This window comes from Ambystoma mexicanum, chromosome 5q, assembly GCF_040938575.1.
Source record: "Ambystoma mexicanum isolate Mex_15411 chromosome 5q, UKY_AmexF1_1, whole genome shotgun sequence".
Classification (NCBI taxonomy): Eukaryota; Metazoa; Chordata; class Amphibia; order Caudata; family Ambystomatidae; genus Ambystoma; species Ambystoma mexicanum.
Window position 1 is genome coordinate 539,918,153 of NC_090933.1, and position 72,089 is coordinate 539,990,241.

Below are 72,089 nucleotides of genomic sequence, written 5' to 3' on the forward strand. Positions count from 1 at the left end.
TTTGTTTGCATTCCACCACTTTCACTAGGCATGTCGCTGTCCACTAGTCACATGTCTGACATGGCTATGGTAAAGTGGAGTGACTTTGTTACCTGGATATCATTTGTACACACATGTCCCTGTGCAATTGGACCATTTCAGACTGGCAGCTCCAGGTGAAAAATCTGACCTGTTAGAATTAGAAAAGCGATTACATGCGGGAACTGGACTGAATGAATAGGTGCTGCCCTCCTCTCCATCTTCACTCAATAGCAATGGTACATGCCATCTGTGTGATGGCATGTGTGTTTCACCTGGCAATCACAGGCCAATGTGTGATGCCACTGCCAGGCAGCATGCAGAAAATGTTTTCATCTTCCATCTTGGTGTCATCAGTGTGTGCCATTTGCCTGCACTTCATACGCAGTGAGGGTGCATGCATGGGAGGATTTTAGTCATGTGGGACATGTGTCAATCAAGTACTGGTTCTCTTGCTTCTCAGCCCTCATTGTGTGCCATGGTGCTAATGCCTGTTTCCATTTCTTTGTTTTCATGTCTTTGCAGGGGAAGACGCACCTGATACTGCTGGGGTTGTGGAGATGGTGCAGATCCAGGAGGGGTCCGAGGGCCGACCAACCACCAGTGAGGGACGTGGTGTGGTGGTGGGGGAGAACCCACAAGTGCTGCAGGTCGTGCTCTCAAGGGGTGTCTCTGGCTGCACCTCCCCCGAGCTGTACTCAGGTGTTGATTCGGATGAGACCTATGTGCCGTCGCAGGTGAGTGTTCCAGGGAGGGATTCTGTTCTGTCTCACCCACCTGCACCAGGGTCAGAACCCTCCATGGGGATGTCACTGTTGGCAGCTATGCCTTCGGTGGTTACGGATGCAGGGTCACACTCCGCGACATCTGATCCTGTTCCTGGGCCAGCAGATCAGAGGGGGAATGCAGTCCTGCAGCCTCAGGCAGTGCCGGCACAGCAAGGCGCAGTTCGCCTTGCCCCAGACAGGTGTGGTGCCCGCCGACGTGGTGGCCGTACGCCACCCGGCAATACCGCATGGGAGCAATCCATTTACGGTATGGCAACCCAACAGGCTGCATCATCCGAGATGATGGCTCAGGCCATGGATAGGGTGGCCACTTCCATTGTCCCCTCAGAAAGGCTGATGGAGCGACTAGAGCAGGCAACCAACTCCATCTGCCAGTCACACAGGGAGGACATGTTGGGGTCCAACAGGGACAGGCGGGCGGCACTGGAGACTCTGCAGGAGGCCATCTCCATTGAGTCCCAGGGCCACAGGGAAGCCCTGAGGCAGGAGCTCCTTCACCTCAGGACGACTCTTGTTGAGCTTGAGGCTTCAACACACCAAAGGACAGAACAGCAGCTGGAGCGTCTCACCCGTACGCTCTCAGCTGAGATGCAGGCAACGAGGGCGGAGGTCCGGGCATCCCGTGAGTTGTTGCATGGGGACCTCCGCACACTCATCCTCCAGAACCAGACCTACCACACCCGCATGCTTGCAGCCATGGGGGAGCAGACTAGGGCCTTGCGTGGGCTGCCTCCCATAGTGCAACCACCTCCGGATGCAGCTGCACAGGGTGATAATAGCGACAGCAGTGATACTCCCACAATAGGGTAGCCGTGTGGGCCATGAGCCCATGGAGGTGTTTTATCTTCCCAGGATCCACGCAGGTGGGTTCTGGTGTGCATCCTGTCCTCGGACCTCCTGGGTGGCCTCCCCAACCCCCCCGGGCCCATCAATGGCCATTTTTGATTGTTTCTTATTTTTATTTTTATTTTGATTTCTTTTATTCCCAATTTTTTTGGGACGATCTGTTGGCTTCCGTGGTTCCTGTGGGCATACGCTGCATTGTGGCTGGGCACATGCAGGCTTGTAATGTATTTGGTTCAGATGCTTGGGTTTGAGTCACACACACCCCTCCTGCTTCCCGTTTCCATGGGCTTGCAAAGGGTGTGCCCAAGTGACAGTGAATTACACAGTGACGTTGGACTCCCATGAGCTGTGTGGGCAGTCTGTAGTCAATACTGTGTATACATTCCTAGTGCATATTGCTGTTGTGTTGTACACTGCATGTTGCATTGATGTGTAACTCTTCTTCTGTGTCTACCTCCCAATTTGCAGGTCCCTTCCTCATGTCTACACAAGGACCTCTAGTCTGGAGATGGGGTCCATGTTGGCAGCAGTGCACCTACAACTCTACATGGCGCCATCACTGCACAGTTGGTAGTGGTGGGAGTGCAGGCATTTCCAGGTGGTGAGACTACTAATATGTAACATTTGTGATGTCATGTTAATGGTAGTACATGCTCAAGTATGTTGTTGGTCCGGCATTGCTGTGAGCATTTCAGGTGTTGCAGGTTTCTAATAGGGACACTGTACATAGTGAGACTAGTGTCATGTTGTGGGGATTACTTTGTTTACCTGCAATTAGCATGACATGGCACGGTGTGTCGTGTGGCGGTGCTGGGGTTGGGTTGGCTGACATGGCACTGTCCTCTTGTTGCATTTTGCAAGTGGGTATTCAGTTTAGCTGCTTGAATGTGTAACTTCACAAAACTGCATTGGTGGTGTCTGTGTGGGTAGGGATGCACACATTGTGACACTTCCAGGTGAACAATCTCAGGCTGATATGGTATTCACGGTTCATTCTCCAGACATTCAGGATCAGTGTCAGGTTGAGTCATCATTGATTGTCAGATGGAATGTGCCAGGGCAGTGTGCACTCCACAGGGGTGTGATTTCTATGTGAAGTAATTAGCCAATAGCTGTGTACGGGCTGCCTCCCCCCGTGCCCTTTCCCCTCCCATGCGCAGCGGCTGTGCATGTGGTTGGGGATGTGGGGCCACCACCATGTCCACGGCCAGGCCCCGGCGTGTTGCAACGTTGTGCAGGACACATGCTGCCACTATGATCCTGCACACTACTGGGGGAGCGTATAACAGCTGCCCGCCAGAACGGTCAAGGGAGCGAAAGCGTGACTTTAGCACTCCGAATGTGTGCTCCACTATGCCCCGGGTCGTAATGTGGGCTGTGTTATATCTTACCTCGGGTGGCGTGGTGGGGTTCCGAATTGGCGTCATCATGTGGGGGTTGAGAGGGTAGGCACTGTCCCCTGTGGAGGTGGTGATTGGTATCATTGGTGGGGTTGTGACCTTGCTCAGTATCTGACATGCATGCATGTGCAGTGGCATTCATACTCACCAAGCAGCCATGTATCGCCATGCCGCCCAGCCTCTAGGTCCCGGCTTAGGGTGGACATTCGGTAAATGAAGCTGTCGTGGGTTGACCCGGGATAGTTGGCATATACTGAGGTGATGATTCCCTTGGCATTACATACTACCTGCACGTTGATGGAATGCCAGTGCTTGCGGTTCCTATAGATGTGCTCAGATGCCCTGGGGGGACGTAGAGCCACATGGGTGCAGTCGATGGCACCTAGCACTTTGGGGAATCGTGCCACAGCGTAGAAATCCAGGGCGGCAGCATACCTTTCTGCAGGGGTTCTGGGGAGGTATATGTGCCTGCGGACTGATGGGCGTGCAGTGATGATGTTCAAGACCTGGTGTAGGCAGCGTGACTGGGTGGCCTGTGATACACCACCCACAATCGCACTTGTCCGCTGAAATGATCCAGTGGCTAAGAAGTGCAGTACATTGAGGACCTTCTCCAGGGGGCTGAGTGCTTGGGAGCACAGGGTGGGTGATGTGAGGTCATCCTCCCACTCACTCACCAGGTCCAGTATGATGTGTGGTGGAAACCTGTACCTCCCATGCACCTGGTCATCAGGCATCCCGTAAAGGCTGGTTCTGGGTGTGAATATTCTGGCCCTGACTATCCTCCTCCTCCTCCTTTGGTAGGCCACGCCCACTGCTGCTAGGAACGGTATGTTCATCCTGGGTCTGAGCTTGTTATTATTTTAGCGCGCAAATTAATGCGTTGCGCGTGTTGTAGGCGAGCGTGTGACCCGCGCACCCCTGAAATCCAGTACCCAGTCCAATAGCGTGTGGAAATTCCCGCGCACACTGGGATACAGGTGCGCTGACGTACTTGCGTGTGTAAGTGTCCGCGCACACATGATATACACGTACATAGGCCAATCGCGTGTACGCGCACTTTAGTCCAATTACACGCGATGACACCCTGACGTGCAGTCCAATTACACGCGATGAGACTCTGCCGTGCTGTCCAATTACACGCGATGAGACTCTGCCGTGCTGTCCAATTACACGCGATGACACTCTGACGTGCAGTCTTTCCACGTGTGCTCTGTCATCACGTGCTGTGTGGGAAACACCCATGCGGGTCACGTCACAGACGCGCTTACGCGCTGAGGGCCTTTGGTCCAATAGAATCGCGTATGCGTGCTGACGCGCTTACGCACTAAGGGCCTTTCCTCGGTTTTCACGCTGACGTGCAGGATTTTCACGTGCCAAATCACTCCGTACCAAGCTGGCCGCGCGTAAGCACACAGAAGACCACGCTCCTGCCCAGAAGGCCGAACTACTGCCCCCCAGAGCCTCGAGCACGCTCCCACCTGCCATCTGCTGCTGCCTGACTGCCTGCTGCCCATGTGCACTGCCATTTGCTGCCTGCACATCAGCCAGGGGTGCTGTTGCTGTGACCACCCCTGCTGGAACCGAAGACTCCCGACTGGAATTCCATCGCTCCACAGCCCAGCCCCAGGACCCAGTTGCCCACCCACTCCTACCTCTGGGGTTGTCATGTCGGGGCAAACACCATCTGTGACCACTGGCAACCCCCGGCCAGAGAGGCAGAGGGGCACCAGCTTCAGTGCCACCGAAGTTGGTGTCCTGGTGGAGCAAGTCCTGGGGCAGTATGATGCCCTCTTCGGTAGTTCCCGCGCCGACAAGGAAGGACGGACTCGGATCTGGACTGACATCGTGACTGCCATCAACGCGGAGGGGGTGGCAGTCCGGGACTTACAACATGTCAGGAAGCGCTGGGAGGACTTCAGGTCCAGGACCCTGAACAAGGCCCGGCGCCTCTTGAAGGCAGCGGATGCCAAGGGGCGCCGGGGCCACTTGTCGGAAGAACAGATGGGGGTCCTGGAACGCATATCCCCAGCGCTCCACGTCCAGGTCCTAGAGAAGCAGACCCGTCTGGAGTCGAGCGGTGAGTGTACATGCATCCTGATTGTGAGCAGTGCGTGTGGTGATTATTCGGCATTGTGCCGGTTGCACATCTGTTTGTATGAGGTCGAGTATGGGTGGGGGTGTACAGGGCCGTGGGTCTGACACATGCGAGGGCTGTAATGTGTGAGACATGGATGGTGCTTGTGTGTGTGGGCTTGCATGGCAAATGCAGTTATGCGTGCACACATGTTTGGATGTATGTGCATGTAAGTAGACATGTCCGTGATGTCAGGCATGTATGTTGTATTCGGCTGCATGTATGTGCACTGTGTACATGTGCATGTGTGTGTATTTGTCAAGGGTGCAACAGTGATGCAACATGGATGCATGTGACAGCGGTATGTGGAAGCCTGATTGGCAGATGTGACATGGATGCCCGTCTGAACAGTGCGACACTTGGCAGAGGTGTAGACATGCATGCAAGTGTGGTGGTGTGTGTACATGTGTGGTGCACTTCCTGTGTTGCATGTGATGTCTGGCTCCCCTTTGGCTGCTGATGCTGTTGTATGTGTATGGATGGTGGTGGCAGTTGCGATATGGCTGTGGTATGGCTCATGTGTGCGAGTTGCAATCACATGTGTGTTGGGGATTGTGATGACATGTCTTAGGTTTGCCAATGCCACTCATGTGCAACTGTCATGCGTGTATGTGTCCATTGTACAGTGCCCTGATGCCTGTGTTTTGTTTCTCCCTGTCTGCAGCGTCAACTGATGAAGAGGGCGGAGAAGGTGCTGTGGAGCACAGCGGCGGGGATCCGACCGCCAGCCGTAGACGCAAGGCCCGGCTCCCCTCCCGTGTTGTCATCTCGTCGGGGAGTGAGGAGTCCGATGCCGCGTCCCAGGCCGCAGCTGCCGGGAGGAGGTCCAAGAGGCGGAGGTTGCAGTTGGACTCCTCGGCAGCAGAAGGGGCAGCTGGGACCCCACAGGGCCCAACAGGGGAAGATGGCAGGGAGTCATCCAGGTTGGTGAAGGGTTTGGTGGAGGAGGGGGCCGTGCAAGCACCAGAGACGGGGTCTGGAGGTGGGGATCCCACTGGTGCTAGTGGTGCAGTCCAGGACGGGGCAGGAGGCAGCACAGGCGGCCGCGGAGGTGCCTGTGTGCAATCCTGTCCCCGATCCTGTCCCTGCATCATCTTGCACCAGCAGGGATGCCTACGTCCAGACCCGTTTTCAGGCAGGGGATGAGCTGACGTCAACTGGCCTTCCTCTGCCTGCGGACGTGGCCATCCAGGTCCGGGTTGAGCCTGTCCTGGCTGGTGTGGCGTTGCATCAACGGGCCATGCGAGGTGACCTGCAGTCTTTTCATGGAGAGACTGCACGTCATCTCGAATGGCTCGTTGACCATGTCAGCCTGCTGGGACAGGTCACCCAGGCCGGATTCCTCCGTCTGATGGGGCTTGCTCCGACCCCCTCCTCAACTGGACCCCCTACGTCGCCAGTCGTCCTCTGTGCCATCTTCCCACCCATCAGTCACCTGGGTGCCCTGTGGAGCTGCCTCTGACGGTGCGGCCAGGCTGGTGGAGGAGGCATCCCTGCCAGAGTCGGGAGTCGGAGGTCCAGCAGGGGTGGCCACATCAACAAGTGCACCCCAGCCGGCGGAGGATGTGCAGGCAGCAGGAGGCAGTGCACGGGCAGAGGCAGAGCAGCAGCAGCAGCAACATGGTGGGAGACATGAAGGCTCGGGGCTTTCGACATCGGAGGGGCAGGCATCGGCCGGAGGGCAGGGGGACCCAGGACAGAGAGTGTCTTCCGTGTGGCAGCGGTTGGGCCACGCCATAGGTGCGGAGCGGCGGCGGGCGGAAGAGGCGCGGCTCACAATGGTCAGGGCGGAGAACTCCATGCGGAGGGCCCTGAGGCGGGCCGAGTGCCTCGAGGCAATCCGCAGGGGGTTGGAGGAGGACACGGCGTCGTCCCTGCGGACCCTCGGGGCCATGGAACTGGACCGCCTCCGGGACATCGAACAGGAGTTCGATGATGCCCTGGCCCGGGACACCACGGAGTGAGCCGCTGGACTTGCCCGCCGCCTTTGTATATAGTTCTTTAGTTTTAGGTTTCCTTTCTTTCTTATTATGATTTGGAGTCCACGGACACTGCTCCACTTTTTGTATATAGTTTATTTTTAGGTAGGTTTTTTAGTAGGTTTCCTTTGTTCAGTTGGGCTCATGGACCCTTGTTAGTTTTGTACTTGGTTATTTTTTGCATGGAGATTTTTTTACATTTGACTTTGGACATTATTTTTTAGGATTCTGATTTGCAGTTTTGTGTTTTTATACGGACATGCAGCTCTTTTTTTTCACATTCACATTGTAGTTAGTTTTCTTTCTTTAGCATTCTTTATTTTTTTCAATACAATTTTGTTAGCATACTTCACTGTGTGGTATCATCTCATTGGTTTCATGCATGTCATGTTGTGTGTTTTCCCATTCAATTGCAACCATTGTGTGTGGCGGACATGGGTTCATTAGCTTGATGAACATTGGGGGTGTAACATGTGATTTCCATTTCCATGTGGGTGAATGGGTTACTTGGTGGGGCTTTTTGGCTGTGGAGGCTGACCATTACGCACATGATTGGGGATTGTGAGGACCTGGTGGGGGCTGCCCATGGTGGCAGGGGGGTGGGGGTGGTGGGAGACATGAGTGGGGGCCTGGTGGAGGCTGCCCCTGCACTGCTGGGGGGTGGGGGTGGTGGGAGACATGGGTGGGGGCCTGGTGGAGGGTGACCCTGGTGGCTGGGGGGTGGGGGTGGTGGGTGACATGAGTGGAGGCCTGGTGGAGGGTGACCCTGGTGGCTGGGGTGTGGGGGTGGTGGGAGACATGAGTGGGGGCCTGGTGTAGTCTGCCCATGGTGGCAGGGGGGTGGGGGTGGTGGGTGACATGAGTGGGGGCCTGGTGGAGGGTGACCCTGGTGGCTGGGGGGTGGGGGTGGTGGGTGACATGAGTGGGGGCCTGGTGGAGGGTGACCCTGGTGGCTGGGGTGTGGGGGTGGTGGGAGACATGGGTGGGGGCCTGGTGGAGGCTGCCCCTGCACTGCTGGGGTGTGGGGGTGGTGGTAGACATGAGTGGGGGCCTGGTGGAGGCTGCCCCTGCACTGCTGGGGGGTGGGGGTGGTGGGAGACATGGGTGGGGGCCTGGTGGAGGGTGACCCTGGTGGCTGGGGTGTGGGGGTGGTGGGAGACATGAGTGGGGGCCTGGTGTAGTCTGCCCATGGTGGCAGGGGGGTGGGGGTGGTGGGTGACATGAGTGGGGGCCTGGTGTAGTCTGCCCATGGTGGCAGGGGGGTGGGGGTTTGGGGGTTGTGGGTGACATGAGTGGGGGCCTGGTGGAGGCTGCCCCTGCACTGCTGGGGCGTGGGGGTGGTGGGAGACATGGGTGGGGGCCTGGTGGAGGCTGCCCCTGCACTGCTGGGGTGTGGGGGTGGTGGGAGACATGAGTGGGGGCCTGGTGGAGGGTGACCCTGGTGGCAGGGGGGTGGGGGTGGTGGGAGACATGAGTGGGGGCCTGGTGGAGGGTGACCCTGGTGGCAGGGGGGTGGGGGTGGTGGGAGACATGAGTGGGGGCCTGGTGGAGGCTGCCCCTGCACTGCTGGGGGGTGGGGGTGGTGGGAGACATGAGTGGGGGCCTGTTGTAGTCTGCCCATGGTGGCAGGGGGGTGGGGGTGGTGGGTGACATGAGTGGGGGCCTGGTGGAGGCTGCCCCTGCACTGCTGGGGGGTGGGGGTGGTGGGAGACATGGGTGGGGGCCTGGTGGAGGCTGCCCCTGCACTGCTGGGGTGTGGGGGTGGTGGGAGACATGAGTGGGGGCCTGGTGGAGGCTGCCCCTGCACTGCTGGGGGGTGGGGGTGGTGGGAGACATGAGTGGGGGCCTGGTGGAGGGTGACCCTGGTAGCTGGGGGGTGGGGGTGGTGGGTGACATGAGTGGGGGCCTGGTGGAGGCTGCCCCTGCACTGCTGGGGGGTGGGGGTGGTGGGAGACATGGGTGGGGGCCTGGTGGAGGGTGACCCTGGTGGCTGGGGGGTGGGGGTGGTGGGTGACATGAGTGGGGGCCTGGTGGAGGGTGACCCTGGTGGCTGGGGTGTGGGGGTGGTGGGAGACATGAGTGGGGGCCTGGTGTAGTCTGCCCATGGTGGCAGGGGGGTGGGGGTGGTGGGTGACATGAGTGGGGGCCTGGTGTAGTCTGCCCATGGTGCCAGGGGGGTGGGGGTGGTGGGTGACATGAGTGGGGGCCTGGTGGAGGCTGCCCCTGCACTGCTGGGGGGTGGGGGTGGTGGGAGACATGGGTGGGGGCCTGGTGGAGGCTGCCCCTGCACTGCTGGGGTGTGGGGGTGGTGGGAGACATGAGTGGGGCCTGGTGGAGGGTGACCCTGGTGGCAGGGGGGTGGGGGTGGTGGGAGACATGAGTGGGGGCCTGGTGGAGGGTGACCCTGGTGGCAGGGGGGTGGGGGTGGTGGGAGACATGAGTGGGGGCCTGGTGGAGGCTGCCCCTGCACTGCTGGGTGGTGGGGGTGGTGGGAGACATGGGTGGGGGCCTGGTGGAGGGTGACCCTGGTGGCTGGGGGGTGGGGGTGGTGGGTGACATGAGTGGGGGCCTGGTGGAGGGTGACCCTGGTGGCTGGGGTGTGGGGGTGGTGGGAGACATGAGTGGGGGCCTGGTGGAGGCTGCCCCTGCACTGCTGGGGGGTGGGGGTGGTGGGAGACATGGGTGGGGGCCTGGTGGAGGCTGCCCCTGCACTGCTGGTGTGTGGGGGTGGTGGGAGACATGAGAGGGGGCCTGGTGGAGGGTGACCCTGGTGGCAGGGGGGTGGGGGTGGTGGGAGACATGAGTGGGTGCCTGGTGGAGGATGCCCATGGTGGCAGGGGGGGGGGTGTTGGTAGACATGCATTGTTGATCAGTAGTGCAAGGTGACATGTGGGTTGGCTGGGGGGCATGCCCATGGTGGATGGGCTGCCTGCGGGACATGAGCATGGGTGCAGGGTAGTCCCCCGTGGTGTGGGCTGCCTGCAGGGTCCGTGGAGGTTGTGGAGCGTACACCTGGGAGGGCCCACACGGCCAATTCACGTGTGGTACTCCCCAGAACCCCTGAAATACACGTACCCTGCTGAAATCGCGTGTGGAACTTCCCGCGCACCCCTGAAATACACGTACCCTGCTGAAATCGCGTGTGGAACTTCCCGCGCACCCCTGAAATACACGTACCCTGCTCGCACTGGGCCAATCGCGTGTGGAATTTCCCGCACACCCCTGAAATACACGTACCCTGCTGTAATCGCGTGTGGAACTTCCCGCGCACCCCTGAAATACACGTAACCTGCTGAAATCGCGTTTGGAAATTCCCGCTCACCCCTGAAATACATGTACCCTGCTCGCACTGGGCCAATCGCGTGTGGAACTTCCCGCGCACCCCTGAAATACACGTACCCTGCTGTAATCGCGCGTGGAACTTCCCGCGCACCCCTGAAATACACGTAACCTGCTGAAATCGCGTGTGGAACTTCCCGCGCAACCCTGAAATACACATACCTTGCTCGCACTGGGCCAATCGCGTGTGGAACTTCCCGCGCACCCCTGAAATACACGTACCCTGCTGTAATCGCGTGTGGAACTTCCTGCGCACCCCTGAAATACACGTACCCTGCTGAAATCGCGTGTGGAACTTACCGCGCACCCCTGTAATACACATACCTTGCTCGCACTGGGCCGATCGCGTGTGGAACTTCCCGCGCACCCCTGAAATACACGTACCCTGCTGTAATCGCGTGTGGAACTTCCCGCGCACCCCTGAAATACACGTAACCTGCTGAAATCTCGTTTGGAAATTCCTGCGCACCCCTGAAATACACGTACCCTGCTCGCACTGGGCCAATCGCGTGTGGAACTTCCCGCGCACCCCTGAAATACACGTACCCTGCTGAAATCGCGTGTGGAACTTCCCGCGCACCCCTGTAATACACATACCTTGCTCGCAAGGGCCAATCGCGTGTGGAACTTCCCGCGCACCCCTGAAATACACGTACCCTGCTGTAATCACGTGTGGAACTTCCCGCGCACCCCTGAAATACACGTAACCTGCTGAAATCGCGTTTGGAAATTCCCGCGCACCCCGGTATACACGCACACGTATTTTTTGTCAGCGGGTGTCCGTGTTTGTGGGTACCCCTTTGCACGTCATTTGTCCTGGAGGGCCACAGTATAGGACATTCATCATGGCAGTATATAGGTGCTATTTGTTGGCGCACCTTTTGGCGCACATTTCTTACAGCCGCAGAGACGCTACCGCCTGCTTTCTTGTGGCGGTCGTGTTTGTACCTGTGCGCTGGTTTGAGCGTGCGCTTTTTTGCCCTATTCTATTCCATGAATACGTGTTGTAGGCGAGCGTGTGGGCGTTCCGCGCACTTGTGCCCTGTACTTCCCCCGTGACGCCCACGTTTTGGCAAGTTGTTCCCCATTCCGAGTGTTACGCCCGTGTTCCGCCTACTTTTGTTGCGTGCGCCGCGCTATGTGCGAATTTCGCTGTGGCCTGTGCGATTTTCGCTGTGACCTGGCGCACGCTGTTAGATGGCCTGTGCGCCAACGTGCGCCGCGCTCTTTTTTATCGCACATCCGCTGGTTTTCTCGCACACGGACTTCCATGAATCGATGTGCGCTGCTTTTCGTGCGATTTTCGCACATGCACTGCGATTTTCGCTATTCCACTGCGATTCGCACGTTTTTGGCCACTTGCGCCGCGCTAATTATTCCATGAATCGGCCTGTCAATCTAATATGGTCGAGTAACTTTTTCATTATATGGGCTATGTGAGACTTCACACCACATATAGTGACTGTAAAATACATATGAGGCATATACTGACATTCAATGGCATTGCTGATGAATTGTAAGCTGCTCTTGACACAGTTTAGCTGCACCCTTGCATAACAGGTTGTACTTATTATAGTGTACATGTGCAGCGGGGATGTAAGCGGCAAAAAAGTCACTATGTGCATATACGAAGCTGTACATGTTGTTGCAGCATCTGGGAAAGTGAAGCTGCATTTAGCATATTCTAAACATGACTGCTGTTAGATGGCAGTAGCTGTCCATGGTCAGCAGCATTTGCATATGAAGTTGCTTCTCTTGGCACATGCTGTTTCTGGGTATACCCTTCTTATCATGCCATGGACCCTTCAATGGGATATCAACACAGCACTGTTTTTACAATATAGCTGTTTCACTAAATCAGTCTTTTGTCTTCTCTAATAACTGTTATATTATTACACTTTATTGTATTTACAGTTTTTTAGGAACTAGAGCACAACTTCATGTGATGTCAAGGTAATGTGATGTCACTACCGATGCAGTCAGCTGGAGCGATGTCTCTTGCAATACTCTTGTTTTTGGGTGAATTGTTCCCTCCATAGAATAACAATAGGTGCTTAAGAACGGCATAGAGGTATTACACGTGTCTTTAAACATGTTTTGTACTGTAGGAGATTTGTGCTGGTTTTTGGAGACTGGGGGTATGCAACAGGATTACTGCCCCATCAAGTTACACCTCTAGAAACACTTGATTTCATGTCAGCTTGTTGTTTTCATGAAGTTGTGAAACCCGGATACCTATGCAATCCAGTTGTTTTCCTCGGCACCTGCTAAAAGCAAGCAGTTCCCAAAAAATAATTCTAAATTCTGCCTGCAACCCATACCTGGCAGACGGCATAATGAAGAGCAAACATAAAGTGGAAAGGTGATTCGGCCAATTCTCACACCTTTTCTTTGCCATTCATGGTGCAAATGATTTGCAATGTTCGGAGGAGACCGTTTGTGCCTAAATGTAGGGGGTTTCTTTCATGTAATGTACCCTTCTTTATAACATTACACACGTTTTGACTTTGTCATTGCCTTTGCTTTTTGTTCAAGCGTTCATTCTTCCCCCTTCTCTTATTTGTTCTCTTTCTCTGTTCCCTCGCATCATTCTTTTAACTCTGGTTTGCTGAATGGCGACTCCTCTCTGTCTATCATTAACATCCATCTCCTTTGTCTCGTGGTCTATCTCTTTACTCCACGTTATGCTGTTTTTTAAGTCTTTTTGTTTCTCATTGTCATGATTCACTTGTCCCTTCCCTCTGCGTTTGGCTGCTTCTCATAGTTGACCAGGGCTCTGAAGGAAATCAAAGTTGAAGAAGATTTGTGGGGTATCTTCTGCAAGGTGTTTTGCTCTCACAAATATTTGATAAGCTTGCTCTAGTCTTGCATGGGGGGTAGATGTGAGGTATGAGGCATACAGGTATAGAACAGTTATGTCCCAATCAATGTGCCACAGCACCGGTGGATGCAGCATTGTACCCACGTTGGAGCCAGTACCTTTGACTCCTACGCCTGTCTTAAGACATGCCTATGCTCCAGACACCCCAACTGTGGAACTTCCTGTGTTCAACCCGACAGAACCTCTGGACAACTTAACCTTCAGTCTAAAGGTTGAGTTAGGTTGAACCCATGCAGAGTACCTGGGCGAGTACCCAATGGTGCAACATCTTTTTCTTTTCACCCCTCTCTCTCTGTTGCTTGTCTCTCCGATATTGCTTGACACGCAGTCACAATCTTTGCCATCCCCACTGTTTTAATTTGAGGATGATGCTGACCTGGCTAAATACCAATTCTACATAATGGCCACCAAACTGAAGCAGTGGAGATACCCGTGTGTAGCAATACCGCTATTTCGAAATAACTAAAGTTATGTGACATAATATACATTTTAGACATGTACCAGTGAATCATAAAGTCAACACTGATGTTCAGGGACAGCAGTCACTTCCCCCAGAATACACCACAATTATATTTCTGAGAAAATGCAGGAAACATCACTACTTTTAAAACTGTATTCCTTGTACAGCTGAAAGGGCAGCGTTTAATTCTTGCTGAACAGAAATGCATTGAATTCCAGATACCTACTTCATTTTCCCACTGTGGTTTAATCTTGTCTAAGTTTCCATCGGTTTCCACGAGGTATTTCGGGAATTCATTTAATCAACAGCTCTAATCTTGCAGTTCACTTGACTCTTACCAATACCTCAGCACAAAAAGGTGTTTGATTAATTGCTGATATAAATAAAGTCGCATGCAAACGCGTTTTTCTATGAATGCAACTTTTATAAAATGTTGAGCATGGCGATTTTTGTTTCATGGAATAGGATTTCATAGTTCTCGTCAACATAACTTCCAAAAGTGAAGTTTTCAGAAGACACCAGAAATGTTTGCATGTGTATCACCGATTTATGGCAGCCTTTGCATATGAAATGCAGTCTACACTTTTCCATGGCAACACCTGCATTTTTGACTGACACAAACTGGTGACCTCCAGGGGAAGTTGAGCCAAACTCCCAAGACCTGGGCTTCGGCATTCACATATGTTGGGGTGTGGCGCAGAAAGCTTTGTAAAGTAACTAAGAAATACTAAACCAAGGACTTTATTATCGAAACTATGGACTGGTGGAATTGCAATTATCACTAAGGCAAACATTGTACTAAAGCAAAAAGCACATTGTTGCAGTGAATGTTTGCACCAGGGCAATGTTTGCGTAACTCCAATTAATTTGCCGGGGTGCAAAAATACACTGACTGGCTATGTTTTTAAAATGGGGCAATATTTTCACTTCTGCTAATTGCACTTTCACCGGTGTAAAATGCCTGTTGCATTGCACTTACAAGTGCTGACATCAAGAGGGAATCAGAGCACTTGCTTGAGAATAGGGATAGCATTGTTACTTTCTCAGCACCAATTACCAGTCTGGCAACAACATACAAAATTGCCCTCAAGGGAGTAGTAGTGAACTGGGCTGATCAAAAGTAATTGAAATTCCTGTATCCAAGCATGAAATGGAAAGCACTTGAAAGAGAAAATCAAAATTAGAAACAGTTCTGAAAGGTTCCATGGATATAGGAGAAAACCTGAACATGTTCATATTTTAGTAATGCAGCAACATGCGCGTTGCATGGTCTCATGAGCAACTTCAATATTTAGTAGATCAAGCACTTGAGGGTTTGAGAACTCACCGAATTATATTTTATAAGCCTTAGAAGCACCGCCATTCATTTTTGATGGGCTGAGTTTCACGACACATTATCAGGAGTTTCTTGCTTTTCTTTACCCTGGTGGCCTCTGTTAAATCCTTGGGCTTTGCTCACTATTCTTTCTAAACTTCCAAGCATATATTTCGTCTTACATAATATTACTTTTTTTAATTTACCTCTCCTTGGTAAAAGTCAAACCTTTTTTTCTTTTTCGGACTTGCGCACGATTGTGCAGGCTTTGATGCATTCTTGCCTCGATGGCAGAAATGTGTTTTTTATACGCCTTCTAGCTTCCACCCTGGCCCCTCTGAAAGCTCGTTTACATTAATTGCATGATTGTACTTTTTGTAAAGCAGTGTTTATTTTATTTTGATTAATTATATTGTATATTTTTATGTTTATTAATGGTGAAAGTCGAATAAAATTGAATTGACTATGGGCCGTATTCCAAAAATGTTTTCAATGGGGCTTTCCCATGTAAAAACAGGTCTGTAAATCAGGCCCTATCATATTCAACTGCCTTCCTGATTACCGGCACGTGAAAGTTGAAACACAATTCCCTAGCTCTGATTTCTCTGTATTGGCTTCTATTTTAGTGTAGTGCACTGTTCAAGATTGATTGCATAACGTTTTGTTATGTTATTTGGCATTTATATAAGCTCTCTATTCATCATTGGTATGACCTCCAAGCGCTGGTAGGTTGAACGCCCTCAGGGACTGTAGTCCAGGTCAGTTGAGAGAGGAAGGTGTAGTAGGGTGCATGGGTGTACCAGTTATGTGTGCAGAAAATGTAATTGCCGTATGGTAGCTGCATCCTAGCGTTAGGTGTGGTGCTTTTTACATCAGTTGAAGGTGTGCAGTCTGGGGGTGGACATCCAGACTGGTTTTGGCTGCGTTAGGCCTGAAGAGTGCTTGTGTGGGCAGCTAGACCGGTTTGTCTTGGGGTATAGCTGCATTTTATTAGAGTAATGAGTTGTCTACGGGCTAGTGTTTGTAAATGAGCAGCTAGGCCGAATTCATCAAGGGTATAGCTACACTTATTCTGTGATGGTGTAGAGCAGAGAGTAAGCATAGTGGTATGCAGAGGAAGTGTTTGGTGGAGTTAGAATCTAAGGAGATCGGTATTGCGGATTCCCGGCGGGGGTCGTTTGTAGCGAGTCACTAGGCGTATTCATTAGCGACATTACTCACAATCACGTCTAGTCAATTAGTTGTCGGATGCTAGGTTAGTCGCTAGATTTCCTCAAAGAACTGTAGCAAATTTCAGACACTGAGGCGGGGTGAATAAGGCACCATCCAATACTTGACTGGGACTTAAGCATTTTTCATTGCAGGATCTCTTTGTTCACAAAGCCTGCATCCCACACAGTGCCCTTGGAGGTCTAGGAGCAGAGTTTCTCCAAAACAAAATCTCACTCTGCCAGCCAACCAGAGACCTAAGACCGAGAAATTAAATTCTATTAGAAATCAGGAGAATTTTTAAGTGAAAGTTATGGAGGCTCTGCATTCTCCACTATGCTGGCCAAATGCTGGAAAACTCTACAAGGGGAACAAACAATTAAGCAAAATAACTTAAGAAAGAGAACATTCTGAAAAAAAAAACATCAAACAAACTAGCAGATAAATATCAAAACCTTGAAAAGAACTATGCTGGTGTGAAACACATGTTGGATGAATGATGACAATTAACACAGTGTTTAAAGTTCGATTAAAAGAATAACTTACAGGGAATTGTGATGGTGTTATTATAATCATTATGTGATTGTGCACCTGAAATGTCATGTAAAAGAATACATGTGAATCTGTTTTGCTTACACCTTGTTTTGTTACACAGGTCTTAACAAAGAGTAGGTCATATACCTGATAGGTCCCTCACCTCTTCAGCCACATGCAGCAAATACTATCATAGAAGCATAGGATCAAGGTGGCACCAACCATTGAAGAGTTTTATATTTACAGGTAGTGTTTTGCATTACACAGCCAATCAACCTGTCACTAATTCCCACAGACTACAGCACATTTGAAAGCACACCAACATGTTTTTCTGTTCTCCTAATGAAATTAAACAGTTGTGTGTGTATGCACCTGTTCATCAATCTGGCCCCACACTACTCATCCATCCTACTACTCAGGGAGGTAGTGTGTTGCATCACAATGCCAATTAACATGTCTTTAATTTGGTCCGCCGGTGATCACTGCCCCCAACCATTTACCCCCAAACCTTTCAATGTTCCCCAAAGCAATTCAACTGCTTGTGTGCAAGTGGGTCTGTTCAATCAGGTTGGGCCAGCACAAATTATTCCTCCATTCGACTGCTCGAGAAGTTGGTGTGTTGTTTCACAGAGCCACTCAACCTGCCACTAATCCCTGCTGCTTTTGATCACTAACTCCAACAACATTTTTTCAAGAACCTGCAATTCAACGACCTGTAAGTGAGCCCATAAATCAGGATGGTGCACCGCACATTTCTCCTACGTCCTACGACTCAAGCAGGTGGTGTGGTGCATCACACAGCCAATCAACCAACCATTTATTCCGACCGCCTGCGGTCTCCTTGCAACAGTTTGGTTATGCTACTATAATGTAAATTGTTTAGGTGAATGGAAGAGAAATTTTGATTTCTCAACACATATACCAAATGCAGATTGCATTTAAATGGGGTTTGAAAAATAAATAAAATCTAATAATATTCTGTTGAGCACTACCCAAGATCGCAACGATGAAATTTGTTTAAACATGTTTCTTCTTTCTGTGTCTCCCTGTAAATCTATTAAATGCACAACATGCGGTGATGTTTTGTTTAAAAGCCCCCAAAACCCTAGCTTAAAATGAAGGTAAAATGCTCCACCTCTTTAACAAAAACAGACACCTATACACACCACCCTGGTTCCACTCTGAAAGATTCCCAGTTAACACTGAAGAGCTTCAGCATGTCCTTTAATATACAGCTGGTCAAATCTGCTGCTGAACCTGCCTACTCAAAGCTCTTTAAAGTTCAGGAAGTCTGGTGGATCCCAAATACAGTAAGAAATCGGGTGATTTAGGATGAAGACAACTAATTTGGCCCAGATTTAGACACAAGTACATTGCTAGAGGGTCCCATCCACCCAGGGGTCAAGTCCTCCCGGAATTATGGTGGGACTCATTAACATGCAATTGGATGTGGCATCACCAGAATTTAGCATATCACAGGGAACTCTGAAAGAAGTTGGGGGACTCCGTCCACCTGCATGTCCCCTATCCAATAGTCAATGTCCTGCCTGGGAAACAGCATTTATACATGATTGCTCTTTGCTGTTTATGAACTAGGGTCTGGTTTAAACTTGGATGGGAGTTTGATCTAAGAATGTCCAATAAATATTCGTCTTCCAGATCCCCTTGAAACCTTAATGCCCACTTTGTCACCCAACTGTTGTTTCTCACTCCTTCCAACCCAACCTTTTTGAGAGAGTTATAACGTTCCTTTACCTTCACTTTCTTATTACTGGGGGCATCTAAGAGAGCAGCCAATCAAACACTAGGTTCCACTGCTCATCTCATTTCAGTCACCTGCGAGTCCTTCAGCAAAATAATTTCGTGTCTCTTTATTGTTATCCAGTCTGTACTGCAAGAATGCAAATTTCCATATTTCGTTGCTATGGCGAAGGCGTTTTTTTTTATAAACGTCATGCTTGCCTCTCTCCTAATATTTGAAGGGGCAAAATGGAAAAGATGATTTGCTTACCATAAAAAGGTGCTCTAAGCAATCAAGTGGATAAGGGATAGGACCTATTGACATCATCAGGTCACGTTCATTTAATTCTAGGAGTCACTCAGGATACTGAGGTGAACATGGATGGTCGCGCTGTATAGCATGTGTGCTTGCAGTCCAATCTTCATATAATACACAGTTTCACTATGAGAATCCATCAGCCTGCATGTTGTGTGATCGAGCGGCATAATGCACTGGGCATTACACTCATTACATTGTGCTGCTGTGCCGGATAGTTAATTAACTATACAGACTTAAAACGTGCAATGCATATCAACCTCTTGAGACACACCTTTGATTGTGTATCACTTTCCTACCCATGTGAATCCACATTTCTCCTCATCCAAATGCATCAGACCTTTGAAAAAAATAGAAGATCTTACAGAAGTGGTTACTGTATGCAACAATGTTCACCATATGGCCACAGTTTGGAAACGTTCCAATTTTCTGGAGTGAAGAATAGTGTGACAAGCATTCTCTAACACTACAAGCAGCTTTTTTGATGGAAGGTAAACATTTGCATTTTAATTTGTTACACAATGCTTAGAAACACAAAGCTAGGCACTTATGCTTTTCAGTCTTGCAGTGTGTTTCGTGCATACTGGTGTTAGTTGTGTTCAGCTTGGACAATTAGCATTGCCAACAGATGGCTAGCTCACATTCATGTGCAAATTATTTAACTATCGAGAGGACATTCGTCGCGAAAGGATGAGAGTTCTATAAACGCTTCTTCTTAAGATGTATTGTCATGCTTTCTGATTCTTGCTGAAAGGGGTAGATCTTAATGAATGGCGTGGGATTGAGCATGGGCTGCTATCCACAAGGGGACTGGTTGCAACCCTGTCTTTTAGAATTATTGATACATATAATAACATCATGGAGGAGAAGAGGGCGTCAGGAATGATTCCCTGCCCCAATGCTGTATGCTGAGCCATGTTAAAGGATAAAGGCCACATAGGTGCTGATGTTCCAGAAGTGAACATCGTGTTTACCATTTTCTCTAGCAGCTAAGCATGTTAAACCAAATGTAAACATAGAATTCAGGTGCAGGATGGGACAGTGGCCACCATGGCAACGCTTAGAAATGTTCCTGTATGTCTCAGAAAAAAAGATGAGCAAAGACATGGCAGATTATTAGCGAGTGAAGTTATTGAAAGAGTGGGTTCTATGAGTTTCCCTCTTGTAATGGCTTGAATGCTTTCAGATGAAATTGACTTATGTGGGGATCTAAGGTGACTCGACAAGTGCCTGATAATAAGCAGCAAACGTCGTTTTCCGAGCATCGAGGAGACAGTGACTTTGACCAGGAGCGTGGAGCATTTTAATGCCAACAAACTCGCCTCCACTTTTAGCAAATTAAGCTTCACCTTGCCTCCAGGGAATTGAATGATGTTATCATGCCTAATGGGATTGTCCAGGCCAAGAGAACTCTGGTGAGGTTCATATCAGCAACTTCAGTGTTTCTGAAGGCCATGAGAGTTGTGTTGGCAATGGGAACTTGTGTGCTGTGTTTTCAGGATGACCTGTTTTTTATGGGAAACATTTGGCACAGCATGGAAGTTGTCCACACGTAGTGTTAAATACCTTGAAATATTCTAACTTAACTGTGAAGAAGGAGAGACGCCAATTACATGTGTGCCCTATGCAATATCCGGGTAGCCTCCTTCTCGTTGGAGAAAGCCTGAAGACCAAACAGGACCCAGCTAAGGTTATTGTTAAAGCACAGCAACCTCCCACCAATACTAAAACAAATACCTTTCTCTCACTAGCAGAGTACCATTACAAAGCGCAAAACACATTTTTGTGACAGGTCCAGGCGCTTGAGACAGGAAAGAAAAGCACGGAATTAGTCTGGAGTACGGAATGTGATAATTAATATCTGAACGTTAATGTAACTGGTAGCAGAGCTTGATTGCTAGCTAGGTGTGATGCCCCCTCCAGTGGTCCTGTCGATATGGATGCCAGTAGTGTGGCTTAGGAGCCACATTAGCTAAAGTACAGGAAAGAAAAAGTGAGGGTAGTTGCTTATGCATCAAATGTGCTGAGCTATGGCAATACGGCATCAAAAAGGAAATACTAGGTGGAGTTTGGGCTGTGTCGAAATTCAAGACCTTTCATGAAGGCTCGACATTTGTGGTTAAGACCTACTACATGACAATGGATACTGTTTTTTGTAAGAAAATATATCAATTGTGTTAATATTGTAAACAGTTGAAAGAAATAATGTGGCCGACTTCCTGTCACTCAAACCATGTTCTAAGGTCAGCAGGGCTGCTATGTCATTTGTGGAGCAACTGTTTTGAGTATGTTCAGGCGTATTTTCTAAGGGGAAGTGGGCTGTTGCAGTTGTTGAATATTAGGAATTAAATAAGTCGAATAATTACTTGTTGCTGGAAATGGATCTAACAGAACATCATAAACATCTCAAGAATGATTTTATCTGAGCAGGTAAGTATGTGTGTGTGTGTGTGGCTGTGTGTGTATAGGAGGTTTGCTCCACCTGGTGCATTCTTGGGTTGGCTCACACTGTGCACATGGGCATGACAACGATAAAAGGCCGCGTCTGTGGTGACTTCTTTTTACTAGGTGTGGATTCTAAAATTGAGAAACTAGTAGAGGTATGTGCAAAACATTCAGGGGCGACAAGACTCTCAAAGTCTACATGAAACTTTTGTTTCTCAGTGATATTTCTGGCATGCCGTTAGAGTGTGTGTCACTAGACAGACTAGACCTCAAAAAAGTGAGATTTAAAAAAAAAAGAAATGCTTCCCTTATTGTTTTGATTGATCTGTTCTACAGTTGGGTTGAGGTGTAAGCATTTTCTGTCAATTACAATAAGTAAAGTGATCAGGTTTTTGAACAGCTTGCTCATGCCCTAGCGATCTTCTGCAAACATCATTATGGTCTATGGGGTGTAATTGGTGCCAATGGAAATGGAAGGCTCTCTCAAGAAGAAAAGGATTGAGTATGCTCAATCCAGATTCTATCATCCTGAAAATGGGAGCATTATGCATATCAAATAATTAGCATGGAAACATGTGGTAAATGAGAGTGATGGCATATTAGTTTGCTCTGCATAAAATAACTGGTCTGATCCCTTTAAATGCATGCTTTACAATATGGTGGGTTCCAGATGGCTGGAACATACAATATGCATGTTTTTGAATGAAGAAGAACTGCGAGAGGGAGAGGGTCTCACAAACATGAGACTAGTCTACTTCAGACAGATAACCACAGTAACTGTGAGGGATGGGTTGAACAGCAAATACAGAGTAATACAAGAAAAGGCTAGTTGCAATGTTAAGGTCCCTATTACAGGGTGAAATGTCCCAACAAAGACATACAAGTTACAGATGAATGGGTAGGGAATACACATTGAGTGGAACCTATGTCTCAGAGGCTCCATATTTCAGACTGTTGAGGTGCCTAGTAAACTGAAATAACAGTTTGGTGTTTATTATAGGCTTGGGCAGCGGTTGCTATCTACAGTGGACTTGTTTTAAACCCAGTGGTGTTCAATGTATCTTGGAGAAAATGATAGCAAAGTATGAGCTATCCACTGGACAGTATCACATATGTTTGTATATATTCATGCCAGATTCCTCTGCTTAAACTGCTGTACTATTAGGTAATGATATCATCAAATTTAATGGTGCTCAATATATAGACTTTACAAGGATAAAGGGACAAGTCATCCCTGTCCCTAGTCAAACCTGTTTCATGCAGGGTGAGTTATACTGTAGTGGGAAATAGGTGCCACAAACATGAAGGGGCGACTAACTGCCAATAGCCCAAGAAATGTACTATTTACATTTCAGATCCTTCATCGAAGACCACCCCAATTGATTCCGAACTCTACAAAACATGATACATGAGAGCACTATCTTCTAGTTGCAGAGAAAAGTTCTTAAAATTATTGGAATGGTAAGATTATACTTAGGGGCCGATTCATGGAATTATTTGCATTGTAAATCAGGGATTTGCATGCTATTCTGCTTGCAAATCCGAGATTGTCCATTGATGGAATTGACTTTGCAGGACTTTTCTGGGACTTGCGTCATGTCTGCGCAGGCTCGGCAAATCTCTGCGCTCAGTTGGATGCCTTGTGCGAGAAACTACACAGAGCGTGGGCGAGGCTGTGCAGAGGGCAGAGTAGGGCACAGAACTCAGAAAAAAATTGGGAAGAACAAGGGAAAAAGTGGGCATTACGAGGGACGGGCTGCAGACAGTTCATAGCATGCCCACAAATGCACACAACAAAGTGTATTCATGGATGTGACTGTGTAGCTTCTCGCTTGCAAAATGCCCGCACAAATCCCTCCATCTCTCCGCTACCCAAAGGCAGACGTAAGTACACTTGCACATAGGAATCATAGTGCAGAGGTGGGTTGGCATGCTAGATTTACGGGTGCATGCACACAACCGGGTATCTGATCGGATTTAGGGGCACGTGTATGCAGTTTAGTGTAGAGCACGAAAGGTGTAAAGGGGTTCACACACAGATTTTCTGAGTTTTTCCCAAGTTATGGTACATTGTACACATCTTGTCGGGGTGCTGGTAACAGCTCAGGATCCCGAGATGTTGGCCTGCTTGCAGGGGACCACACACACTGTTTGAAGGGTGCAGCTACTCATGCCTGAGGGTGCATACAAAGGTGGCTATTCTAGTTGTGTTTCCTTTGTGTGGGGGCGTGTTGTGGCGTTCCAGGCACAAATTGCATACACAGTTAATCTGCACAGTGAATTCCATGAATATGCAGAGTGTACATTTTTATTCTGCACGCAAGTGCGGGAATTGTCGTTCTCAGTGCACACTTTACCATGAATCAGGCTTTTAGTGTTTAACTCTGTGTGTGTCATCTTTTAGTGGTCACAAACGATTATGTCCACCTACAATTCTTGCAGATGCTCTGCTGACATGCCTGGCCAACTATGGATCCTCAATTGCCTGCTTCCACCCTCTCCCCCCTCATTAGTCAGGCAAGTGTCTTTCACAATTACCCTGGGCAAACAGGAAACGTCTCTCCCACATACACCCCAAACACACCGCAGATGGAACTCCCTAAGCATGCATTTATTTAATGCTGTGTGAGTCAATACTTGTAAATAAGGAAGACAACAAAGCAGCGTGTTTCTTTGCATGTTGATCAACTGTCCTGGTTGGAGGAAAGATTGTGGAAAAGAAAAAAAAAATGCCACTTTATTTGACATGTGTGGGACACCTATGTAGTTTCCTGGATAGGACTGATGAGAGTACTAGTCCAAAACATTTGCCACTCAGTTACAGAGAATATGGGCATTGCTTATCTGAATGTGTGTGGCTTTAGGCAGACATGAAATGCGAGTAGGTACCATTAGTTTACTTTATTACACCTTACGAAACACATTCCACTAGTACTGTATGCTAGCGTTAGTATACTGAAGCTGGGGAACCAGGCTTTGTGAATGCAACATTTGGCTCATGAGATGTTGCATACTAGGACTCCCAACAACCTTTCCTTTGTATATCCTGGGTTGACATTCTAGAACATTGCCAACATAGAAGCACACTGAGACCTCTGCTGGCCTTAGGGTGTAGAGGACATTGTGAAAAAAGGCAATTTGCACCCACAGATCCTTACTGTATGAACAATGGCACATTGTGGAAGAAACATGACTTGTTGACTAAAGTAGTTGTTTAAGATGCATTAAAGGGGGGGGGAGGTGAGGAAATAATGCATGCATTCTTCCAGCATTTTACAGTGATTTCTTTGTTGTTTCATGTGTTAACCTTGGATCTTCTGCAGAAATGTGGATCGCTATTTACTAGTCATGTAGATTCGTCCCTAAGGTGCTCTGCATAAAACGTTATAAAAAGGCCAAATGCCATCATAGAATGTGTCAGGAAATGTCTCAGAGGGATGCAGTGCAGTCATTCTTTGCCATAAAAAGACTGTTATTTGTGGAACCTGCGCTATTGGGTCCACAAATGGCAAGTTGTGGTTACATTTTTGAGTGGGGGTCTGAAGGGTTTTTCATGTGGTATCCACTGCTCTTCAGTCGAACCACACATTGGTGTGTGTGGTTCACATGGATTTTCTTCCACGAATGTGGTTCAAAAAGCTAAAATAAATAATTGTATAAGAGGCCTCTGACACCTGTGCAGATCTTAGGGTGTGTGAGGACATGCCCTAGAGGGATGGGATATGACTTGTCTTTTACAAAGAAAACAGATTTTGAACAATGGGGTCAGTGGCTTTTGGTGGACCCGCAGATCTCCAGTTTCTCACAAAACCACTGATCGACTCCTGGAAACCAGTTGTAAGTACTGTCACCATTTCATTAGTAATATAGCTGCAAGAGAGAAACAGGAAGTACGATCATTGTTCTAGATGTTTGGGCTCAAGGTGAACATATCTCTCTGTGTTAATTATGGAAGAGGACGAAGTGCTTAACATGGAGGAGTTCGAGATTGGTGATGAAGAACAGGGTGAGATGAGTACCAGCACCTAGTTCTGAGTTTGGCAGCATTTCTAAGAAGAAGGATGTTGTAAAGAACTCACAGACAATGTATGCTGTGTGCAACTTATGCCACTGCAGTATGAGCTGAGGGACGCACATGAGATAGTCCTTCAGCAAACACATCATACCGAAGCACATAACGAGCAAACATAAGGTATAGGTTCATGTCTTTGAAAAAAGGAAATTACACTATAGGAGATAAGGTTCCTCATTATGAGTTGGCCAGTGCGGAATTGACATGCCGCTCCTACCTCATAGCACCACATTTCCACACCAGCCAACTACAAGTTTGCCGTTGAGGTGCCTGATTTTAATTGATGCGCCTTACCATCAAAAATAGCTGGTATTACCTGCACGGTATCACTGGTGCCCGAAATAATGGCAAATCCCCCAATGGAGTCCAATGAGTCGCCATGGAATGAGGATTCACCACCATCACATCCACTCATAATCCAGCGGTAACACCGCCAGACAGAGTGACAGGAATGGTATTACCATTTGCCTGTATCCTGGCAGAATTACCACCAGGATACCACAAAGTTGTAATGAGGGCCAAAAATGTCCAAATATATTTGAGTAGATCTTTAGCGGCGGGCACCTGCATTGAAGGATACTGCTACTCACTGTAATTTGTGCAATAGGTGCATCATTATTGGAGGGATAAGCACATCTCAAAAGGAGTTAAATTGGCACACATGTATTATGTGTGGGCTGCAACACCAGGACTTTAACCAGACATTTATAGAAAATTCTGGGGGTGGAAGGCAAATGATACAGAATATTGAAAAGATAGAAAACATATTTGCAAAGGAAGGGATCTCTGTATTTTTCAAATGCACATACCTTTATGCTTGCTCTGGGTGACTGAGAGCCTGGAAGTTCAGCAGAATGGGCATGCAATAGGGGGAAGGATCTAATTTAAAGGAAAGGAAATTATTTAGAACAGGGATAGTGGGTTTTTGGTTATGCAGCACAACATGTAAAAGGCTAGATTCTAACATGCTGAAACCACATGCAACGCTCAGCATGTTACATAACAAAATAATGGCAATTTCAAAATGTAGGCCTTTAATAAATGCCAGCTAAACGCTCAAACTATTGGTTTTCAAACTGAAAGTGGCCATTCCACGAGCTCTTGGCTTGTGTTTAGGGAATTAGATGCACCCATGGAGCAGAATACACGTTTGTGTACCCATTTAACAGTCAAATCTGAAATGCAGTTGTTGTGTATTACACAAGCGGTGGCATCTCACTCGTTTTAGCAAGATCAGTTGTTAGCAGGGCGTGATATACTCAAGGTTGAACAATGCAAGAGAAATTGGAGTTTCAACTAAGGAAATAAAAGTCATTTCAGCTAAACTGAGCAATGATCAACATTGGGTATAATACATTTTGTTGGAAAGGCAATGAGAGCAATCGGGGCAGAGGACAGGAGACTAGTTACTAGGATCACAGTGAAATATTGTTGAATGAATGTTATTTAAGGAAAACCTGAGGCGGGTACATTATGCAGGCATTTCTTTAAAATCATGTAGAATTATGAGGGGCTGTGGCGTAGGCCTTCATTTTCTGATAGGAGAATATTATGTCTACAGGACCTATAGTCAGTCAGTGGTTGGATGAAGACATTTAGGATGCAGGACCATGAATGCTAAGGGAGGAATTGCATCTATTGAACCTTGTGCAAAAGTAAGGATCATATACTAGCAGCAAGGCCTTTAAAGGCAGTACATGGTGGGTACAAGGATTACAGCACTCAGTGATTATCTGCATATTTGGATTTAGGATACCTTCTCCTCTGACAGGTTTTACCCAAAATGCCCCTTTATCATTTACATTAGTTGTATTTTATAAGGATGCAAATGTCCATTTATGTATGTATTTTTTAAATGTATGTGTAGGTATTTTTTGGTTACGACCCTAGCTATTGACAGCAACAGAGTGCTTTACAGAGTAATATCAGAAACTGCAGTTAGGGGGGAGTCAGTAACCAGGGGTACAGCCTAGGAACAGTGGCCAAGTGATGAAGGCCGAGGTGACAATCGAGAGACGCAGGCAACCGTGGGCTATTGCTAGGTAAAAGTAGTAGCACCTGGGGGTGAGCATAGAAGTGGGTACAGAGAGAGCGAGGTAAGCCATCAAGGAGGCTGTACAGGAGGGGATCAGAGCTTGCACTTACCACAGGGAGTGATCAAGAGGGAGGGGGCATTATGAGGGAAAGGGGCAGAAAATGGACCCAAGGACCTGGTTTGCGGTGTGTGCCGTGGGGAATTATTAGATGTGTCATACCTCTGACTACAGTTGTGGCAGTAATAAGTGTTTGCATTGTTGCTACTGTTTAAATCACCTTTCACACAAATACATAATTAAGAGACCATTCAGAAAATATGCTTCAAGAACTTGATTAGGACAATGAATAAGATAAATGGGGTTTATGGTAATGTATAGAAATCGTGGGAGAGGGCAACAAGGATCTATTATATACCTGAAGGAAATTTACTTTGGTAGCTTATCATTGGGGAAACCCGGTAGCAGTGAGGTATTCATAGGGATTCTTTTACACATATACAGACATTGCCTTTTTTGATTTTATCCTGTCTTGTAAAAAAGTTTGTCTTGTTTTCCATTTATAGATTTTATATTTTTTTCAATGTTCTCCATCATTTCATTATTCTGCCCAACATCCATTTTTTTTAAAGATATCTTTATTGCCATTTATCAAAACATTTTTAACATCTCCCCTCCCCTTGAGTCCCAACATTGAGGAACCACATTCCATTGTCGGGAGCATTACAGTTTTTGTCCATTGCGACCCTTGAGCATTCAGTGAGTTACACAATATCCATCACCCGTTCATTTTAATATCTCCATAATGTGATCATAATTCTGAGTTTTAACAAAATTAATTCTCTGAAAGGTTAATCCAGTAAACTCTTGCTTCCTTTACTTTGTTTTCATGGTAGTCCATTCTTTCTGCCTTAAATAAAAAAACATGTGTTCTGTGCTGTACAGAACTCTAGAAACAGAAACATTATCTGTGTTTTTCTCAGGTGGATGTCCATAGACCTCGCATTATAGCAATTAGAATGATGTGTCTCGTAGAAAGTAGGTGATGATATTTGGATGTATTTTTAATCATTATCTCTTTCAACATCGAGAATTTTGGGACACATCTCATGGAGTGTTCGGTTTTGTATGTGAAGGGGTTTGAAGAATGAATACATCATGTAATTAATTTCCTCACAAGTAATGATATCTGCTGATTCCCATCACATTTATGGTAATCCACATATATCTGCAGATCAAGTACAAATATTTAAACAAACAGATAGAGAAGAGAAAATATATATATATATATCAGTGAAAAAAACTTTGTTAAAGGGAAGTTATGGTTAAGTTGCGCTACTAAAAACCTATGAAATTCAGTGAAAAAACTTTGTTAAAGGGACGTTATGGTTCCAAGTAAAACCGAAAAACCCTTGAAATTCGCCAGTTATGGTAAGCTAAGCAACCACCGTCTGAAAAACCAAAAAAAATACAAAATTACAAAAATCAAAAAAAAATAAGGCTCTTTTCAGAGCCGCCTTTCCCAGTTAAAAAATAGAAGTGAAAATACATGAAGCAGGGCTCTTTGTATTTTTTAGAAGTCCGCGGACAGTTCGCGAACATTAAAAAAAATTGGGTTGCTACTCCATCACAAACATTGTAATTTTCTCTGGAAAGAAGTGGTGGCTCTGAAAAGAGCCTTTGGGTGGTGTTTGTAAGTCAAAAATTGTAAATGCTTAACATCTACTTCAAAATCGTTGTTGTAATTCCAAAAAAGGTCGCAATGCATTTTGTACATTTCTCAGAAAAATCTGATTTCCAGCATAAGTAAGATGGACTCCATCTCTGCGAAAAATATATGTACTACAAAACATAATATTTTCATTGTGAAAAGAAGACATGCCAAAATCTCTTAGAAAGCCACAAACAGCCTTATTAACATTGCGCCTTGCTTTTTCCATTTGTGGACCAAATGAAGAAGAACGAAGCCACATTTGTCTCTGCGCAATCCGTGAAAATATCACTTGAGAATTAGGAAACATGTCCATAACCTTCCTAAGTCCTTCTTTCATAGCAAATTGCAAAAAAATTCCAGTCACATGTCCTAAACTGTTCCCTCCACAATGAATTACAATTATGTCTGGATGTTGCTCTGTCTCCAAAGTAGCACAGAGAGGTAGCAAATCCAACCACTTCATTCCACGTACTCCATGCCAGTGTACTTCCACATGTGGGAATCCAAGATCTACAGCTACTCCACAGCTTTCTGCATGCACCTTCAACCAATGTATCCACAAATCTCCTAAAATCCAAACAATCTGTTTTCTGAAACACACAGCCATAGCTATCTTTTGTTCTCTCAGCAAAAAGAGTATCTGAGAAAATCTCTCCTGGCACAACACACCCAGCAAACTTTCCTGACCAATCCCTTTCAGTGCTTATTCTCATTTGCATGACTTCTGAACCCAAAAATCCCCGGATGTAACTCCCGATGTCCGCGAACTACCGCCATGTCCGCGGACATATCGTAACATGAACAGCCCTCCTACCATTTCCACTACACTCTCTCTGCCATTCCCTCATTGGATGTACCTCAAAAATCACATGACCAAGCACCAATCACATTCAAGACCTCTACATCTAACTGCATCATCATAGATTAGCACTGCAAATGTACTCTCAATCTCTCTGAGTACAAGTGTCATATCATTGGCAAGCAGCATCTACCAGAAATACTGTACAAGTCTTCAAGATTTCTACTTGCAGCTCCATGCATATCCATATGCATGAACACAAACTTCAGGTATGCATATTTTCTGTATAGTAGATGAACACATTTTCAAACAGACTTTTACCTTGTAAAATCTGTAAAATGAATTTACTGTACTTTTTTCAATTTCCTAAAATCAACTATCACTTATAAACCTTTTTACTTTCTTTATACACACACACTCAAATCATGTTAAACTAACATTTTTTAAATTAAATATATAGACTACATATATTCAAACAAAATTGCATGCAAACACAATCTATGTTTAAACCTTTATAAAAATACTTATACAATTTCATATTTTTTGTTTTTATTTATTTATTTACTTAATTACTTTAAATTAGACATGACATTGAGGCGCTATTACGTAGAACAGTTTACTTACAGAAATAGTGGTATTCACTAATATATTATAAATTTCACAAGACATAGTAAAGATATTTTTTTTTTGCTACAGTTAGTCATTCAATACAATTTGTTCATTAAGAACATATCATATGTACTGAACTGATGCAATGTATCTTATGTAAATAAATTAGTTTAATGGTTTTACAGAAGGCACTGAGGATTTCAATTAAAAAAATCAATATCTAAATTAAAAACAGTGCTATATACAAACAAAGTTACTAATTTGAAGCTTTTACAATTGCAGTGAAGACCAGTTTCCTGAACAGAAGCAGCCGAATTCGAAGAAGAAAGAAAAAATAAGAAGTTACCTGTTAATTTTAAAAAAAAGTAAGTAAAATATCACCATAATATTTGTATTATTAATCAAATATACTATAACATTAATACGAGCTATTTCGGTTTCTAAAAATTGAGATTTTGGACCATTTTGTCCAAAAATTTACATGTCTTAAACAGCGATTTACAGCCAGAATGGCCCACAAATTTCTATTTTTGGACACACAAATTACCCAACTGAACCACTACAATTTCCATATTATAGAACAAACAACTTTTTTAATTGTATACATTAGATTTACTATTTGTACTTTTTCACACCACTAGCTTACTTTTTTTTTGTCATCTGAACCCCAGTTTAGTAACACATAAATTCAAGAATACCTATCCCTACTAGTTTTAGTTTCCAATGCACAATCACACACCATTACATACATCTTTATCATCTTACTCAAACACTCATGCACACAGCACACATACATTCCAGAACACCCCAACCCATATCTTCTTTATTTTTTTCAACAGACCCTAAAGAATGCCTACCAAAAGTCAAGTCCGTGGAAAGCAATGCAAAAGTAGAGCAAATGAAAATAAAGGTGTCCAACATAAGCATCCATCTCTAGCAGAATTTGTAAAAAAAAGTTGAAACAAAACAGCTAATACAATCATTTAGTGAAACACAAGAACTTTCAAGTACAACAACTTTGCTTCCTCTATCAAAATGTAAAACAAACCAAAAAACAATTAACAGAAAATCAGCTATCAGTACAGATAAAACTACTTCTTCAAATTGTAATACAGTGCAAAGTAAGCATACCAAGAAAAGTATTTTAGCCAAAATATACCGTCACAAAGTCCTTCAAAATCTTATAAAAACAGGAGAGAAATCAGGTTCAAAGCTTAAAACCTATCGTAGGAAATTAATCTTAGAAGCATTGATCGACAGTGCAATTCTTCTCAAAAGAAATTTATTTATTTTACTGTTAAACAAAATGAAACCACTAACAAAACTAATAACTAAATTACAAAAAAGACTTCTCAATAAGCGAAATATCAACAGAAAGAACTTCTTAAGTATCAGCGGAGGTGAATGGAATCACACTACAAGCACAGAACCATATTTTAATGAAGAAGCGTACAAACAAAAGCAAACTAATACAATTGCCATACATAGCAGTGGTCGAGGTTATGAAAAAGTGAATAATACCATAATGGAACAAGAAGTACTTCTTACAAAAATATGCCCTGAAAACTTAGAATTACCCCTCCATTCAACTGAATCAGAACGTCTAGTGTACAAATGGCCATGCACGTCAATGTGTAACATTCCCAAACAATGTTTCAAATCTTTACGCCAATTCCTCAATAAATATGTAAAAAGCAAAGACAAAATCAAAATTAAATTACTGCAAAATATAGATACCTGTCCAGTGCGCAAGTACACAGGACTACAAGGACATTCATTGGCCTGCATTACAGGACCTACTTGTAAAACCACTTTCCATGATATCAAAAGGATATCAACACATCATTCAACTATAAGAAATCTAGTCTATAAACTGTACTATGCTAAAAGTCCTGCTTTAGCACTAGCAAAGTTAAATAACATCCTTCTACATTGTACAGCAAAAGACCTACTTGAAGAAATTCACTATATCCAGAAAAAATATTTTGAAAGTGAAAGCCATTTACAGAATGAAATAGCTTTAAACCAATTAAGCAACAATTCTACACATGGCAACCTTTTGCTAAACACATACAAAAAAGAAATACTAAAATTTAAAAGTACATCAGCTGAAGTACCAAACCATGTATGTGTATGTTGCCGTAGAATTTTTTATAAAAGTAACACAAAAACTGTGGACCTATCATACAAAATAGAAGACAATGAAGATTCTAAATGGTTTGAATTAGCTATCTATCTTGTAGCAGAAAACAAATATGAAATAACTGAGCCCTTAATACTTTGCAGTTATTGCACTACAAAACTTGACAACAACCAAACTCCTTCACGTTCTATCACAAATAATTTGGAATTATACCCAGTACCAAAACCTCTACAACAAATTAATTTATATGAGAGCATCATAATTCAAACAGTACACCCATTTCAAGCAATAATACGCCTTCAACCAAAAACAGCAAAATTACCTCCCTCTGAATTGGTAAAAGGCATTCGTGGAAAAGTTGTTTATTTACCATTACATCTAAAAAAAAATGTGCATACTCTAGGAGTGCAACGTCCAATGCAGCAATCTTTAATTATATTAGTAAATGGAGTACCTACAAAAGACAAAAAAATATGGCAACAGCTGGTAGATTTATATAAAGTTAGACAAGCCTTCCAATATCTTAAAGAGAATAATGAATATTACAAAGAAATTAATATTGAAGAAAACTTGAAAGATACAACTGAAATAATTCAAGAAACACAAGAAGCTGGTTAATTTGAGCTACTAGATCCTGCTACAATATCAAATACTTTAGACCATTATACAATTCATCCTTTGCACTGTAATGACACCGGACAAGATGTACTGGAAACTTACCAAATGCGTCAAACAAAAGGATCGCCAATCAGTATATGGGAAAAAAGTATAGAAGCACGTGCTTTTCCTCTACTCTTTCCTACTGGCAAAGGAGGAAGGTATGATGATAGACCTATTCAAATATCAGCTTCAGAATACCGCTCATTACGGATGTATTCTGAAGATCCCAGATTTAGACAAAATGTGGACTACATATTCCACCTACTCTTTGAAAGTGAACTAGCAACTTTATGTTACGGAGTTGCACACATATTAAAATCGGGATCACACTTTCAAAATATGACAGCTACACAATTATTAGAGAAAGTGCAACAAAAGGATGAGGTTTTACAATCAAATATTACAAATCTATTAGCAAATATGCGTGGTACTAAAGAGTACTGGTTTCGACGTCATGGAGATGTACGTTGTATGATCAGAAACCTTGGCCCACCCACTTGGTTTGTTACATTAAGTTGTGCAGAATATGCATGGGAAGATTTACATGATTTCCTACGCATATCAAATAAAAACAAAACAAACATAGATATTCTAACACCTGGAGAACTTTGTTCTTTGGATCCTGTTAATGTTTCAAGATATTTTCACCATCGCTTCATTGCTATGCTACATTTTATTTGTAATAAAACTGTTCCTCCCCTTGGAGAAGTCCAACACATCTTTTGGAGAAAAGAATACCAAGCCAGAGGAGCACCACATATCCAAATGCTTTGATGGATTTTAGATGCTCCTAAATTTGGTCAAGACAGTGATGCCACTGTTTTACAGTTTATTGAAAAATATGTCACTTGTGAAATTCCATCAGAAGCCACAAATAGTGATCTTCATGCACAAATTTTACAATTTCAAAGACACAAATGTGGAAAATATTGTTGTCGCAAATACAAAAACAAAGGCAAATACTACACCAAATGCCGATTTGGTTTCCCTAGACCAGTTACAAATACAGGTCAAGTAAACAACCTCATGTCTTCAGTTAGACATAGTGTTAAAGGTAAGTCACCTAAAAATACATATTACATAAAAAGAAAAGAAGAAGAAAAATATATCAATGATTATAATGCAATCATTGCCCACTTATGGAATGCAAACATAGATGTGCAGTACGTTGCAGACAATTCTACTGCAGTTGCACAATATGTCACAGCATACTTAACTAAAGCAGAAAAGACAGAGCTCCAAGACCTCTGGAATGACCTGTCATCAGATAAAACAGTATCTCAGAAATTATACAGCTTGGGCATAAAAATGCTCACCCATAGAGAATGTGGATCTTATGAAGCAGCTGATCGTTTAACTGGTACTTCATTGTATGGTAAATCTGAAAATATAGTATGGCTAAGTCTTGGTCCAGCTAAATCTAGAAAAAGAGTTCTAAAATCATATGAAGATATAGAAACAATAGCCAAACATGATCTCAACAGCCAAGACATTTTAAAAAACAATTTATTGGACACTTACTACCCAAACAGAAGTAATACTTTGGAAAACATGTGTCTATACCAAATAGCCCAAAACTACACATACAAAAATAATATGAAACCTGATGAAAAAAAAGGTAAATATAGAGTGACAGACTGTGAAGGCAGCTTAGTTAAACTCACTAAACCAAATTTAATTAATCATATCAAATTGTCATTGAAGACTTCTCAACATAAAGAAGTATATTACATGTCCCTGCTACAACTCTTCAAACCATGGAGAAAAGAAGAACAATTACTAGATAACTATGACTCATATGAGGATGCTTTCAAAGCAAATGAAAGCACTATAACTGATGTAAACTTTACACAGTACAAAACAATGTTGCACAATGAACAGCAACATGAAGAAGAACTCCAAGCCCAACTAGATAAGGATACTCCTGACAGTAGTCCACCTTCTGTAACAGGAAGCCAAGAACCACTGGGAGAACCACTAATAACAAATGAGGCAGAATTAGCTATGATAGAAGTAGAAAACACCATGTGTCAGTACGATGATAAGGAAGACTTAACTATACTACAATCAAAACTAAACAATGAGCAAAGTAGCATTTTTCAAGAAGTAACAAAACAAATTGCACATGGTGTAAAACATGAAAATAAAGAATGTTCCTGCCATAATTATAAACCTATACTACTGTACGTCAGTGGTGAAGCTGGTTCTGGCAAAACATTCCTAATCAAAATTATTAGTAAGTTCCTTCAACAATTTATGGCGATAATGCATGTGCTACAGATGTTATGGAACAATTAGCCCACAAAAATGTCAATTGTATGGCCTTAATGCCAACTCCTGCAAGCTGTCTCAAATTCAATGAAATAATGTTAAGTAAAGAAATGCAACCAATAATGGAAATTAGCGCCACAGACAAACTAGATGTACATGGTATGACACTACCCATGTGTGACCAAGCCACAACAAGACTAAATAATTTAGAAAAATCAATCTCAAACACAGCAGGCTTAGAAAAGATGTTAAAATGATCCTTAAATTGCAGAGTAATGCTTAAACGTAACCTTGACATGGACCAAGGACTAGTTAATGGAGCACTGGGTACAGTTGTTGGCTTTCAAACATACCCACGTTACAACAAAATTCAGTTTGTCAATATACTCTTTGACAAACTTTCAGAAGTAAAACGGATAGGATGCTCAACAGCTAGATTCCTTCTCTTCAAAGATATGTATGTACGCAGAGAACAATTTTCTCTAACTCTTGCATACGCAGTCACGATTCATAAATCACAAGGTCTTACCCTAGACAAAGCAATGATAGATATTGGTAACACAGTCTTTAAAGAAGGCATGAGCTACGTAGCACTATCACGCTTACGTACACTTGACGGTCTATTTCTAATCAACTTTGATGCAAGTAAAGTAAACGCTGATATTCCTTGCATTTTAGAATATAATAGACTTTGCTCACTATACACTCCCCATCTAAACACATATTCTGTTCCACAAAAACTAAAACGTTGTTTAAGAAAACTAAATCAAACAGAAATGCAACAGGACGTCAATGCAAATCCTCCAAAGAGAGTAAAAGAAACTAATACTTCATCAAGTACCACAAACAAAAAAGAATCAATTAGAGAAAGTAAACCAGGTACTTCTTTAAAGAAGGAAGACAAACTCCAAAAAAAGCAGTTAGATACAGAACTACCTGGACCATTTAAATTCTCAAATATAGTTGGTGTAAGTTGCTATGCAAATGTAGCAATGAATATTCTATTTCAATTACCACCAATTGTTGACAACATTTACTTACACAGTACAGACCCATTGTGTTTGCAAATGTTAGTACTTCACAGAAATGCAGCAAACAATCCTGACAACACATATAGTGTTTTTGGAATAAGACGACAATTGGACTACTGTGCTGGAATGGTGAAATTCACTATGAACTCACAGGAAGTTCCACAAGAATTTCTCATGTACTTACTACAAGTACTGGAAAACAAAAACATACCTATAAATTAAATCTTTCAGATTTCATACATGTGGAAACATACATGCACTCTCTGCAACAATGTGACACAAGAAGAAATCCCCAATGAACGCTTCATATATATACCAATGCCAAATTGTGAATCCATTCCATTTCAGCAACTTGTACAAAATGCAAACCATGGTAGATTATGCTCTACCTGCAATTCAGATAATCGCTCCACGTTAGTAATACAAACACATAGTAAATACGTAATACTAATGCTTCTACGTTACAATGCAAATGGTACCAAAAACAACTGCAAGCTGACTGGATTCACACATGGTCAAATATCACTTGGTAAGAAAACCTTCACAACAATAGGTATAATCTACCACGCATGAGCCACAACCAATTCAGGGCACTACACTGCATATATAAAAAAGAAATGTGGATGGTTTGAATGTAATGATAGTACCATTACTCTAAAGCAGAGATTACCAGCAAATCTTACAAACGCTTATTTGATGTTCTTAAAAACAAAATTTGATAAATAAACTGTATTTAAACCTTTAAGTAAATTTGTGTTAAAAAATATAAACTGTTAGAATACTCCAAAAGCTATCTAACTGCTCGAAGATTCTACAACAACTAATCAGATAAATGAATACCACTAAATTAGACCGAAAAATACACAGTTAGAATACGCCAATTGGTATCTAACTGTCCCAAAATTATAAATTTGCGTTAAAATAATATAAACTGTTAGAATACTCCAAAAGCTATCTAACTGCTCAAAGATTCTACAACAACTAATCAGATAAATGAATACCACTAAATTAGGCCAACAAATACACAGTTAGAATACGCCAATTGGTATCTAACTGTCCCAAAATTTAACAATATCCAAATAGATAAATCAAAACCACTAAAATATATTAAAAAAATAGACAGTTAGAATGAAGAATCTGTTACTGCTCCAAAAAAAATACAACAAAGCAAAGTATAAAGCATTAGCCAGAAACAACAAGTGAACACTGAAAACAAACAAACAAATAAACTGTAGCATAACAGAAAAAGGGTTTTTTTTTAATCCAACATGGATTTTTTTTTCTCCAAAAGACCCAATGATTTTAGCAACAAATACAGAAACTGAGCAAATTGCACAGTACTCTGATTTGTACTCTACTAAATATGAGGGTTGAAAAAAAATAAAAGTATATTGCTTATACAATGTAATAAGTCATTACAAAATACTAATACTAACATTCTATTTTCTTTTTTCACAGAAATGAAGATGAAAAACATGGACTCCCATTACTAGACCAAACAGTAAGTATACAATAAGTATACAATAATAAGGACAACCATAGCAGCATATCACATCCATAGTATCTAATACCTTTGTTCCTTATGCATTTGTTTTTCACCCAAAGTTATAAGCAAATATGAATGTGATATGCTGCGGTGGTTGTTGCCAGGGCATAGAGTCTTGGGTGCATCGCCAAATGGCCATGCACCCAAGACTCTATGCCCTGGCAACAACCACCGCAGCATATCACATCCATAGAGTCAAACATTTCAACTATGATCTATGGGAAGCTTTTAATGTCCGCGAACAATGTGAGTGTTCTTAGAACACTTTTAACTTGCCAGCGAACAATACGGACACCGTTTTCAGGACACCCCCTACGAACATTTCAGAACAACGCGATAGTTCTTAGAACACTTTCAACTTAACAACGAACAATACGGACAGCGTCCTAAGGACACCCCCTACGAACATTCCAGGACACCGGGAGTGTTCTCAAAAACGTCTTCAGAACACCCCCATTTTGTTTATTTGCGATCATTTCTGGACACCGTGGGTGTTCTTAGAACACATTCAACTTGACAGAGAACAATACGGACAGAGTCCTCAGGACACCCCGTACGAACACTCCCCGGACACCGCAAGTGTTCTTAGAAGCTTCTTCAGAACACCACCATCTTGTTTATTTACGAACATTTCAGGACACCGCGAGTGTTCTTAGGACACATTCAACTTGACAGAGAACAATACGGAAAGCGTCCTCAGGACACCCCCTACGAACACTCCCCGGACACCACGAGTGTTCTTAGAAGCGTCTTCAGAACACCCCCATTTTGTTTATTTGCGAACATTTCAGGACACCACGGGTGTTCTTAGAACACATTCAACTTGACAGAGAACAATACGGACAGCGTCCTCAGGACACCCCCTACGAACATTCCAGGACACCGGGAGTGTTCTTAGAAGCGTCTTCAGAACACCCCCATTTTGTTTATTTGCGAACATTTCAGGACACCACGGGTGTTCTTAGAACACATTCAACTTGACAGAGAACAATACGGACAGCGTCCTCAGGACACCCCCTACGAACATTCCAGGACACCGGGAGTGTTCTTAGAAGCGTCTTCAGAACACCACCATCTTGTTTATTTGCGAACATTTCAGGACACCGCGAGTGTTCTTAGGACACATTCAACTTGACAGAGAACAATACGGACAGCGTCCTCAGGACACCCCCTACGAACACTCCCCGGACACCGCGAGTGTTCTTAGAAGCGTCTTCAGAACACCCCCATTTTGTTTATTTGCGAACATTTCAGGACACCGCGAGTGTTCTTAGGACACATTCAACTTGACAGAGAACAATACGGACAGCGTCCTCAGGACACCCCCTACGAACACTCCCCGGACACCGCGAATGTTCTTAGAAGCGTCTTCAGAACACCACCATCTTGTTTATTTGCGAACATTTCAGGACACCGCGAGTGTTCTTAGGACACATTCAACTTGACAGAGAACAATACGGACAGCGTCCTCAGGACACCCCCTACAAACACTCCCCGGACACCGCGAGTGTTCTTATAAGCATCTTCAGAACACCCCCATTTTGTTTATTTGCGAACATTTCAGGACACCGCGGTTGTTCTTAGAACACATTCAACTTGACAGAGAACAATACGGACAGCGTCCTCAGGACACCCTCTACGAACACTCCCCGGACACCGCGAGTGTTCTTAGAAGCGTCTTCAGAACACCACCATCTTGTTTATTTGCGAACATTTCAGGATACCGCGAGTGTTCTTAGGACACATTCAACTTGACAGAGAACAATACGGACAGCGTCCTCAGGACACCCCCTACGAACACTCCCCGGACACCGCGAGTGTTCTTAGAAGCGTCTTCAGAACACCCCCATTTTGTTTATTTGCGAACATTTCAGGACACCGCGGGTGTTCTTAGAACACATTCAACCTGACAGAGAACAATACGGACAGCGTCCTCAGGACACCCCCTAGGAACATTTCAGGACACCGGGAGTGTTCTCAAAAACGTCTTCAGAACACCCCCATTTTGTTTATTTGCGAACATTTCAGGACACCGCGGGTGTTCTTAGAACACATTCAACTTGACAGAGAACAATACGGACAGCGTCCTCAGGACACCCCCTACGAACACTCCCCAGACACCGCGAGTGTTCTTAGAACAGTTTCACTTTGCTTGCGAACAAAACGGACACATATTGAGTCCTTAGAACACCCCCTAGTCAGTTTATTTAGAACATTTCAGAACACCCGTGATGTCCGCAAACAAATCGAACACAAAAAGAACATCTAACACATAAAAAACACAACTTTCATCCTATCTCATACACTCCCACCCTCCCCAAACATTCCTACACACCAACACACTCTACAAAATACACATTTTGAACAAAGTTTTACTGCGCTGTCCGCGGACGTCCGCGAATCCAAGATGGCGGGCGCTAAAATCTGACGCGCTTCACGCTCCATGCCGTCCAATCAGCGAACACGTTGCATGTCCGCGAACATCACGCAAGACGATTGGCCAATCAGGACAATGTCCGCGGAGCGAACAGGGAAGTGTGTCCTCGAACCGAACACAGATATCACTAATTTGTTTTTACCTACTTTTTGGTCATTTTAAAAAAAACTACTGGACAGATTTTCACCAAATTTGCAAAAGCACGCTTTCGGGACCAGGCCGCTGCTCCTGGTCCAAATTTGGTGGAAATCCGTCCAGCGGTTTGGGCTGTAGGCGCGAGCAAAAATTTTTTCCCAATCAGTCTATGGGAAAAAAAAAAGTTTTGGGACCCCCCCTATAACTTTGCCCCCCCCTGGACGAATCCTCACCAAACTTTGCAAATAAATTCAGAGTGACCCAAATACTTTTTTTGCAAAGTTTGGTGAGGATCCGTCCAGGGAGAGCGAAGTTATAAGCCACCCAAAAAGTGCTCTTCCTATGGAAACAGCAACTTAACCATAACTACATGGCCACTACCGTGGCCATGTAATATATATATATATATATATATATATATACATATATATATATATATATATATATATATATATTATTTTGAACATATTTTTCCTTTTTCAAACTTAAATATGGCTCTGAAAAGAGGTGTTGGGTTCAGGCTTTTCATCAGTTAGGCAAGTAGAAACCTCCCGTATATTTTGCAAGAACAGATAATTTCCAAGTATCTGGCAGAGGACTACTTCACATTAAAAAATGTGTGGTGTCGAGGGCCAGATGTTGCTATTACAAATTGAAATTTCTCAGACTTATTTCACTGTTCATAACGTTAGGAGGAATGTCTCAATTCCCCTTGCCTTTCTTAGGCTTTTTTTCACAGTTCACAACACCAGGGGGAATGATTATCTTCCCCATGCTTTTCGTACACTTGGTTTCACAGTTCACAACACCAGGAGGAATGCTTCCCTTTGCCTGGCTTTTCTTACCCTTTGTTTCACAGTTCACAACACCACGGGGAATGACTCCCATCCCCTGGCTTTTTGTACACTTGGTTTCACAGTTCATAACACTAAGGGGAATAAATCCCTTCCACTGGCTTTTCATGCACTTGGTTTCCCAATTTAAAATACCTGGGGAACCAGGGGGAATGGCTCCCTGTTCCAGGCTTTCTCTTATGTTTGGTTTCACAGTTCACACACTTGGTTTTACAGTTTACAGCACCAGGGGAAATGACTCCCTTCCCCTGGCTTTTTATACACTTGGTTTATTGCTTCACAACACCATGGGGAATGACTGCCTTCCCCTGGACTTTCTCTCACATCGATAAACAGTTCACCAGACCAGGGAGAATGACTTCCTTCCTCTGGAATTTTTTCTCACTTGTATTACTCTGGTTCGCAACACCAGGGATTTTGACTCTCTTCCCCTGGCCTTTCCTGACTTTACTTTGTGGGTCCCAGACTCTGGCTTCTCCCTCTTCAGACTTGGGCAGATATGGTTCACTCTACTGCCAAGTACTGCCATGAGGAAGATGGGTTCTATTTCTCCTTTCTTTTAGGTGTTCGTCCCAGACCTCTGTTTCTCTATGTTTTGGTTCTGGGAGACCTGGTTCACTCTCTTGCATAGTACTGTCATGAAGAAGATGGCTTTTTATACTCCCCATTTGTGGGTGTGGCTCTCATACACATCTTTGATTGCTCCCAATAGCTTTCCTGCTATCAGTGGGTTCCGGGAGAATCGCCCTAGCCTGTGCATTGCCCCGTCATCCCCTCTGGCTCTTTCATTTCTTCCCATTCCTCTTCTGGGGTTTGGGTATTTTCTATGGGACATCCAGGGCTCAGGGTGCACCTCTGCGGCTCCAAATGCTTGTCTCGGCTGCACCTGTGATGTGGGTGTGTCTTCCTGGCTTCAGGATTTAGTTTGCCTTCTCGTGGCAAAAAGAACAGTCTGTTGGCATCTTCCCGCCGTGATCTGCTTCTCCACGGCCACGGTTCTGCACTTTCCTATTGTAAAGACTGGAGGGGGTATGTGCTCTCCTGCTCTCTATATGGCAGAGTAGAGGCACAGAGCACGCCAGTCAAGATTCTCTTTTTGGTAAAACGTGGGTGTTCAATCAAGGCTTAGCTCTCAGGAGGTGAAGCTGGTGGTTCTTAAGTACAGTGTAGTCCCCAAGCACCCACACAGGAATGTCCACACACTATGTTAGTGATAACACAGTCTTTATATAAATAAGGTTCACGTTATATACACAATCACAATAAAAAATGTGTACTCTGGCAATACTATCATGGCAAACATATACAGATATACGTGATACCACTCATAACTATCGATTCCTTTGAAATGCATCCACGGCTAACAGCCCAAATAACATTCGAATCAGATTGTAAGATGAAACAACGATAGACCACAGAAAGAAAGCAAGTTAAATCAAACAATGGCAGAACACAGACTCCTGTTACCTAAAGAACATTCTGTGTGAGGATCCCTGCACCAGGGCAACCTGTAAATAAAACATATTGACAAGCCCAGTCCAGATATGCTTAATATAGTCTTGATTCCTTCTAAAGGACCTGGTTTCGTAGAGTTCTTTGATGAGTTGTCAACGGTACCCCTTCTTGAGTGAACTCCCTTTAAGGCAGGAGCCACAGGTCATCGAGATTCTATGAAGAAAAGGTGAACACCGTCGTTGAGGCAGCAGCTTTGGTCCTCACAGTGCTCATTGACGATTGGTTGAAAACGTCCTGCAAGATGAGGCGTGAGGTGCACCTCAACAATGATTTCTGCAAAGAGTCAAAGAAGAACTTTGGCCCAGCAAGAGCATCGGGTTGTCAGCATCTGCTGTCAGCATTCGGGACGTGACCACGGCTGGCACTTGGCTCTTCGTCAGTGTTTTTGAGGTCTTCAGGTGGCGGGAAACCCACCGGCTGATCCTCCTCTGTCGTTGACGAACTTGACTTTCTCCAGCCGGACAAAGCCGTCAACGATGATGAGCAAGGGCGTCCTTGAATCAAATGTCTTAGGCAAAGGTGGAGCGTAACAGCTCCTGTCGTTTGAGCACCACCACATCAAGTTGTCCCCTGCGTCTGTGCAATACACTTCAACAGGCTTCCAGTGGTTAAAGCAAACCTGCAAACCCTGTTCAACGATGATGAACTTGAATGTCCCGTTGCTTCACTTCGGATTCTGCAGCAGTCCCCTAGTCCGGTCAGCAGCCTTTCGAGGGTCTGACTTCCAGGGAGCTTTGGTAAAGATGGTCCCTCGTAGCTCAGGCAGAGGTCTCTTAGCTAGGTCCTCTCTTGGATATGTTTCTTGAAGGCACAGCGGCTTTCGCTTACAGATTAAGTTGAAGGGAACAGCGGTTCACCTTCTTCTTCTGGCATGGTTTCGAGAGTAAGCATCAAGTTTCGACTTCAGCTTCTGAATGATTTCCATCAGTGAGAGGTCCCCAGATATACTGTTTGGTCTTTCATAAACTCTTCTAGGGTACACTCAGGCAACCAATCATTCAGAAGGACATTCATGCAGGCAGGCTGCCAATCAGGCTCACAGTGCATTCAGGCCCTTCTTCTCCATCCAGACACTCAAAACACAGAATGTGGATTCGGACAAGCACCCAGCTATTCAGCACTCCACACTGCATGCATGCCAGTTTTGGGTAGGGCTGTCTCAGTCATTGTGTCACACATCAGATAATAGACACCCATAACATGAAATGCATATTCATCACACACTCCATCCTCCCAGATCCAACCCCATGGGTGTACCCACAACATGCAGTCATTGGGAAGGCTCCAGCCAGTCTGGTCTGGACTTCCATTCAACAGCCATTCCGGGAAAGGGACAGAGTCAGGGATTCCTGGGACTTCGGGAAAACAAGGTAACAGGCGATAGAAAGCAAAAGGGACAGGGGCCATCTTGTCTCCTATCAGGATCAAACTGATTCCCATGGCGGGGCCTGAGTATCCCAAAATGTAGGATACTCAAAGCACCTGTCAAATTCAGCATGGAGCTACCACCAGCCCATACCCTGCTCTGTGAGCCACACACAGGTGCCCAAAAACATACACTAGGGGTACAGGGTTGTACCCCCCCATGGGTGCCATAAGGGTACCCGAAGGGTCTGTTCACCATGACCAAAAAGAGGAGGAGCTGCACTGCCAGGAGTCCTGCATGGACTCCTGTGTAGAAAATAACACAGAACACACATGATAAAAGGACTACAGGACAAGGACATGGAGGCCCTGTCCCTCCAATGCATTTCCAGCATCACACCTCTCCAGCACTGTACACGGCTGTTCTTCCCAACTGGACAGGACACTTCCTTGTGAACTGCCTCCTTGCAGCATCTAGGTCTGCGTTCTCCTTCCTTGCGGCTTCCTAATCCATGTTCATCTTCCTGTAGTCCTCCCTCCCTTTTAATTTTTGAACAACTGGTTACTTGGTTGCAGACTTCCCCACGGAAGACTTGAACACTCACGTTTGTTCATTAGTATGCAACTCTTTCTTATCTCAGTATTTATCATACAGGTCTCTGTGAGGCATTCTATATTCTTCTTCATCTCAGTATTTATCAGACAAGTCTCCCTGAGGTAATCAATGTCCTTCTTCTACTCAGTAGAGTTTAAATCCATGGTCCTACAAATATACATGGGTTGTTTAGGGATGATCTTGGGATATGTGGCGTATTGAGGTGTGTAGGGTGTTGGGTTAGGCATGTCCTACTGCATTCTTCCTAGATGGTTGTCATTGTTCCCAGAGGGAGAGTCTCTCTGTATGAGATCCTCCTGCTGTATACCACCAGCAGGGGTACTATCAGGTAGCTGCCTCACCTCCCTGTCCTCATGGGAAGAGCTCCCCCAAAGCACATGCTAATATAAAATAGAGAGGTTTTGCAGGCAGACCAGTCAGTGTATGAGGAAAGGTATTAACTCACCCTTTCTCATACTCCACCTGTAAAACACATTATGAAAATGTCCCAGAGTTGGTAAATAGATTCAACATTGTCATACGCCTTTTTCATGTATCATGTTTGTACTGCCCCGATTGCTTTGGCTGCATACAACATGCTGGCATCACACTTCACCATCTCCTTCAGCTACCAGTTGAACAACAGAGAAAATAAAGATGTCAGAATCTTCATACTGTAGAAACACTCATCATTGATAAAGTCTTCATGGTGTCTAACCTAATGTCAGACATCATACACTTGAGAATGCAAGAACTACATAAGACTAGATTCAATTAACTGTTTTGAGATCATCTATGGTTAACTCCAAGCCATCAATGTTTCATGACTCTTACTCATCATTAGAGTTGTAGCACTTTGGGAATGACTGGGCCTCATTACGAGGTGGGCACAAAGGGATACCGGGCACTATTAAGGACATCAGTGCCGGTAATCCCTTTGCGCCCTATTCCGAGGTCCCTTAGCGGGTCCCTTCCTTAACATCTGGTTTTACCAGGTATTATGGACGGAGCCCGTTAAGGGACTTCAGAGCTAATAGCGGTACCGCAATTTGCGGTACCGTTATTAGCGCCTTCCCCCCTCCCATTGAGCCCTATGGGGGCCAAAATGGGAATGGGGAATGGCTTTTTCAATGGGGACTTACCAGTCCCGCAAAGGTCAGAATAGACCGAGGGCAGACTCGGTACCGGTATTGGAGGTAGTCATGGCGTTAATAGCGCCATGAGTACCTCCAACCTCGGAATGAGGCCCACTGTAAATTTGACTATTTGGTTCAACATCAATATAATAAATTCACACAAAATATGCACCAATCAATTCACTCCATCTTTGCTTACATGTTGAAGGACTTTAGAGTAGGGGTACTCACTGAGATTACAACTCCAGCGTCTGGGGAAGTGAGGCGCTGGTAAAATATAAGTCCTGATTCCCTAGAGTCCCAGGGAGTGGGAAAATGGAAGCAGTCACACCGTTGCTAACAGAGCTGGTGCTTCTGTGAAGGATTTGCCTACCATGGGTGCTGCGCCCGGCAGGGTCAGACCTGTTGAGCACAGCATCTACGGCAGGCAAACACGTAGTTTGTCGGTCCGGAAACAAGGGTACCAGTGAGTTTACTGTGCTGGGCCAGTTAAACCTAGGTTTGCCGTTCAGGGTAATATTGCTAATGCAAATATGTGTTGGTAGAATTTATTATGCACCACTCTGGGTGAGGCAGTAACCGATAAGAATGCTATAAACTCAGAAGATGGATCCACGCTGGTTTTGTCCAGTCTTTGGATACTTTGGTGATGGCATGCCAAGTTCTTGCACCTTCAAACAGATAGAAAGTTGTGGAGGTTTCTTGACCAATTATATCATGTAATGTGTCACCTGTAGTTGTATACTTTTCACATTTGTCAACACCTTTGTAAGTGGTTCAACACTAATTCAGTGGTCCTGCGGTGAAGCAGAACAGACATGTCAGCTATGTGATCAGGAAGGAAGCGGAATATAGTTTATTTAGCATTGACTATGCTTATTAATTGAGCAAATGTATCTTGCAATCGTTACCATCAATATGTGAGTGTTTAATAGTACAACTGTAAATATGTAAGCACACTCTCTGGTGTGATTATTCAGTGCAACCTTCACTGAGTGGAAGTGAAGGACAACCAACTATTGGGTCTGATACACAGAATGAGAAGGGACTCATTACTGTAGAATTTGTTAAAGAGGAATTGGTGAAATCATTGAACTTTCCTTTGCCCAAATCCTCATATTAAAAGACATGTATGTGAAAAGTGAGCAATTTGATCTCAGCCTTACATACACCATTACAATCTTCAGATTACAAGGACTAAGTCTAGATATTGCAGATGAATATGTGAGGCCAAGCAAAGTGGTGTAACACAAAATGTGGGGGGCCCCCTGCAAGCCATTCTGAGGGGGCCCCCCAACTCGGCAAGAAATTGCTGGTCGCGCTACACTCTGGGCCGTCATAGATTAACATGCTTGCGCAATATGTGCAAACTTGCTGCTGAAGGGATATGCCCCACACTGCACTAGGAGAAAGTTATAAATATGTGTTTTAATGCGATATACAGCACACTTTCTGAGAAAAATTGAATAAAATGCCAGAGTGTTTGCAATTGTTTTGTAGGGTAACACCAATCCAATAGATGCAAATCACCAACAGTGCACAGGAACATTAATGCTTTGCTATTAAAAATGCCATGCCACATTGAAAACATGTCCAACTGGCTGCACAATGTAGACCAGTGTAGTAATGACATTACAATAAAGCATGCCAGGCCAGATTTAGACATACCTAGACTGGTTGCACCAAAATGCCAATCGAAGCAATTACACTCATCAAGAAGAGAACACACATTCAAGCCTGTTGCCTCTAAATACACGGCCAAACTCTTAAAAAACTGCAAGGAACTGGTCAATCCTGTTGCAGTCTTTACCTCCCCTGTTCCCTCCTAGGCCCTCTGTATGGCTCTGTCATCTCACTACTCTGCTGAAACTCAGGACATCCTGTCTTCCATCTCCTCTTCCTCTCCCTCTTCCTCTCTCGGACCCCCTTAGGCCATCTCTACCTCTCTTCCTCCTTTCTCCTCTTTCTCTCTGACAACATATGACAAGGTTTCTAGACAAGTCTGATCTATGAAAGTGTAATCGAAACAGGTGCTCCCCTGTTCCTCCAGAACCATCAAGGACCATATTGACACCCTCGCTCCAGCCTTGGCCGATTTCTGTAATCACTCTTTCACCACTGCAGTGTTCCCCTCTCCCATTAAACACTCCCGTATGCACCCACTCCTCAAGAAGCCGTCTGCCGATCATGCCTGCCCGGGAATCTATCGCCCAATCTCCATCTTTCATGGGCAAACTGTTGGAAAAGCTAGCCATCTCCCAGCTTACTCTCCACACGGAATCTGTTGGTTGTCTCCATGAAAATATATATATATATATACCAACAGTATCCACTATGCTGGAGCAAAATGTATAATGAGTTTAATTAATTTTAACTTGTGTGTATCCAAAAGCAGATATCACAATTATTTTGAGCCTCTGTAGACACTAAAAACAGTCCTTGTTGTTAAAACAAATTTAATAAAACATTTATCATTACAAAACAAATATTGTTAACATATTGAGTTGGAAAGGACATTACTAATAGGAAAGGACATTACTAATTGGAGTAAAAAACAAGAACCAAAAAGTGATGACAAGCAAATGTTGAGTCAAATTACAACAATGAACCAAAAAAAAGTGGTTACAGTAGTGCAATGTTCAAATCTTGAAATAAACACAAAGGATCAAACAACATTAAGAGATAAGACTAATGATAAGCAATTAATGCATCCGACTTTGGTCATAATTAATAAAACCAAAAAGAAAAAGAAGGAAAGAAAAAGAAAAAGCTGCAGCCTTTATTAGTATTCCAAGTTCCGCAGTCCCATGAATGCAGGTCTGCCGACGTGCTTGTGTTATTAGGAGATCCAAAATCATAAATGGACTCAAACAGGACTCAGTTCAATTAGGACCTTCCTATCCGATGTGGAATTTAAATTACAAGGGGTCCAAATGAACTTTGAAAAGTTTTGGTTTTAGTTTAAATAACATCCATGTCACGTTTTGGCGAGAGTGCCCCCTGCTGGGCAAAATATTTGAATCAAAGCCTTCCTCAGGGCGAAAACAAGGAAAGAGAGAACTTTACCCCTGGTCATTGGCAAGGGCTAATTGAGTGCTCACTCTGCAAGGGCTGTAGTCCCCCACTGGTTCAGAAGGCGCACCATGGACCTGAAGGCAGACAGGTTCAAATCCCACAGCAAATGCATGGATTCTTGTTTCTTGGATTCAGGTCCCTGACGTGCAGCGAGGACGCCCCACACAAGATTTCATGAAAATGTAAACCTCATCAAACCAAGCATCAAACCAAGTCAGGCTACTTGGAAGCTAAAACGGGTTCTGCATCCATTAGACGAGATTTCTACCGCAGCCAGCTCTGGGGCCTGCACCACATCCAACGCTCTCTTCCAAAATATCTTCCTTCTCGAGCCCTTCGCTCAGCTACTTACAACTTTCTAAGGGTTAGACACTTCTCCGGGCAGAGATCTCTCTGCTCTCTCCGCTGCAGGCGCCTCCATCTGGAATAGCCTCCCTGTCCCTCTCAAACTTGAGCCGGAACACCTGAAGTTCCGGAAGCAGCTCAAAAATGTCCTCTTCTCCTCAGCTTTCTCTCTCTCCCATCCCTGCTGGCCTACCTGACCTACCTCTCTGCTGTACCGACTGGTTGCTTGGCTACCCTCAAAGTCTCACTGAGTCCAGACTTGATCAGTCACCCTTGCACTGCTTCTCAGCCTACCACACACTTAGGGCTGTAACTGTAACCCTACAGTCCCATGTTCTCCATGCACTACCCAGAGCCCTGGCTGCACATACTCAGAGCATTGCTGCCCTGTTTTTCCCTATCCTCTCCCTTGCACTTCCCCCCTCCCTTTCCCCTTGCACTTCTCGTTCTCGCACTTGCACAATCTGAATGACACAAGGCCTAGTAAGATCGTTTGTCTTGTCCTCCCTCTATCTTCCCTCCCTTGTCTTGTCGCACCTAGAAACACTTGTGTACAGGCGTGTTATAAATGACTTATACCATATAATTTGATCACAGATGCCCAGAAAACTATACAAAGCCGCAGTAAGAAATGGCTAGACTGGCAGCATCCAAATGGCAATCTAGCCAGGTAATTAACTTAGCAGGACTGCTTTATCAGTAATGCCCAGTTAAAAAATGTCATATCAAACTGAAGAATGGCTAGACTGGCTGCACCAAAATGCCTCTCTAACCACTCTAATACCACACATCATACCTGCTTAGCCTGGACATGTACAGCCATTATGATTTGTTGCACAATACTGCCCCTACCTTCCCCCACACAACCCCTCTCCCTCCCAACCCTAACCCAACCTCCAAGATCAGCTCCTGGGCCCAGAATTACCTCCACGTCCCTCTTCCTTGTCCCAGAGCTTACATATGAGGCTCTTTGCCTCATAGATAGTGGGACTAGGAGTAATGAAGATTACAGGTAGCTAAATCGGGCAGTACCTCCATGTACCTCTACCTCATCCCAGAAGGCAGAGTGCCTTATACACAAGTACTGTCTCATACACACTGGGACGAGAAATAATAGGGCTAGGAGTAATGAGTAATCAAGGCATTAAACACAAGTATTGGTGCTACACCATTGAGTTGACTGGGATTCAGCAACCCCCGCCTCCCCTCAGACATTTTGGGCTATGTTGACTCGACATGACTGACCTTCAGAGCAGTTGCCAGACAGAACAGGCCACAGATGTTAAATGGCACCTGGGTTTCGCTGTTAACAAAAGCCCAGCAATTACTAACATAAAGCATTTCACTGTTAGTACCTGCATACAAATGCCACATTTTTTAGGCATTTGAAATCGTGATGAGGGTTTAATACTTGCATGCCAGGGGATTGATTGGAAGGGTAGAAAGGGAACAGGAGACCACTCATTCTCACAGCAGTCCATAAGTGGGTGCTTTCAACCTTAAAGGGGAGAATCAACTGCTTGTAACATTGAAGCTGCACCAGCATAGTCTCATTAAAATGCGTAAAGAAATTAGATGCCCCAAAACAAATAAGTTTGACCCTCCCCCACCACCCATGAAGTTAACGCCTCTCCCAACATTTGAAGGGTTAGCCCTTTGAAATGTAGGTTTTGTTGCGCCCCTGAACGCAAGCACAAACACCATTCACCATATACACACACGCACAGCCCGCCATCCATACATTTAAGTTTGCATTCTTTTACCATACAGGCAGACCCAGGCAGCCATCCATACATTTAAGTGTGCACCCTTTCACCATACAGGCACACCCAGGTAGCCACCCATACATTTAAGTGTGAACCCTTTCACCATACAGGCACACCCAGGCAGCCATCCGTACATTAAAGTGAGCACCCTTTCACCATGCACTCACACAGGCAGCCACCTATACATTTAAGTGTGCACCCTTTCACCATACACTCACACGTCATGGGGTTGAGAGGAGCCCTAATACTACAAAAATAAATTACAACTATGCCGGTCTGGAAACAACGGTGCCCGTAAGCTTACCGGCACCGTTGTTTCCGGACTGGCATATTACAGGTCTGGGGGTGGTTTCCGTCCCCCCCCCGGCAGGTCAGACTTGCTGGGCAGAACGGCACCCTCCCGTAGAGTTTTCACAGAAGCACTGGCACCGTTATTAATGGTGCCAGTGCTTCCGTAGTCCCCATTCCCATAGAGTCCGAGGGAAATAGGGACTTACCATTTGCCGGTGCCTGACTTCCCAGACTGCCAGGGTTGTAATCCCCAGGTGTTACCGGGAAGTCGGGCACCGGTAAATCATTACGGTCCAGCGGCAACCTGCCGTTAGCACCGGCACGGTTACTGCCAAACCCGTAATGAGGCCCATTGTTTCTTTTTGAAGTCACTCTGACTTCATAAAGACATTATTTCTGTTAAGGACCGAACCATAACGGAAATAATTTCTCTGTGAAGGCAGAGGTCTTCAAAAATAAACTATTTCTTTTTGAAGTCATAGGGCTCCCTCCACCCTGTAACATGGAGGCCTCCAGCCTAGGGTCTTCCATGCCATTGGGAGGGCGGAGCCCTCGGACTTCAAAAAGAACGTTTCTTTTTGCAGTCACTCTGCATTCATAAAGACATTATTTCTGTTACAGAAATTATTTCTTTATGAATGCAGAGTAAACTCAAATGAAATATATATATATTTTTTTCTCTAGTGGAGCCCCCTCACAGGACATGTGCTGGCGGGGCCCTCCCACACCGCTGGGGCTACGGGGGCCCCTGTTACGCCAGTGGCCAAGCATTTGATGAGTTATGTTCATTGCCTGTGTACACTAGTGGTTCTTAAGTAGCAGACTTTGATCAATCCAAACATAGTGCTCACGTACTTTGCATTTTGGAGTAAAATAGCCAATGTTCTTTTTGCCCTCTGGGGGAGGGTTGTGTGCAGTGCTAGAGGTCTAATACTTCAAGAAACCTGACAATTGGAAAAGAAGGAGTAAAACCTCTTGTAAGCAGTGGTCGAAGTGAGTGGGAGCGGTTGGGAGCGGTGCTCCTCAACTTTTTTAAATTAAGTTTTACAGTTCCTATACTTTTATTTTAAAAAGAAGTTTCAAAATAAAAGTGTAGGACGAAGTTGAAGCTTGCACTTTCAGTGCACTATACGGAACGTCCAATTTTTAAAAAAAAAAAACAGGTGCATGTATTTGGGGGTTTGTCTTGTGTGCTGGGGGGCATTGTGATGAGGTTTATGGGGAGTGGGTACAGGTCAACAGGGAATATAGTTCCACTACTTCTTTTCGTACACTTCGACCACTGCTTGTAAGTCACTTTTGCAGACTCATCAGATGGTCTTTTCAAGTTAATAAACATAACTGGGGTCAATTGCTTTGAAATACAATATCACCATCAATGTGCTTTTTCAATTTTCAGCAATGTTGAACAGTGAGTATGCAAACAATAATGCAGACCTATGGGATGCATTGCTTGTATTGTATTGTATTGCTTAACTGTCTTACATATACATTCTCAGACACATACAGAGACCAGCAACCTTGCTTGCTGGATACTATATTAGGTACAATCTAGTCAACTCAACATTCTCTACAAGAACCGCAACAATTCTTAATATTTATAATGGATGTTTTTGAGCGTGAACATGCTCCTGTAACTGGGATTTCCGAGCTGTTCTTGAAAACAAAAGTGTAGTCAATGTAATGGCATGCCTATAGCTAGTGTGCTGAATGAACAGGGGAGCAACATTTACCAACGATGTTAGTGAGACAAAGGTTAGCTTTAAACACAGAATACTTCGTGACATAACAGATGCAGATCACATTTTCTTGCAAATACATTTTAAAATGGAAATCAGAAACTGTAAGCTATAAATAATTGAAAATGTGCTTGAAAATGATGTGATCAACCTTTAATGCAAGCAATAGACAGCAAAATCCAATTTGTACTTTGGAATTCAGCTTCTAAAAAGTTGTAATTCAATGCATTAGTATTGTGAGCAGAATGCTATAAACAGTACAGTAAATATTGCAACACCTACATTGACATTAGAATGTTGGTAAATATGTATTATTGTATCTAATAGCACTTTCGTTTTCACAGAAAGTGTATTCACTAAACACTGTTCTCCAAAGTGACTTTATTGTGAGATCCTGTTTCCTAAACATGTATTAAGAACCAATCTGCCATACAAACTATTACTTCTAATGCATTTGCAAATATGAAACATTGAAGATATTGTTAGCTGTATTCAGTGTCACTTTCATTCTGTGCTTACAAGTGTATTTCAATATTTTTAGTATCCCAAGACAGACTGGCTTCGTCAAGGGCGTGGGGTGCGGTGTCAACTTACTCCTACTAAATCTATTGAAAATGGAAGCTCTTCGAGTAAACTCCAAGGTCTACCTTGCACTAGTTGACCTATCGCAGGCATTCGATAGTATCAATAGAGAATTACTTTGGGAAAAGATGAGCAAGTGGAACTGTCCACCAAGCCTGTTAGCTGCCATCGCGGAACTCCATACAGACACCTCCATTAAAATTAGACTAGACTTAAAGGGAACTTTAACAGCTCCTATTGAGACATCAAGAGGCGTCAAACAAGGCTGTCCTCTGGCGGCAACAATCTTTAACTTGTTCATCTCTGACCTCAAAGACTCCATGATTGGCTTAGCTACGTTTCCACCCAAAATCCACGGCTCGCATGTTGACTACTTAGTCTACGCGGATGACATCATTCTCCTGGATTCCACACCGATAGGTCTCCAACGCAAACTCATCGCTGTGGAAAAATACCTGACAGAGAACTGCTTAAATATCAACAAAGGCAAATGTGAAATCATGGTATTCGAGAACCTGCGTGGAGTAAAAAATAATAAGAAAAAATTCACTTGGTACTTGAGTAAAGATCCAATCACGATCGTGCCAAATACAACATACCTAGGTATGAGACTAAGCGCAAGCAGAAATGATGCGCCCTGGCTGGAATCTGTAAAATGCAAATGTCGGACGCTGGCTTGCCAAGCGTCATTAATTAACAAAAGATTTGGCAAATTCTCCTTAAAGCCTACGATAAATTTCTTTCAGCAGAAAGTAGTTCCGTCCCTGATCTATGGTGGTGAAAACGCGTTTGGATGTGGGAACGAAATATGGAATTCATTGGAAAACATCTTTTGGTCCAAAGTTCTACACCTACCTAAAGGGACCTCAACATCATGTGTAAGGTATGAGCTTGGATACATTTCGATGCAAGCCAGGGTTGCTTGGAACCTCCTAAGTCTGTTCAGAAAAACTAAAGTGTCCAATCCAAAGCCACAAATTGAAATTCTTCATAATTCAGACATCAAGAAAACATCCACTATCTTGTCTCAATGGAATGAGCTGTGCTATGATGTCTTGATTAATTATGACATCTCAATCCAAATGTTAATAGAAAACCCTGATGCTGCGAAAGTGAAATTGTGGAGAAATGATTGGATACACACTTGTAAACAAAGATCGACTTCGCGCACAACCCGGGAAGCCCCTCCTGAGGCAAGAGCGTATGGCACCATTCCGACCTACTTGTCTTGCTTCCCGGACGCATGGTCGAGAAAGCTATACCTACAGTTTAGGTTGAATGTTCTTCCGACCAAAGAGCGTCTTTGTTTTTGGAACCTGGCCGTGGCTCCGGACCCCATGTGTCGTCTGTGTAAAACTGAACATGAAACACTCAAGCATTTGACGATGAATTGTCCTGGTCTAGTGAAAGAAAGGAACATTCTCTTCGGGCCTGTGACAAAGAACTATCAATGCCTGTCCAGGGACGACTGGTGGAAAGCCCTCTTTGTAGAAACTAAAAGGCCATTGCCACACGCATTAGTCATCTTTCTTCGAGCTGTGAAAAATCGATTGGACAGCCTCGTGTTATCTTAGCCGGAGGAGTCATCCGCCACACAACTTGGCAATCTTGTACACAGTCCCGAGGCTACGCAAATGAAATAATGAGATGTGGTTTCATGCTGGTTGTAAAAATCTTAAATGTGTCTTTGCTTCTCTTTTAAAGGTTTAGAAAATAAACCATATAAAAATAAAAAAAAATAAAAAAAAAAATATTTTTAGTATCAAGTTCAATTTGTGTATACAACACAGGCACCAGGCGGAGGAGTAAGACAAGAAGCACTACTGCAGGGAACCCGAGAAGATAGGGTGATGGCAATGTGGAAAGTGGACCTACAGAGCTGGTTCAAGGAGTTCCAGGACTAGTTTATATCGTCCTTCCAATCTTAGTTCGAGGTGAGGAAACAGTTGTTGCAGGAACTAATATTAGATGCTGCCAAACTGGAAGAAAGGACAGATATGACATGATATGATATGATAGTTTATTTACATCTCTCATACACAGGTGCTTCAGATACTATGGAAAGGGCAATTCAGAATATGGAGGACAGTACAAAAAAGAACAATGAAGCTTTGGAACACCTCTCATGCCTTTCACATAACATAGAGCTCCAGTGTGAGGATTTGGCGAACCAGAGATCTAGTATCAGGATTAAAAATCTTTTGCAGAAAGTATTGCACAAGGATCCGAAAAGCATAGTGCAACACATGTTTGCAGATATACTGTCAAGTGTTTCGGAAGAACCGGTCTGCATTCACAAAGTGGGCCCACGCAGGGCGGAACCAGGCTTGTCACCCAGGGATGTTCTGCCAGCAATAACGCTGTACACCCAGAAAGAGCAAATCTTAAGGGTGGCAGGTTCTTTGGCCCCGACAAGAATCGATGGAGTGAAAGTAGATTTATATTAGGATCTCGCTCAATCCACACTTCAGATAAGAAGGTCAATGGGCCTGGTGGTGAGATTCTTAGCACAAAAGCAAGTCGGGTGCAAATGGGCATTCCCCTTCGGCCTACTGTTCTCATGGGAAGGACGTCAACATAGGATCACAACCTGCGGTGTAGGGGAACTTGCAAGAAGGAACAGCAGAGGGTTGTGATGATTTACAGAGTGGAGAAAGAGGAATCAAGAGTCAGTGGGAATGGAAAAAAGTTTCCAAAAAAGGCAACGGTGATGGTAAGACACGAAGAAGGGCTGTGAGCCCGGCACAATGGAATACCTCCTTTTGAAGTACAGGGAGGCAGGAAAAGCCGATGAGCATTGGCATCCTGGAGGTTTTTTTTTTCCCCACAGCACAGCGCTAAGAATAATGCATGTCTCAATCTAAACTGCAGCCCGAGGGGCTGTCTTTTGGTGCGGTGGATTTGTGATTCAAGAGATCCACTTGAAACGATTCTGGGAATATGTGAGGGCCAGACATGGTGGGTAATGCGCCTGAGCGGTCGTAGGAACCTGAGCCCTACTCGGGGAAATGGGGGTTTCGGATTGGGTGGGAGGGGCAGGGGGCAGTTTGGGAATTTTTAATGTGGATGGAAGTTGGGAATGTTGGGGAATGTTGGGGAAGGGAATGGAGAGGGAGGGGACTATTACTGAGTTGGTGAGTCTGTTGATATTGTGAGCATCCCAGGTTCATGGTAACAATGAAAACCCTCAAGGTATTGACGTTTAATGTACAGGGTTTGAATACCCCTGTTAAGAGGTAGTAATTAGAAGGATTCTGGAGGGTAGAAAAACCAGATATTATTATGTATCAGGAAACCCAAATAAGGAAATAGGATAAAAGGATCAGGAGGTTTTCTGAACTTGACCAGGCAAATGTGGGGGATACAACTCATTGCACTACATGACAGGCAGGGGGTGGGGATCCTGGAGTCCCATTCAGTCTTTGAAGAGAGGTCTCTCTTTTTGAATGTCATCATAGACTCCAACCATTATACACTAGCCTCGTTATATACTCCAAACACAGGCCAGGAGGGTGGTGATATCGAGATTGGAAAGCTTCGCCAGAGGAGACATAATCCTGGTGGGGGATTTCAACATGGCCTGGGTCCCCCAGCTAGATAGGATTTCACGGGCGACACAACAAGTAAAGGCTCTGTCTAAGGCTCTACAAAATGAAAATGACCATGCTTGCCCTCCATGATATCTGGCAAGCACTAAAGGGGCAGGCACAGGGATATACCTATTATTCATATGTGCACTCATCCCTCTCTAGGATTGACTGCATTGACTATGTATGGGTCGCTACTCACTTGGTTGGGAAAGTAAACACCATTGAAATGGGGTCCATCTCGTTATCAGGCAATGCCCCGTTGTCGATGTCTTTATCACTGGGGAACGCCAGGGTAGTTACCTGGAAGTGAAGTTCCCATCAGAAGGACTACAGGATCAGATTCTGGTTGAGTCAATTAGAGACAAGATGGATCTGTATTTTGCGGAGAATGAGACTACAGACACAACACAAGCAATGGTTTGGGATGCGTTTAAGGCGGTGCTAAGGGGCCAGTTAATAGCCATTAAAGCAGCGTGGGATAAAAAAAAGGCTGATGTGGGTGGTGGAATTAGAGTGAACACTAAAAGACATACAAGGAGACTTGTCTAGGGGCCAGAATAAAAAGCTGCAGAGGGCCTTGAAACATACCCAGGGCCATTTAGTGGCACTAAGTATGAAACGTGCCTGAGAAAGCCTTATGATACACTAAGCAATGGTACCATATGAAGGCCAACAAAGCTGATAGGCTGCTGGAGATCTGATCGCTGCCAAGGAACAAGGCCCCGGGCCCAGACGGGTACTCCAACGGGAATGGCAAAAGGAGCATTTAAAGTGTGGAAGGGGGTGGGATAACCGAAGATCTGGGATGTGATTCAGGGACAGACCCTACGGACATTTGAGGAATGCATATGGGATATTGGGGTGAAGGAAGCGGATAGATATAAGTACAATCAGTTGAAACACTGGCTAACAGACCCACGCAATAAAGCAGCCAGCACTCGACTTCTGACCCCATTCGAAGTATATATCATGACTCAATCGGGATCAAAGAGACTGGTTTCTACACTATATTGGTTTCTTAATGACCACACACCCCAAGTCAAATAGAAATACATGAAGAGATGGGGAAAAACATTGGGGGACACCATTTTGGAATAACCCTGGGCTCACCTGTGGGAAACAGTCTCAAAACTAACACGCTCTGTCCAGTTGAGGGAGATGTAGTATAAAGTGATATTTCAGTGGCACTACACACCGGATGGACAGCATGCAATGTATCCATCAGTATCAGATCACTGCTGGAGAGGCTGTGAGACTGCAGGAGACTGGGCGCAAATAAAATACAAAAAGTGACTATTCGTTTCCAAAAGTATAAACCTTAAATTAATAAAAGACATTTTTTACATCTTACCTTTGATGTCATTGCTTAGTATATGAGCATACTTCTAATGATTAAAGCTGTAGAATATGTGTTTTTTTCGATTCCAAAATGAATTGTCATTTTACCCGTGACTCAAAGATTACTCTTTGGGGGCCTCATTGCGAGTTTGGTGGTGTCTGGGCAGGAAATCTGCCCAGACACCACCAAACTGAATTACTGTTACTGCTACTTGTTCCGGGTGGAATATCCGCCAGATTACAAGTGGCGGTGTAATTCCCCATTTAATGAATTCATTGGATTCAAAGGGGCTTTGTTGGCAGAATTGCTGCTGCAGAATTACTGATGAAGAAATTCCGACGATTCTGCCAGCCAATCCTCCACTCCAGGCCAGAAATCGGAATTTGGTGTAGTGGTAATGTTGGCGGTACCAGAGTTCCCGCCAACTTTACCACCTACCACCAAACTTGTAATACGGCCGTAAGTGTGAACTTGTCTGCAGTTGAAAAACCCACCATTATTGAGCTCAATGCTTGCACAAAGTATGAGGGTCAAAACATGTAGTGAGTTATCTTCAGTATCACTAACATTATGTTTTCTTCTATTTTTATAGATGTGCACTACAGAACGGAGCAGACACAATTTGTATAATCAAATGATAGCCCAACATGCACTTTAGTGGTGTTAAAAGCTAAACTCAAAGATTAGACTATAGTCCTGCAATAATGCAAGAAAGAATGAAGGCAAGAAGACAAAATTAATTGGCATCAAAGTCATTCCTCCTTATACTCTTTGGTAGATATCACTATAGTTGTTTTTACCTATCTTCTGTTTGTCTCTACATATTTTTGAAGATTCCTTCTTAATAGCTAAGGTTGTTTGCATTCCCTTATTAGCACCGAGCATACGGCAGCCAGCCAATCATCTCCCTCTAACCGAGGGCATGAAAGAGACAAAAAAGCCCATGTTTGGAAGGAGCTGGTGACCATTCCCCTGTCCAACAAGTGACATTGTCCTTTGCGAGTCTCGGTTCTCATACTCTAACCCCTGCCCAACCGGCAAGCTCTCTGTAGCCCTCCCCATAACTAAATCTGATGTATGACTCACTATTGCTGCCGGCCGCATTACTGCCTCCTTTCCACACATGCTGGCCCCATGAATAGTGCAAAGAGAGTAGCACTTCAGCCCTTGCCATGAGCCTGTGGCAGTCATCTTAGAAAATAGCAAAACAAAAAAGGGGATGGTTGGAAGTTTAAGCATTGATCTTAACCTCTTGCATCACTTTAGGCAACCCCCCAGAGAATCGTTCTTCAGACTAAAAATTCATTACAGAAAGGGAAAAGGCAATATGCAAATTAGGTCTGGCCGCACCCCAAAAGTGGCAGTCCAGCCAAAACTGCTTTGTCACATCTATTCTGCATGAGACCACAAGCCACTCAGGACATGATTGCCCTCAGTGGGCATCATCAGTGATGTGTAGCTTGGGTCTCTAGGCCTAGAAGGCTGAGGAACCACATCTGGGTATACCCATTCAACTCGTGTTGACCATAGTAAAACAAAATAGGTGTTAACCAAAAGGTTTCAAACGAATCCTCACTTCTAGAATCTATCCGGGCACCCCACCAGACCACTGTCTTTCAGTGTGCCGAGCCATGACAGAAAATGGAAAGACCATATGCAAAACAGCCCAAATGGTTGGCCACATCCTTTCTGCACAAGACCACAACAACACCAGACATGTTTTGGCCTCATTGGGCATCATCTGTGAAGAGTAGCTAGCACAGCCTTGGGTGCTGAGCCTGCTTTTTCTATGAAAACTCCATCTTAATGATAACTATACTTGTGATTCCAACTATGCAATAATACATAATAATGTTATAGTCTATATATTCACGTATGTCTGTTTGAGTTTGTGAGAGAGATAACCAAAGTTGTGTGAGACCTTTGGGGAATTCCACTGGCAGAAAAGAAATTGTGCATAGATATATTATTTAGCTGGGTTGGTAAAACATACTATAACCTATTATGAATTCAGGGGTTCTACTGCTGTTTGTTATCTTTCCCTCCCCCGATGCCTCTGATACAGCAGCTTATTATGTAAATAAAATAAAATAAAATATAGACACATTTGCAAAACACACAGTGAAATATGGCTTTAAAGCTTCGGTTATTTGAATGACATTTTCTTTAAAATATCTTAGCATTGTTTTTTAAAGCAACACAAATAAGGGGATTGTGAAGGATTTTTATCTGGCAAAGTTGTAGAAGCCCGGTTTTTAATTTTCATTAATGACACATTGATATGGATAATTCTCAGATAAGGTGGCTTGCTAATAGACCACCTTTCAGCAAACTCCATGCCAAACGCATCGTTTATGCCTTTGCCCTGATCTGAAGCACCTTCTTTACAGTCAGACAGATAAAGTTCAGAGGTCAAAGATGCCCTCTTGACAGTTGCAATGGCAGCCAAGTCAATTCAGTGAAGGAGCTGTATTAAAAATATGCACCCCTGTTCCAAAACGGCTTAATTATAAGAAATCAACATTCTTCTGGCAGTCCTGATCTATTAACTAAAGCCCTACCTCAGCCACACCTAAATCTGTATCAGACATTTGTCAACAATGTGGGCCCATGCCCGTTGTGAACAGTCTTTGTGTATATTCTCAAGACTGGCTTGCTCTGTTGTACCCAGCAGGCCAGAAGCCATGGGGGCTGCCTCTATTTGATCCTTTGTGAGATCAGGTAGTGCCTCTCTCCAGAAAGATCGCCTCTCAGCAGTAGCTGTCCTAGGAAACAGGAATCAAGGGGCACACCCTAGACATAAAGACATGCCTCACACCAGGGTGTTTCATGGCATAGAGTCTTTGAAGCTATGGTTTGAGAAGGGGTGGGGTTAGTGCAGCCAGAGGGAGCTCAGCACAAGTGCTTTCATTCTTATGCTAACTTTCAGCATTTAGGGGTTCAGATTGGCAGAATAAATAAAAAGAACATGCCTTGATACACAGGAACATGTATAATAGGTGTTTATAATCATTATAATGGATATGTGCCATGCTCTCGGTGGCACTAGAGAGAAAGACATAACCAAGGATGTATTGATATACCCAGTGTGTCTTAGCTTTGTGGTTGAAAGTTGTAGACTAATTCATGTGGTCATGCTCATTTATGGAACAAAGACTGTCAAAGAAGTTCCTATGGTGTCACAATCAAGGGAAAAAAGCAAAGTATTGTGATGAAGTCCCCAAGCTATATATTGGAAAAATGTGTGAGGTGACAAAAGGTACCTCTCCAAGCTAAGTGATGATTCCTCTTGCCACCTTCACTTAGTTTTACCGTGAAGAGTATCACAGAATTAACCTCACTATGCTGGCCAATTAAAAATCTGAGAATAATTTCCTGAAAAGATACAATGCCTATCGCAAGGTTAAAATACAACAGATCACACTCTCCAAATCTGTGAAGCAATACTAGTACTGTCCCATGTAACTGGAAGAGCCTGCATTGCTGATTAACCAGAAAGTGGGCCAGTCACATCTTCCAGATGCTGTCAATGGATCTGCACACAGTCATCAGCATCCTGTCAGAGTTCAGAATGGGCCCCATAATGGACTAGCATAGACCAAACAACCAAATGGATCCATTATATGTCAATGACTCTGATTTCTAATTTGACCCACTCTGTGTGTGTTGAATGGCAAGTGGGAGAGATTACTCTCTCTGGCGGTTTGCTTATGGAATTCTGAACAGTGTTTAAAGTATTCATTCCACACTTGCAATTAAAAAAACACTCTCATTATGGAATAGCATAATCTCTAGGATACAAGAAGGGCAGAATCAGCTTGAGGAGATGCCTGGAGAGCTATTGTAAGACCATCATTTTTTATTTTTTTTTACTTTTATTTTTGCTGACAGAGGAACACAGCATACACACACATCAGGGCATTAACCACAAATCAGGTACATGTGTAGAAAAACACCAAAACATAAAAGCAGGAGTAGAATAACAGCAGTTGAGCAACAACATGTCACGGAGCACCAAGTTACCAAACAGTCAATGGAGAAGCTAGGAGGACTCATCGACTGAGGAAGTGTCATTTAGGCTATTTAAGTAGCTATTGAAGGGGGACCATATGTTTTGAGGACGAGAACGTGCTGGGAGCATACCCAGGAATTCCTCCTCACAGTTTCGAGACCACATGAGTAAGTTTAACCATTTCTGAAATGTAGGGGGAGTAGGGTTCTTCCAGCTTTGGAGGACACATTTCTTTGCTACTACACAGCCCAGATTCAGGAACTTAACAATGTCCTTAGTCCCCCCAGGCTGCCAAACCCCAAACAGAACCCCCATTGGATCGGGGTCCACAACAGTGTCAGTGATCGCAGACAATGTCTCTATGACTTTACTCCAGAATGTGGCCTGTTCCGGGCAGTTCCAAAACATGTGCAAATGATCAGCCCCTTCCGCGCCGCAGCGGGGGCAGAGCCGGGGATCAGAACGAGCAAACCTTGAGACTCGGCATGGAGTGTAATACAGCCTGTTGAGCAATTTATATTGTATGGTGCGGTAGCGGACGTTTAGGGACACCCTACTAGTATGTGTCACAGATGGCACTCTATTAAGAGTGGCACAGGGCACCCAGGTAGTGTTAAGGTGGTTGTGCCAAGTAAGGTGGACAGATAAGTACACACACAGCAGATAGTAAAGAGAACAAAGAGCAGGCAAGTGTAGCAGGGGATTCCCTCTTGGGGTGTATGCAGAAATGGGAAAAGAGTGTTCCACGGACCTTAGGAAAAACTCCAACCTTCTGCACTGTTTACTATAACAGAGGTCCACGCTTTTTGCTCATGGCTGGGAACAACAGCTGTGGGTGTCTGTAACACAGAAACGAGACAAGGGAAGTGGCAGAGGTTGTCTGCTGGAAACCAGCAGACAAGCTCTGTACAAAGGGGTCTACAAACGATACAAGAGAAGACAATAACAGACAAATCCAGGAAAAAGGAAGTCGATGAGCAAACTAGCAGAATGAAATGAAGGGAAAGCAGTAAAACTGAATTGGACAGGGATAAAGAACAGAGGGTTGAAAACAAGGAAGAAAGCAAGGGAGCATCAGTCAGGAAACAGGGGGACTGCAATAACTGAAAGTAATAGATGTAGGTAAACTATTGTGGATTGCAGAGGACAGTAGGGTACAAGTTAGAGAGCTCAGAGGAGCAGGACAGCAAAGAGCAAGCCCAAAGGAGCAGGGCTGTAAGGAAGAGAGCCCAGAGGGAAAAGGCTTAGGGCAACGGAGTGAGGCAGGCTGCACGGCAAGGAGCCCAGAAGGGCCGGGCAGCAAGGAGTGAGCCCAGAGGAGCAGGGCCGCTGACTGTAGAAGGCTGCAGAGGACTGTAGAGGGCTGCTAGGCTGGAAGCCCAGCAGACAAAGGCTGTGGGTAGAAAGCAGCAGAGCGTGATTGGCTGCTAGACAGGAAGTCCCGAGGACAAGGGTTGTTGACAGCGGAGTGAAGCAGGCTGCGCGGCAAGGAGCCAAAAGGGCCGGGCAGCAAGGAGTAAGCCCAGAGGAGCAGGGCCGCTAAGTGTAGAAGGCTGCAGAGGACTGTAGAGGGCTGCTAGGCTGGAAGCCCAGCGGACGAAGGTTGTAGATTGAAGGCAGTGGAGCGTGATCAGCTGCAAGGCAGGAGCCTGGAAGGCAAGGACGGAAGGTAGCAGCGGAGCGTGATCGGCTGCAAGGCTGGATCCTGGAAGGCAAGGATGGAAGGTAGCAGCGGAGCGTGATCGGCTGCAAGGCAGGAGCCTGGAAGGCAATGGCGGAAGGTAGCAGCGGAGTGTGATCGGCTGCTTGGCTGGAGCCTGGAAAGCAAGGACGGAAGGTAGCAGCGGAAGGTAGCAGCGGAGCGTGATCGGCTGCTAGGCTGGATCCTGGAAGGCAAGGACGGAAGGTAGCAGCGGAGCGTGATCGGCTGCTATGCAGAAGAACCGCATACAAAGATACGTAGCTCGAAGCAAAAAGGTGCCGGAAGGACTCTTAATGCAAGAGAGTGAGCCCCTGCAGGCAGCAGCTTTTATACTGCCCAGCCCAGCACAGAGGCAGGCTAATTGGTCGCACCTGGCTAAGCACACCTGCAGACAATCGGCCACCTCCCTCTCTGTTCCTGAGCTGGTGGAAGCAGAGCAAATCCCTAGGGCTTCTGGGAATTGTAGTACCGATGATGACCAATAGGAATAGCCAGGAATAGATGGTTATAGCCAAGTGCATTGTGGTAATTGAAGTTTGTTGGAAAAAATAGAAAAGTACCAAAGTCTCGAAAATGGGAAATAAGGTCCATAATGATCGCCAATGTATGCGCCCATGGCGCAGGCATGACAGTATGCCCCTCTCCAGGCCCCTCTCCAGGCCCCCTGAAGGTTGACCAACAAGAAGAATGTCTGTCACACCGTGAAAGAGTCTTATTCCAAAAAGGCACATCATGAGGTACCAAAAACTGATTAAGGTTGTTAGGTGGGAGTCTTGAAGGATGGAGACAGTATCAATGTTCTGAACCGTTGAGGTAGAATTCAGAAAAGACAAAGTCTTTGAAGTATAAAATCCAACAGTGTATTCAAAGAAACTGTGAAAGACTGCTCCAGGCTCCATGGCAAATCTTGCTTTGAAAGGTAACAGTAAGGTGTTGGAAGGTGGAGCCAGAGGTACAGCAGAGTTGGTTGCTTTAGGAAGGTTTTCCAAGGCATCAGACGAGGCAATGGCAAAGTCAAGATTAGTCGCAGAAATTTCAGGAGTCACAGTGGCGGGCTCTCCATGATTAGTAGGAAGTTCAGAAACCACCGCAGCAGGGAGATCATGAATCACTGTAGATATTTCCGATGATGTAGCAACTGAGAGTGTGGGTGCCGTAGAAGAACCAGCGGGCAGTGACGCACCTGAGACTGACAGAGTAGAGTCTGGTAGTTCTAGTGCTGCAGAGGCACCAGCAGGAACAACCGGAGCTGTAGTCCTAAAAGAAAAATTGTTATCTGACTTAGCAACCGGTTCTGTCTGTGCAAGCAGATAGGAAGGGGGTGTTTCTACTGCAGAAAGAGTGATGTGAGATTCTGCAACAATAGCAGATTTAGAAGGAGGAGCATCAGAGATTGGGTTAGCAGATACAGTAACAGGAAGTATGATAGATGTGGGGTCAGGATAGGATAGGTGTTCTGAAGGCTGATTTTCAAAGTCTGGTGTGCTCAGATTGCTAAGTGGATCTGGGGTATTGACTGATGGAAAGGCTGTTTTCCAGACAGGTTCTGGGTATTGTTCAGAATTAGAATTGTGGTCTGGTGTACAAAAACCTTTAGAAGCAGAGTACATTTCTGATTTGATCACTTCAGAAGAGGCTGAGTTACTGTGGTTGGAAGGTGAAAGAACTGTGTCAGACTTTAGAAGGGATGCATATGCTAAATGTAGGTCTTCCATCTGCTTGGTATAAGTCTGTATATTTTTCTGCGTGGCAATTTCAGGCCTTATCATATCGATCTTTAAAGACAGAATATCGGGTGTAGGACATAGTGTCAGAAGGTCTGGAATATTGTGTCCCTTCATTAAATATTTACTATGTATATAACAAAATTCATCATAGAGATCTTTGGTCTGTCTTCTAAGGCGTATGAGTTGTTCTTGAAGCAGATATGTACCATTAGCCTGATCTAAAGCTTCAGAATCTGCTGTAGCAGAAAATTTGGTTGTAGCAATAGGAAGACTGACCTTAAGGTTATTGTGGCTGGTAGATACTGGGGAAGTATTAAGACAACCAATGGTCAGTATTGGTCTTTTGTACCCAGGACTAGGTGGACTAACCTAAGGATACCTAATGCCGTGTCCTGTCAAATGAGGGTTTCCAGTTGACTGGGGAGCTTGCCAAGCAGATCTTGAACATATCGCTCTAGCAACAGCGTACTCTGGTTTAGAGACTCCCACAATGAGTGCTATATCCTTGGCTGTAGCAGTGTTAGAAAAAATGTCAGAAGACGCAGGAGTGTCTTTCACTGTTTGGCCTAACAAGATCTGTAAGAATTCATTATCTTGCTGTAGCTCTTCAACAGATAAGGACTGCGGATCATAGTCGCAAATGTCATAATAATTATACATGAAAGAAGGGTCAGCTAGCCAGTGAGTGTAGTACTGTGCTTGTAAATCTTTGTTAACTAAGGCGAGACTGTCTTTTAGACTAATGTTCTTGTTTGATGTCTTTAGGGAAACTATAGATTTTTGTAAATGTTTCTTAACCCGAAAGGAACGCATCTTTGGTCTGTGTGTGACTTTCCTGCCAATGGAACAAGAAATTGTTTGCTCTTGCATTCTGTCACGGATGGCACTCTATTAAGAGTGGCACAGGGCACCCAGGTAGTGTTAAGGTGGTTGTGCCAAGTAAGGTGGACAGATAAGTACACACACAGCAGATAGTAAAGAGAACAAAAAGCAGGCAAGTGTAGCAGGGGATTCCCTCTTGGGGTGTATGCAGAAATGGGAAAAGAGTGTTCCACGGACCTTAGGAAAAACTCCAACCTTCTGCACTGTTTACTATACCAGAGGCCCACTCTGTTTTCTCATGGCTGGGAACAACAGCTGTGGGTGTCTGTAACACAGAAACGAGACAAGGGAAGTGGCAGAGGTTGTCTGCCGGAAACCAGCAGACAAGCTCTGTACAAAGGGGTCTACAAACGATACAAGAGAAGACAATAACAGACAAATCCAGGAAAAAGGAAGTCGATGAGCAAACTAGCAGAATGAAATGAAGGGAAAGCAGTAAAACTGAATTGGGCAGGGATAAAGAACAGAGGGTTGAAAACAAAGAAGAAAGCAAGGGAGCATTAGTCAGGAAACAGGGGGACTGCAATAACTGAAAGTAATAGATGTAGGTAAACTATTGTGGATTGCAGAGGACAGTAGGGTACAAGTTAGAGAGCTCAGAGGAGCAGGACAGCAAAGAGCAAGCCCAAAGGAGCAGGGCTGTAAGGAAGAGAGCCCAGAGGGAAAAGGCTTAGGGCAACGGAGTGAGGCAGGCTGCACGGCAAGGAGCCCAGAAGGGCCGGGCAGCAAGGAGTGAGCCCAGAGGAGCAGGGCCGCTGACTGTAGAAGGCTGCAGAGGACTGTAGAGGGCTGCTAGGCTGGAAGCCCAGCGGACAAAGGCTGTAGGTAGAAAGCAGCAGAGCGTGATCGGCTACTAGACAGGAAGTCCCGAGGACAAGGGTTGTTGACAACGGAGTGAAGCAGGCTGCGCGGCAAGGAGCCAAAAGGGCCGGGCAGCAAGGAGTAAGCCCAGAGGAGCAGGGCTGCTGACTGTAGAAGGCTGCAGAGGACTGTAGAGGGCTGCTAGGCTGGAGCCTGGAAAGCAAGGACGGAAGGTAGCAGCGGAGCATGATCGGCTGCAAGGCTGGATCCTGGAAGGCAAGGACGGAAGGTAGCAGCGGAGCGTGATCGGCTGCTATGCAGAGGAACCGCATACAAAGATACGTAGCTCGAAGCAGAAAGGTGCTGGAAGGACTCTTAATGCAAGAGACTGAGCCCCTGCAGGCAGCAGCTTTTATACTGCCCAGCCCAGTGCAGAGACAGGCTAATTGGTCGCACCTGGCTAAGCACACCTGCAGGCAATCGGCCACCTCCCTCTCTGTTCCTGAGCTGGTGGAAGCAGAGCAAATCCCTAGGGCTTCTGGGGATTGTAGTACCGATGATGACCAATAGGAATAGCCAGGAATAGATGTTTATAGCCAAGTGCATTGTGGTAATTGAAGTTTGTTGGAATAAATAAAAAAAGTACCAAAGTCTCGAAAATGGGAAATAAGGTCCATAATGATCGACCAATGTATGCACCCATGGCGCAGGCATGACAGTATGAGAACACATTTTCTGCCATTGTTGACCAGTGAGTTCCAGCTCCAGCTCGGAGGCCCAATCATCCCGAGCCCTGGACGGAAGGGGAGAAGCAGCAGTCAAGAGGAGTTTCTACAACGAAGAAACCACCCCACGGGCGCCACCCTAATTGGCGATATTGGCAATCCCAGGAGAGTCAGGGGGTTCAACGGGGAAGACAGGCCATGCATCTCTAAAGGCAGCACGGAGTCTGTAGTACTGCAGAAGCTCCAGAACTGAGCCAGAGTGTCCCAGTCTCCACGTCTGCGGCGTTATAAACTGCCCTTCCGGATACAAATCAGTAAGGGCGCAGTATCCCAGAGCCTCCCAGTGTCGGGCCAGGGATGATGTCATGTGTGGGTTCCAGCCCGGGAAAGTTCCAGGCGGGAAGCCATTTGTAGTACGGGCACTGTTCGTCACAAGTTTTAAACATCTGGTCCCAAGCCTGTATCGTGGTCCGGACCGGGTCAATAGGTGAGTCTGGTTCATACTGCCGGTTTAGAATCAAGGACATTACATTAGTGTCTGCCGCTACCAGAGACTCCAGTTTGACGTGAGGACGGGGTGGGGGCCCAGGGTACCAGTAAGATGCAAACTGTGCCTGTGATGCAGTCCAATATCGCAGCAAGTCCGGGGCTTCATAGGGTAGTGACATGTCCGACCACTTTTTACGCACCGCGCCAGAGTGCCGTAGGAATTGAGTGAGCAATTTGTGCAGGTTCGTGAAGTATCTCCTACCCGGCCAGACGGGGACATTACCGAAAACATATAGCAACTTGGGGAGTAGAATCATTTTTACCAGCGAGAGTCTTCCGGCTAATGATAGTAGAAGTGTACGCCAGCGCGCAACTTTGGCCTCTGCCTGCTCTGCAGCAGCCCGGTAGTTATCTGCTAGTAACGAACCTTTGGACAGGGACACCTGGACTCCCAAGTACTTGATCCCATTCGGGGCAAATGGAGCGGGTACTCGGTGGTGGATTGTATCGTGGAGCTAGTAAGGGGAAATATCTCCGATTTAGTGTAATTTATAGTGAACCCAGAATATGTACCTATGCGGGTGATGTCGCGTAAGATTGGGTCCAGATGAACAGCTGGGTCTCTTATGAAGAGTAATACATCGTCCGCATAGAGTGAGATAATCTCAGGGGAATCTTTCAGCCCTACCCCTTTGCGCGCGTGCCGCTCCCTGACAAAGTCGGCCTTGGGCTCTATTTCTAGGGCAAACAATATCAGGGAAAAAGGGCATCCCTGCCGAGTACCTCTAAAGAGGGGGAACAAACCAGACGTCTTGGAGTTAACCCGAACCCTGGCCACCGGAGAAGTGTACAGCAGCTTAATATATGCTATCATATTAGGCCCTATGCCCATAGTTTCCAAAACCAACCAAATATATTTCCAAGACACCATGTCAAACACCTTCAGGGCATCCAGCGTGACTGCAACAACACTCGCACCCGGGTCAATGCGCGACATGACATTAAGCAGCCTTGTAATGTTGTGGGACGTTGATCTCCCAGGTACAAAGCCTGATTGGTCATCGTGTACCATATATGAAATGACCGGGAGGAAGCGGCTAGTAATCACTTTGGCAAAGATTTTGGTGTCCAAATTCATTAGCGAGAAGGGCCTATAAGATCTGCACTCATCAGTGGGTTTGCCAGGTTTAAGCGTGATGACGGCTTCAGGCAGTGTGGGGGGAAGGATGCCCAGTCGGAGTGACTTGTTCCAAACCTCGAGTAGCTTAGGGGCTAGAATGGCCACGTGCTCCTCATAAAACTCAGCTGTTAGCCCATCAGGACCAGGTGCTTTTCCTTTGGGGAATTTGGATATAGCCTCGACTATTTCATCCAGCAGGATGGGGGAATCCAATTGGTCCCTGGTTGCGGGGGAGATAATGGTCATTGGGATCTGCTCAAGGAGGTCACGCATTTGGGACTCACCATGCTCAGGGGGTTGGGAGTACAGTTCTGAGTAGAAGTCTGTGAAGACTTCCAAAATGTGTTGGTCAGACCATCGTTCCACCCCAGGCTGTCCCTGACGCTAGTGATCTGCGCTTGGCCCCACTCACCCCTGGCCAGCGCCGCCAGTGTCCTGCCGGGCCTGTCCCCTTCCCCGTATTTACGAGCCACCTGTGGGCGACTGAAGTACTGAACTTCTCTGGTGGCCTGTTCGTTTAAGAATCGGAATTCCTCACTGATCCGGACTAGGGTGGCAGGGTCAACAGATGTAGGATGAGCACTCTCAAGCTCGTGTAATTTGGCTTTTGAGCGGGCAAGGGCAGCTCTTATGGCTTTAAGGACTCTCTCCTCCCTAGATATGGACATTCCCCTGATGAAGACTTTGAAAGCCTCCCACCGTACCCCCAATGAAGTCGACTGGGGCGTATTAAGCTCAAAATAGGACTGGATGTCGGACAGAATATCAGCCTTGAACAGTACGTCCTGTAGGGCCAAGGACTTGAAACGCCATGTGTTAATTGTAGGGACGGGCATTCCCAATTCCAGGGACAAGTGGATCGGCGAATGGTCTGATAGGGTACGTGCCAATATTTTAATTTCCACCACCCTCCCCAGTAAAGTACCAGAGAAAGAACATATCAATTCTGGAGGAGCTGTCGTGCACCAATGAATAGTGAGTATACTCATGCGCCTGCGGGTGCATAACCCGCCATGCGTCTCGAATGTCAAGGGTAGCACTATGTGCTAAGAGCCTGCGCGCCCCGTTGGAGAGCAGTATGGGGGCTGTGCCCGTTCTGTCCAGCATGGCGTCTAAGATGAAGTTCATGCCCCCCCAAATGATCTACACCCCCACGTATCCCAGCAATATGGATGCTACCTGGTGAATGAAGTCAGGAGAGTCCACATTAGGACCATGGGTATTAACCAGTAAATATTCCCTGTTAGCTATTGCGCAATGCAGGATAACATACCTTCCCTCAGGATCGATGTAACTCTTATGGAGTACAAACTTAAGTGACCTATGAATCATTGTCAATACCCCTCTAGCGCGGGTCGAGTAAACAGTGGAATATCTATGGGGACCCCGTGATGGTGCCATGCACCTAGTGAGCCGGCCCTTGGAGTGTGTTTCCTGCAAAAGCAATATTTTACAGCCGTGCCTATTGGCGTAGGCCATGGTTTTGCGCGCCTTGGTAAAGTTACTTAAACCCCGGACATTC